At 36.1% G+C, this 72,089-nt stretch overlaps 1 protein-coding gene across 6 annotated transcripts; it reads left to right on the top strand.

The window, feature by feature from the left end:
• Nucleotides 1-17,399: 17,399 nt before the first annotated feature.
• LOC142533575 (5'-3' exoribonuclease 3-like) lies at nt 17,400-36,608 on the top strand. 6 transcript variants are annotated; one of them, XM_075640400.1, is made up of 23 exons: nt 17,400-17,763; nt 17,861-17,963; nt 18,220-18,296; nt 18,390-18,569; nt 18,648-18,767; nt 18,863-18,925; nt 19,276-19,392; nt 19,805-19,969; nt 20,158-20,235; nt 26,373-26,450; nt 26,774-26,854; nt 26,948-27,016; nt 27,111-27,206; nt 27,312-27,404; nt 32,884-32,957; nt 33,039-33,115; nt 33,199-33,239; nt 33,732-33,806; nt 33,953-34,110; nt 34,837-34,941; nt 35,039-35,114; nt 35,490-35,572; nt 35,855-36,608. In XM_075640400.1, the coding sequence occupies exons 1-23, from the start codon at nt 17,560-17,562 to the stop codon at nt 36,267-36,269; spliced, it is 2,628 nt and encodes an 875-aa protein (XP_075496515.1). In that variant the 5' UTR covers nt 17,400-17,559; the 3' UTR covers nt 36,270-36,608. The 6 variants fall into 6 exon arrangements, with proteins under 6 accessions (XP_075496515.1, XP_075496513.1, XP_075496516.1 ...); XM_075640398.1 differs by having other exon boundaries at nt 27,312-27,382; nt 32,829-32,957; XM_075640401.1 differs by having other exon boundaries at nt 27,312-27,382; nt 32,874-32,957.
• The last annotated feature ends 35,481 nt before the right edge of the window (nt 36,609-72,089 follow it).

Below are 72,089 nucleotides of genomic sequence, written 5' to 3' on the forward strand. Positions count from 1 at the left end.
TTCCAATCATCAAATTTTTCTCTGGAGAACATAGGAATTTTGTTGAATGAAGTCATGCTAGCAAGTTTATAGATCAAAAGTATTCAAGAACAAGATTCAACCGCTCTGATACCACTTGATAGGATCGATTAACGTATCAAGAGTTTTTAGAAGGGGGGTTGAATAAACACTCACAATTAAAACTGATCTTTTCGAATTTTGAGTTTAGTTTGGTGACAAACTGATTCTCGGAATCTTGCTGGTCAATGACAATCAGTTTAACTAAAGTAGTTGCGGAAAGTAACTGACTGAAAAATAGAATACAAAACTGAAATAAAATACACAAGGATTGTTTCTGGATGTTCGGAGATTTCAATTACTCCTACGTCACCCCTTCTATCTCAAGGATAGGATTTTCACTAAAAGACTTTGATCGAATACAAGATTTGTACTGACCCACTTCAGTTTGGACTTATCACTGCCAAAAGCTGAAACTCTTAGTATTACAAAATGTTCTCAGTGCGTAACTGATCTTAGCACTATCGAATTTAACGATTATTACAAAGTGCTAGTGAGCTCAAATTGTAGCCTTGACTACTACGAATAAACCAAGTAAGAGTGAGCCAAGATTTTGGCAGAGTAACAGCAAGCTTTGAATAGAGTGATCTTCTTTTTTTTATTCAGCTGTTCTTCTGTCATATTTATAAGCTTCCCTTCCATCGGTAACTTGAGATATATTTGAATCTTTGTATCCGTTGATTGCCACTTCATTATTTCTTGGGCATTGTTTGCTTCATTTATTGTAATGCAGCGTCTTAACTGCTTTAGCCGAAATGCGTTGTTCTAAGCTGTATTGATTGAAGTGCGGCATTTCATATTCAGTTGCAATCTTCTATGTCTCTTTGTCGGTTGAATGTTCTTTCCCGAGACATGTTCAGTTGAAGGATGCTTAGCTTAAAAGCATACGGCTGAATGTATCAACTGATCGGTTTCCAACTGATCAGTTTTCTTTATTAATTCAGCTGATTTCAGTTGTTAAGTCCAGTTGCTGAATATAATTGCGCGTATCAGTTGGTTCATATTTTGTCAAACGCCGGAATTTAGTTTCCAACAAGATGCATATTATGCAGGATGTAAGCTAGATCGTAAAAGCACCAGTGGATCTTGTCAGTTTCTAGGAGACAGATCGATCTCATGGTTCAGCAAGAAGCAAACATACATAGCTACTTCCACAACTGAAGCAGAATATCTTGCTGCTGGAAGCTGCTGTACCCAACTCCTCTGGATTCAGCAACAATTGAAAAATTATGGAGTCGATGCAAAAGAATCTTCAATATTTTGTGACAATACAAGCACAATTGCGATCACATACAATCCAGTTCTTCAGTCAAGGACCAAGCACCTTGATGTGAGGCATCATTTTATCAGAGATCATGCTCTGAAGAAAGAAATCAGATTGGAATATGTGCCAACTGAACAACAAGCTGCTGACATCTTCACCAAACCTTTACCAGAGACTAAGTTTTCTCACTTTCGCAATATTCTTGGTTTAATTTACTTGTCTTAATTTTATCAATTTTATTGTTGATATGTCAAATGTTGTTAATTCAGTTAGTGATTTATCAGTTACTATATTCAGTTAGTTAACTGTTTGTCAACTGATGCCAGTTAATCACCTATCAGTTACCTTATTCAGTTAGCCCTCTGTTTGTCAATTGATGCCAGATAGTTTTGTAGATAAGAAAAGGAAAGAACAATGAATCGTAACAGGATTTTATTGCGAATAAAATCTAAACCAAACTACACGATTCATTTCTCTCTCAACAGCATCTTTCCAAATAGAAATCCAATTAAACATATCATGGCAATTAAGTCTTCTGAAGGATTCTGAAGATGAGATCTTTTCAAGCTAATACCACTCCTTCCATAGCATCACATGCAATAGAACTTGATCAGTGGCAAGCTCTGAAATGTGGTCGACTTCAAAACGCCTTTTGTATTTCCTTGCAATTGATCTCTGCTTAGCAGTAGCAGGAAATTCACCACTGTGAATTGTTTGGAGATCATGAACCGTGGTCAAACGGACATAACTTTTGAAAATACGTACTTCTCAAGAGCCTTCTTGAGTCTTTCAAAACGATGAGGTGTCCATGAAGGATGAGGGACGTTGGAACTGCTTGAGAAATCCATCAGTGTTTAGATGTTATTATCGAATAACAATGGTCTTATATATAGACAGCCCTTAAAGAGACATGAGGAAGACGAAGAGTCATCAGTTACCAAATAGATTTAACTGATCCAGACTAAGTTTCTCTTATCCTTCTTTTAATTTTTATGCATTTGTTGAGGGAGAATATCGAATATAAATGGTTAACTGAGAAGACAATAGTCAATTGGTCCTTAACTGAAATGATTCAGCTCATAACTGGTCATTCAGTTGCTGACCTAACTGATCTTCTCCAATAAATTAACTGATTAATTGAATAATATTTTATATTAAGTAATGTGACTTATTGATTACGCATTTAATTGCTGTCTTTCAATGAATAGAATTTTGAAACGTAGACCCACGTGATCCATTTATGTTCTACACACGTTTTCATCACACGTACACACGAATTTATTCAAATTATCTTGGATTGACACGTGTTCAAATTTTGAACCGTAACATACATATGTTCTATACCCCGCTCCTATTCAGTTCTTCTTTACGCTTATTCCGATTTACAGAGCAAATCCAAACTCAAAGCATTCTTTCTCACAGAAAATAATTTCATCAAATGGCAAATCAAGTCCCAGCTCACTTTCTGAATTCTATGGCAATCAATTTTGCCTCGGTTATGTATGTTCCTGATGAAGCTGTGAAGAACATCTTTAACAAACTGGAAGCAGATGAACTTAGACCATTTTTCGGATTATCTTCCCAGGAAATATACCCTAAAGAGATTCAAGATCTTTACGCAAATGGATACGTCACTACTATTGCCAACATCGCAACTACTGTCAATGGTCAGCTGCTGATCATTGATGAGGACTCCTTCAGCAATCTATTTCAGCTGCCTACTGATGGGCTAGCTAACATTTCTGAAATCAAAACTGCTGATGCTGAGGAGATGCAAACTGCACTCTCTGCTGATGGACGGAAAATCAAAGTTTCCGATCCAAAGAAAGAACTAAAGCCATAAGTTCAGTTGCTGGCTGATATTGTAGCCAAGGGGCTATTAGCGAAGGCAAGATTCCTTTACCGCTCTCACGCTGGAGAAATTTCAAGCTATGACTGCTATCATGGCTGACAGGAGACTGAACTGGAAGAATATCATATTCAAAATTTTAAAGAACATGTTTCAGTCGTCCAAGCAATCAAAGGGATATGCAGTGCATCTCAGCTATTTGCTAAAAGTAAAAGGGTTGGTGGGTGATGATTCTGAAAGATCATCCAAGCTCAAAATCTTCAATGCCAATAATGTACAGCCGCCAAAGCCCAAATTGGACATGTCTCCTGAGCAATTCTTGAAGCTGAAGAAGGAAATCGGGATGTAGGAGGCCCCCAAATCTACTCGAAAAACCAAGAAGACAATCAAGAGAAAACTGATTGTCAGCGGTCTGATTCTGAGAAGACTCCTTCACCCAAAATCACCAAGAGACCCAGGACTCTGAAGACCAAACCTGCTGCTGCAGTTGGAACCATCCCAACTGAAAGGCTGATTCAGTCAGGAGCTCAATTGCCTATTCAGACTACACCTTTGAGAGCTGTACCATCTGAACCATCAACTGAGATTCAGTTACCTCATTCTGATGACCAGTCGAAGAAGAAGATCACTGAATCTGGTCATAAGAAGAAATCAACTGGAGTCAAGGCTCCATTAATCATTATTTCTGGCTTCACCACTCTACCTTTTCCAGACCCAAAGGGGTGGTGATTGCAGAAATAATTGATGCAACCACATCAGGACTGAGTCTCCCTCATGTCCTGACTGATCCTAAAGGCAAGGGGAAGTTGCAAGAAAAGGCCCGACCAACCAACACAGTACAAACACACATTGATCTTATCTGGAAAGAGATCAATGAATTTTCCACGGACAAGCTCAAAGTTTACAAGGAATGGGTTAGATTCAGAACTGAAGTTTTTGCAAAGCAACTTCAAAAGAAATCAGTTCTGAAGAAATTTGTTAATCTGAAAAAAGTTTTTCTGAAGGTGGTCAAAGCTGCTTCGGTTGTACAGGCTTTGCAGCGTGAGAAGTATTTCTTCGATCAAATACGAGCCAAGCAGTTATCAAAAATGGTTGCTCAGTTACACTTGAATTATGATCCTACGAGTCCAACTACCTACAATGACTGAGATGTCTTTAACAAACTGGAAATGGATCTTATCGGGCTACAGACGGAGATTAAACACTGGGAACTGGACCAATAACTGATTATTCTGGCAAGTTCCCAAGATCCTTCATCAGAAGAGCAAGCTGAACAATCAGTTCAAGAGCCAACCAAGGACCCAGTTGCTGAACCTTCTCAGCAAGCAACTACTCCTTCTACAACTGATGCACAACCATCATTGTCTTCACCTCCATCCTCAACTGCTGATCTTAAACTTTATTCTGATGTTGAGCTATCACTGGCAAATCTTGATGAGGTTATCAAATCAGTTACCACTGATATTCAGCTAGATACAACTAGAGCAGAGAGGACATCTACCAATATGTCATGGCGTGTCCCTATCCAAGTTTATGTCTCCCAAGACTGATGCAGAGATAGCGGCAATGACAAGCATTCCGTATGCATCTGAAATTGGTAGTATCATGTATGAGATGATATCTTCACGTCCTGACGTGGCTTTTGCACTAAGTGTAGTGAGTAGATATCAATTGAACCCTAGGTCTTCCACACTGGAAAAATATGAAAGACATCCTCAAGTATTTGAGAAAGACCAATAATTTGTTCTTGGTCTATGGGAATGGAGAACTGAAATTGGAATGCTATATGACTCTAGCTTCCAAAGCGATATCGATGATTCAAAGTCAACCTTTGGGTTCGTATTCATGCTCAATGGTGCTGATGTCTCTTGGAAGAGTTCCAAGCAAGACAGTACTGCAAATTCCACCACTGAGGCCGAATACATTGCTGCATCAGCTGCAGCAAAGGAGGCTTTTTGGTTAAGAAATTTTGTCCAAGAGTTGAGCATCATTCCTAATGAAGTTTCTCCAGTCTCGGTGTTTTTTGACAACAAGGGAGCTATTGCTCAGGCAAAGGAGCCAAGGTCTAATTCAAAATCCAAACATGTATTGAGAAAGTATCACATCATCCGAGAGATTGTGGAAAGAGGAGGAGTGTCGATTGACAAAGTCTGCTCTGCGGATAATGTTGGTGATCCACTGACTAAGCCTTTACCTGGACCATTATTAGAGAAGCATCGCGAATCGATGGGTTTGAAGCATATAGGTAGTTGGCTCTAGTTCAAGTGAAATATTGTTAGAGTAGGAGTCCATTGAGCCAAGTGTTGGCCGAGGGTTCACATTGAAACTCTATGTATAAACAATCTTTATTTTAATAATATTTGAAATTATTGTTTAAGCACATCTTTATCTGTATATACATGCTTGTTGCATAGATAAAGTCCTTGAATATACAAATAGTAGAATGAATATGAGATGATCATATGATGAGTATCATGAAAGTCATATTTGGAATACTGTATATTCTAAACAGTTCCTAGTCATTCAGCCGCTGCTAAGAAGGATAAAGGTCGCTCGAGTTTGAGACTAGTGTCTGCAATGTGAGTACCATGTTTCATTGGTATGGGACATTGTGATATCTGAGCATACAGATAAGTGCTCCTTGTAGAGTACACTGAACAACCCTCCATAAAGGACTTTCCAAATGGTTCTCACTTATCTAATGGAAACGTCCTAGTTTATGGTTGTATATTATTAGTCCTTATGACTCGGGACAATGTTGTGACTCTATATGCTAGCATTGTGCTTTGACTTGTTTACCGAATAATATGGGGTCATCAGGTGGCAAGGTTGGGTATTTTGTCGAAACATATAGGAATCGATGCATTGTAGTCATGGTATTCACCGCTTACCTTCGGGTATGGATATCCTATGTGATCTCATGTGTATGTAGTTTGAAATATCCGATTGGAGTGTTGGTGGTAATTAAGAAATGAGTTTCTTATATTACACCATCGATGCAACTACGACATGACACAGTATCGATTCTTTGACAACTCTCGATATACCAAACTTTGTCGAATCGGTCGGGATATATGAGTTGAAGGGACCGTACTGTACGCTAACCATAATAGAATAGTTCTTGCAGGCACTATCATTTGATACCTAGGGAATCATGTAAGCGATGCTGCTAGGCGTTTAACATGATTGGTTGTGTACTATCAGACTTGAGTTCTGACCTTCTTATTATCAAGGAGTTTATAATTAAGAATGAAGCAACAGAGGTATGCTCATATAAGGACATGTTTAGTCCTGAATCACATTGAGATGTGAACTCACTTCTAGTTGTATCAATGAACCATTGAGAGCCACACATGTAACGTACCGTATTTTTAAACTATTTTAAAATTTGCGGAAAAATAAAATTTTTCTTAAATAAGAAATAAACCTTCAAATTCCGATTCAAAATAAACCGTTCATCCAAAAATAATTTCAATAAAAAGATCACGAATAAAGTTTGCTAAAACTACTTGTTTAATCAACGTAACCACATCTCAAGAAAATCAGAGTATTAAAAATGTCATGCATTGAATCTTATAACATGGGCGGTCCTCGAGTTTAGCCTCCTGCGCAGACCGAGCCGGCTCATTGGTCCCCACCCCTCGTCTCCTCATACTCGTCCTCACATGCATCGATCAAGTCTAGTGAGTCTAAAAAATCAACATGTGTAAACTGGAGATAACAAGTAATACGTAATAAAACCACATGCAACTTAAAAATAGAACGTACATACATAAACTCGAACGTACTAACATAAACATAGACGTGCCATCATCATAAAACTTTTCATAAACATACTTGCATCATACATACTTGAACATGCATAACATCATCATTTTGCGTAGAGATATGTTTCAAAGCAAGTGAATCGTACATAAATGCGTCTGATAAGACTAAACCACAGTACTGGGCTGGCAGGGAAAATCCACTACCACATACATGAGATCCCCGGTCATGGTTTATCGGGTGGATTGGTCCCTAGTCATTCTTTAGCACTTTTCAATCCTGATCTAAACCCGGTCATGCTTTACCGGGGTGGAGAGGTCACCGGCCACGTTCACCGGCTTCCAAACCCGTTCATAATTGGTCACAAGACATTTAGCATACCTCAAAAACATAAAATATATTTTCCTTTGCACGTCGAACATACTTACATGGCGTTGAGAGATTCGTTGGATCTCGCTTGGGGCCATTGCTGCACATATTAATATGAGCTCAAGCACTTATCTTTCATAACTTAGACGTATTAATCATGCTCACACCCAAAAATGACAAATTTCTTAATGACGTTCTAAATCCCTCGGGACTCGACCTAGTTTAATCATCGTACTAAACCATGACATCGAACCCCAAAACAATCCCTATGTTTTCCCAAACATGGAAGGACACGGGGTGTACACATCCGGGTCTGGGTCCGTGTAGACTCTGAAAAATGGTACCCAACGGAAATCACTACATTTGTGGCTTAATCCTCCTAACTCGATCGTGCGGACCGTGAACCAACACCTCGAGACCCATCCTAGGATGCTATGGCAATGTTTCAAACTCCCAAGATGACTCAAACCACGATACCAATCATACAACGGAACTCAAACCGTGAACACAAGATTTTGACACCAAAATGCTTCTTACGACTTCTAGTACAATCAAGTGCCTATCGACACGAAACGAAGCACCAAAAATCATCTCAACACCATACTCACAATACTTAAACACTCAGCGATCACCCAACGGTTCCCAACGAAGCCTGCAACAAATAAACTTCAAGAACACGTCAAGAACACATTTTCATAAAATTACAGTTTGAGCAGTCACACGAAAACAATCATAACTCACTTGTTTCTTGTCAAAAAATTACGAATTTACTGTTAAATCGAAGGTATCAAAAAGTACTATGTTTTAAAATTTGAAAGTTTTCCAAAAAAGTCGACCGAATTTTCGCTGAAATCGAAATGACAGCAGAATTCGGGTTTCCAGATCTAAAATCGTTTCAAAATTGATCCAACCAATTTTGCTCAGACTTTGTACAACATACATTAATTTTCACACATAATAAACATAAAAACATATACTATGACGAGATCGATGCATAAACGAAAGAATATACATGCCTTTTGGTATTTAAAATTACCGAACCGAAGATACCGAAGCGGGAAGGATGCGAGGGTTGATCTGGGACGAACGTGGCACGATTTTCTTGCAACAAAATCAACGTAAAGTTGCTGGAAAAATTGGAGAGGGAGGGGGGCTGCTCTTGGTTCTTAGAACCCTAGGTTTTTCTCTAAAAAAAAAATTGAGATGAAAGTGAAAGAAAAATGTGTGTGTGTGTGTGTGTGTCGTGTAGGTGAGTGTGTGTTAAAGTGTGTGTGTGCGTGTGTTTAATATAATTAGGGGGAAATATTGCTTGATTAGGAATTAAAAATACTAATTAAAATACTAATTCAATTAACAAGTTAATTAAAATAATAATCTTTAACTGAAACCTCCTAATTTAAAATAAAATGCACATGTAACATATCTTAAAAATTTTAAAGTCATAAAATCACAAAATAATTAAATTAGACTTTAAAAATGATAAAACTAAATAAATTATTTAAAATGTCACAATCCTACTTAAAAAAAAATACCACATTTTAAAATTACCAAAATCGTCGCCGGACTCTTTTCCTCAATCTCGCGTCGAATAATCGTTCGAAACATGAAACTCATGAAAACAATTAACGTGCATAACCTAAACATAAATAATTTAAAATAATACATTTAAATAAATTATGCATCACTAAAGTCATTTTAAATTTAAATAAATAATTTAACAATTAAATAAATGCTCGGGGTTTACGAGTACTGATTTTTGGCTCTACCACACAAGTACTAGCTTTCTAGATCCCATTGAGAAAGAAATTAGTTCAATGTGTAGAACGACTTACAAAGAAGTTTACAAGCAGAAAGAAAATTAGAAGTATGACTTCTATAAGGAGAATGTAATTTTTAATTTGTGGAAGTGTTCCTAAATTAAAAGTTGGCTAAATAAATAATGTATTTGAAAATTGTGATATTCATAAACATTGTTATGGACTTAATTAAATTAATTCTAGTGTTGAATTAATTAAACACTAGTAGACTTAGTCGAGTCCAAATAATTAAATTAATTCAAGTGTTGAATTAATTAAATAGCATTGGGTCTTGTAGAGCCTAAATGTAAATAATTATTCAACTAGTGGGCTTGAATAAATTCAAGTAAGATTTAGTTGATCTCAAATGTGTTTGAGATATTAATATAATAGTACATAAGTTTTGTACATGTTACAAGCCCCAATAACATGCTAGGGAGGTGAAAGGTTGGAAGTCAACTTTTTAAATTAAAATCTACCATGCATTTGGAATATACAACACCTTTTGTAAGAACTAAGAAAATGCTCTCCTCTCCTCCCTCTTGGCTGAAATTTTTAGCCCAAAATTTCCAAAAAATTTCTTCTTCATTTTGATGAATTGATAACATATTTCTCAATGAAAATGCCTTACATTTTCTAGTGCAAGTGTAAGGTGGTTCTAGCTTGAAACGACCTCAATATTTTTCTTCATTAACTCGAAAATACTAATTAAAATAACTTAACATTTTCATAAATCATAATAATTTAACATTTAAACCTCAAGTGTATCAAAATATACCTAAATCATCGATTAACCAAAAATCCTACGTCGACCTTTAAAAAGATCAACTAACATAAAATTAAAGCATAAAAATATCTCTAATAAAATCATTAACATAAATCTTTTAAATCTTATATATAACAATCTAGTACGAAAACATAAAGGTCCCTCGGGAGTGTATTGTTGCACTCGATCCGCTCAATCGTCAGCGCCTTCCATAAAATCATCAAATCCTGCATCATACAAACCTAGTAGTCTAATGACTCAAGCACGTTCTAAACATGAGTAGCAAATAATACATATACAATCACATGCATTTAAAAATCATACTTTTATTTAAAATAACTTTTGAACAATAATAAACCATTTAAAATCATTTAAACATAAATAAATCATTTAAAAATCTTTTAAGCATAAATCATATATCATAAATCATTTTAATCGTAAAGCTTTCAATCATTTATCATTTTAGGTGAAGTTTGATCCTTGAAAGTGACTAGCATTTATCATTTGGTCGACTGATCAGTCTTCAGCTCCACATGATCCATGGTGGTGGGCACTATGCTCCACCATGAAAATACGATCGTCGAGGCTCTCTCGGGGGCCTTCTCCCATAGACGGGCTTCTTCTGAGGCCTTTTCCCATAAATGGGCTCCTTCTGGGCCTCCCCCCGTAAATGGATTCCCTCTAGGGCATTTTTCCCTCACGATATCCCCACAAAATCATATATCATTTGTCACAGTCAATTCACATCTCTCAAAACATTTTTCATTTTTTTTAAAGTATAAAATATCATAACTTTCCAAAAATAGCATTCTAAACGGTATAAATTGCACAGCTTTACCATAAATCATAAAATATCATAATTTCATTAAAATCATCATTTTAAATCATTAATTATCATTTAACATGCGTTATGATCCTTCGGGACGCTGCCAAGCATTTACGTATTTTTCAAGTGTAAAATTACCGTTTTGCCCCTATATGTAAAAATTCTCGTTTTTATCTTTTTCTTGCTTTTAATGACATGGGTTTATTCCAAATAATTATTTAAGCTTAAATGTAATTTTTCATAATTTTATTCGGCTTAATTCGAGGATTTTTCAATTAATTCTTTTAATTAACTATTCGAGAGGCGATTAAATTCCGGTTAAATTCAAAACTCATTATTTTGATCCCACATTTTAAACATAACATTTTTATTACCTAATCTACCCTTTTGAGCCAAGACCCACACCCGTGGACCCATGGCTCTAATTTTTGTTCATTAATACTCGAAATTGACCCTTATGTGAACAACCCGAGCCAACCCATCTAGGAACCCTACTGACCAAGCCCTGCCCTTAGAACCAGACCCTAGCTTGCTCAAACACTCCTGCTCCTCAACCCGATTTCATGCATGTGTTTATGTGTGTATCTTAGTTGCACTAGGACTCCTAGTTAGCCTAGGACTCTCCCAGCCGAGCCACCACCGAGCCCACCTGACCCTAACTATCCCTGGACCACGCCAAGACCCAACCAAGCCCAGCCCAGACCCCTGACCAGCGTCGCGAGCCTCCTGCAATTGCCATCAGCAGCTGCGCACCTCAATGCTTCCTCACGTTTCCCACAAGCCAACAGCGCACCTACCCGCACCAACCCCTGACCCGACCCCTGCCCATCTCCTTTGGACCCTGATGGACCTACCCTGAGCCACCTAGCCCCAGCAGCAAGCCCCCTTGGCTGCTGCTACACTCCACCGCCGCGCGAGGAGTCATTGCTCTAAGGGACTCCTCCTCGGCTGCAATCAAGGAGTCCTAGCCATGCTAGGACCCTTCCTGATACTGACCCACATCTAGCCCAGGCCCTTACCCAAGCCCTGGCCAATCAGTGAGCCCCATGCAAACCATCGAACCAAGGAATCAAGCCAACAAGAAAGTTGCACCTTAGAACACCTCTCGGTCCTCTCCTAGCCTTCCCTTGGTTTTCCAGCTTGTTTTACCTTTAATTTTATCATGTTTTAATCACAATTCATACATATAACATCCTACGTTGGCAACGTGTCCATTGGATTCATAACATTTTTCATATAAACGTAAAATCGACGTGTTTTTGAAAATATACGATCTACCGTAAAAATAATCTCACAATCATATTTTTCATGCATAAACAGTTAAATCATGCATATTATGATTTGTATGACAGTTTTAAAAAGTTTATAGAACGTGCCTTTGCGTTTATAACGCTCGAATAAACGATCGTTGGCGAGGGTGCGAAGTTGGACGACTGGACGACGAAGACTCCTATCTTTTCTTCCTCTCTTATTTTCGAAATTATGGGTGTGTGTTGTGTGTGTTTTTCAGCTGGTATAATGATGTTTAGAAGCCTAGGATTCAATTTATAGATTTAGTTTTGCATGCTAATGGGCTTTGGTTTTGGGCGCACAAGTTTAAGGACAATTGAGCCTACTTTAAATAATTAAATTGGTCCCAATAGCACTTATTTAATTAAATAATAAAAGTTTATAAAAAATTAGCTTCCCAAAAATAATATTTTTGATCTTTTAAAACTCCTTGTTTGCCTAAAATCGGCTTCCCGGGAAAAATCGAGCTCGACTCGTAAAATAATTCGAATTCTAACATTTTTAGAAAAATTAAATCATTTTTAATCATATTAGGAAGCCTTGCAATTATTTAATAAAAAATAAGTATTCTTGTCTTGGTCGTCCCCGGTCTCCTTTCCCCTGCTATTATCGAATAATTATTTAATAAAAATATTTTCTCTCAAATGGTCTATGGTCTCCGTTCCTCGATCACATCTCGAATAACCTTCAAAACAAAGTTTTATGTATTCTAGTATAAACTACATTTAAACATGTAAACACGCCTGCCATAATAAATTTATGCAATTAAAATAATTTAATTAAAATACATAAGAAATTTGATAACTTGCATGCATGTGGTGTACATGGACCTTCAAATTTTCGGGACATTACAATGGAAAACTATGATAATATGGTGGTGGGTATAGAAACAGTTGAAAATTTTGCGGGTATTGTGTGGAAAATGAAAATCTCGATAATTTTATAACAAATCAATATACGATGTTGGACATTTAATGTTCGCAATCTTGATTTTAATATTAACAAAACTTGTTATTTTGTTTCTAATGAATTTACCCAAGTGTGAATAAAGCTACCAAGCCTAAACTGAAGCTATCAAGACGCAAACTGAAATAGCCAACTAATTGTCCAAACTGAACCAGTTCAACTGATACATCAAAGACCAGTTCAATTGATTGTCCAGCTGATAGGTAGTTCAGCAGAATACCTTCAGAAGTCCGGCTAGCTGATGAAGAGCTCAACTGATGAAGAGCCCAGTTGACCAATTTAACTTAATCAATGAAATCAGTTCAGTTGACGAGTCAACTGATTTCACCACACCAGTTCAAGACCAGTTCAACTGACCAGTTCAGAACATCAATTAGGAGCCGACCAGTTTGCAGAACACGACAAGCTTATCTAAGTGAAATCCAACTATGCACATTAAGAAAAATAATTGTCCAGCCAAAGGACAATAATGAATGTTGCAACACAGCTTAAAGTCAAGATGTTCCAGAATGACAGTCAGAAAGGACAAGTCACAAATATCGAGGAACAGATTCAACTACAACGAACATATTTGATGAGTCTCGATGTACGGTCACGAAGCCTCTATAAATACAAGATCAAGATCATCAACAAAATAGCGTGTGTGTAATCATAAGAAGAGTATAAGGGCACGCTTAACATATATCAGATTACAAGAAGCAATCAACCCAGATTTTAGGGAACACTTCAACGTGTTATTAGCTTAGATTAAAAGCACAATTTTCTTAGTGTGTGAGAACACTTTCGTGTTGTATTCATAGATCCGTTCTCACACAATCACTCACATATACAGAGAGTAGAGCTTATGTAGAGCTCAAAATCAGTACACGTAAAACCCATGCATTTATTTAATTGTTAAATCATTTATTTAAGTTTAAAATGATTTTAGTGAAGCATGTTTTAGCGAAACTTCATTATTTTAAATTGTTTATGTTTACGTGATGCACGTTAAAAATATTTTCTTGAGTTTCATGTTTCAGGCGATCATCCGATACGGGATCGAGGAAAAGAGACCGGTGACGAGTTTGACAATTTTAAAACAGTGGTATTTTACTTTAAGTTAAGGATGTTGTATTTTAAATAATTTATTAAGTTTTAGCATTTTAAAAGCCTAAAGTATTTATTTAAGTGATTTTAGAATTTTAAAACTTTTAAAGTTAGTGAGTGTGCATCTTATTTTAAATTAGGGGATTTGGTGTAGGCAGGGAGGATTAACTTTTAATCAACACCTTTATTTTTAATTAAGCAAATTTTTTTATTCCCTAAATTACTAAAACACATGCACATACACCACTAACACACACATATACACGCTAAACACACAACACACACATACACATTTCAATTACACAATTTTAATAGTAAAACTTAGGGTTCTAAAAGGGAAAGCAGCCGCCCCATTCCCTTCAGCATTCCAGCAAATTTTCGTGAGTTCGATTTTCCACGTTCGTCCCGGATCGTCTCTCGCATCCTTCCCGCTTCGGTGTCGTCGTTCGGTAACGTTAAAGATTTAAAGGCATGGATATACTATTCTTCCTGCGTCGATCTCGTCATATTATGCGTTGTGTTATTTATTATGCGTAAAAATCCATGTGTGATGTGTAGAAGTTTGAGCAATTACATTTGGATCACTTTTGAAACCATTTTTGGGATCTCAAATCACGTTTTTGCTGTTCTTTTAAATACTGCGATTTTTCGGTCACTTTTTTGGAAAAACTTTCAACATATGAAACGTATAACTTTTCTATACCTTCGATTTGAGATAAAATTTGAAATATTTGGATCAAAATTGAGTGATTTATGATCGTTATTTATGTGTTCTTGAAGTGTTTGAGTTGTAGGTTTCATTGGACATCGCTAGGCCATCACTATTGCGTTTAGACATGATGTGGGATGTGTTTAGGGACTAGTTGAGGTTTCGTTTCGAGTCGGGGATGGCTTGGGAGACGATAGAAGTCGTACGAAGATAATGGTGTCGAATTTTGGAAATGTGTCGTTTTGTTGTTGATTGTCGACGTTTGTGGGATTGTTGGCACGGGTTGGAGTCAATACCGTAGCGTCCTAAGATGGGTCTCAAAGTATCAGTTCTTAGTCCATCCAATTGAGTTGGTAGAATTAAGCACAATATAAAAATTTCCGCGAGTTTGTTTTCACCCGAGGCTAGCCGGACCCCTACATGGACCCTGGCACGGGGTATGTGCCCTTGTTTCTTCCGGAGTGCCATTTTCTAGTGCCTACACGAACCCCTATACGGACCCTAGCACGGGGTTCATGTCCTTCCTTCTTTTCGGTGTGTCTTTCCAGAGTCCACACGGACCCAGAGCCGGACTTGGGCACGGGGTCCGTGTACCTCATGTTTGGGAATATTTTAGGCTTCCCTTTGAGATTTGTTTTGGGATTCTATGCTATGGTTTAGTATGATTAAACGAGGTCAAGTCCCGAGTAATATAGAATGTCATAAGCTATTTATTTGATTCGGTGGTGAGTACGAATACCTACGTCTAAATTATTCAATTTAAGTGTTGAATTCATGTTAGTATGGCAGCAGTGGCCCCAAGCGAGATCCAACGAATCCCTCAATGCCAAGTAAGTATGTTCGACGTGCAAAGAAAATACTTTTAAGTTTTTGAGGTATGCTAAATATCTTGTGACCAAATTATGTATGGGATTGGAAAGCGGTAAAGTATGATCAGGGACCAATCCACCCCGTTAAATTATGAACGGGTTTAGATCAGGATTGAAAAGCGGTAAAGTATGATCAGGGACCAATCCACCCGTTAAATTATGAATGGGGATCTCATGTATGTGACAGTAGATCTTCCTTGTCAACTCAATACTGTGGTTTAGTCTGATCAGGCGTATTTATGTATGGGTCACTTGCTTTGAAACATACCTCTACGCAAAATGATGAAGTTTATGTATGTTCAAGTATGTACGATGTAAGCATGTATAAGAAAAGTTTTATGTTGATGGCACGTCTATGTATGTATGTACGTATGCTCAATCTTATCTATGCAAGTTCAAGTTTCAGTATGTACGTTCTATTTTAAAGCTGCATGTGATCTTATTACGTAGTACTCGTTACTTCCAGTGTATGCATGTTGAGTCTTTAGACTCACTAGACTTGATCGATGCAGGTGAGGATGAGTTTGAAGAGACGAGAGGTGGGGACTAGTGAGATTGCTTGGACTGTGCGGGAGGCTAAACCCGAGGACCGCCATATTTTAAGTTCTTATGAAATGTTCAAAATACTCTGATTTCACATTTTGTTTACAATCTTTAAACAAGTATTTATTTCTTCAGCAAATTTTATTGGCGATCTCTTTTAACGCAAATATGTTTGGATGAACTATTGATTTATGAACGAAAATTTAAAGTTATTTTATATTTAAGAAAATTTTTATTTTTCCGCAAAATTTCAAATAGTTCAAAATACGGTTCGTTACAGGTTATTGATACGTTGAGTGAGTTTTGTACAACTTCGTTAAACTTCTGTATTTAGTCTTTAACACATAGACGTTAAACAAGTGTTGGCTAGAATGTGATGCCTTCAGTCTAGACTAGGAGTTCAGTTAGGCAATAATGTAAGTCCTAAGTTGTGTGGATTTTGTACAAAGCGTTGCTTGAATCAAAGTCTTCTAGTAGATCTTATCCGAGGTGGTAGAAGTGGTGACGTAAGAGCAGTTGAAATCTTCGAACATCCATTAACATATCTTGTGTACTTAACTGTTTAACTATTGTTTTCAAATTGATTTGATCGGTTCGAGCTGTTATCAGTTCAGTTCTCACCATAATTGAACTGATATATGCAAGAAGTGATCCCCTTATTTCAGTTATTCATTTCACACAAGGAAAAATACTATTAAATTAATCAGCTTTCTTAACGAAGAACTATTTCTAGTATTTTTCGCTTAGTTTAAAACCAAACATCGATCTAATTCATCGGTGTTTATATTCTTATAACACGAGCTATTGAAACTCATGGAGAATATTGTGTTTGAAGCACCCTCGCTGGTGTTAGAACCGATCCTTCATACGACCAATAATTTTTTTTGTTCGATAATGCTTTTACAATATGAATGAACGTTGAAATAATTAGCAAACACGGTTATAATACATTGAATGCTTGAAGCTCTAGATAACAACAAAATCGATTGATGCAAACAAATTGAGCCGACCACAAATTTTTTCATCAAAATAAAATAAAAATTTGATTCATAAAGTTATCTTAAACTCAAATATGTTCAAATTTTTTTAATAGAATTCGAATCCAAATTATTTTGTTAGTTAGTTTGCGAATCGTTCACAAATTTGAATAATTTATTAATTAATTAACACAAATATAAAATAAATATATTTCAATTTTTTGTGCATTTATTTTTTTGGCAATCGAACTCCATATACGAAATTTCGAAATTTTGTTAAAGCTCAACTTGAACAATGTAGGGGCGGCGCTTTAGTTCCAACTTCCAACATCACGGCTTCTCTTCTTAGCTCTCATTAAACCCTAATAAAAAATCTTCGTAGAATCCGGCTCGAATTTCACGGCCGAGTTGCTGGCTCTCCTCAACAATGGGAATCCCGGCGTTTTACCGGTGGTTATGTAATACGTTCCCGGATGCAGTAGTGGACGTGACGGAAGATCCTCCCACCTTCATTAACGGCGTTAAAGTCCCTGTTGATACCACGAGGCCGAACCCCAATGGCATGGAGTTCGACAATCTCTATCTCGACATGAACAACATTATTCACCCCTGCTTTCATCCCGAAAATTTGGTATTTTCGTGCACACGAATAGCATTCATGCTGAAGTTGATGTAAATGGTTTGAGTTTTTTGCAATCTCATTAGTTATGGACGTTTAATTAGTGTAGGCTTCTCCGGAGAGTTATGATCAAGTGTTTAAGTCGGTGTTTAAGTACGTTGATCGAATATTTTCATTGATCAGGCCTCGCAAGCTTCTGTACATGGCAATTGGTTAGTTTGCTGCTTGCTCGCAGTGAATTTGTTTCTATTCGAATACTGTATCTATTGTTTTTAGAATTGTGATGAAGTTGCTTTGTCGTGAATTTATGTGCTATTAATTTGGTGGTACTTGGTAGAAATTTTTTTCGGTTCTTCTTGAACCTTTAAAGGACTAACTTTTCTAGCTCGCCAGCTACATGTGATTAGTAAATTTATCTTGAGTAGAAATTGACTTGGTGGGTACTGTTGGGCAATGATTTGTGTGTAGATGGTGTGGCACCGAGGGCCAAGATGAATCAGCAGCGTGCTAGACGATTCAGAACCGCTAAAGATGCGGCTGATGAGGTGAGTCTTACGATTTCTTTAGTATCAGGGATTTTAATTTAATTCTCTTTGGTTTAGTGAGAGAAATAGAAATTGGATTATGGTTGTTATTAGGCCTCAATAACGGATAAACTGAGAGGTAGCTGCACAAAGGAAGGTACATCTCGGGGAACTGAAGGTTTAGATTCAAATGTAATTACCCCTGGGACTGAATTTATGGAATTACTGTCATCTGCTCTTCGGTATTATATAAATTTGAGGATGAACCATGATCCAGGTTGGCAAGGGATCGAGGTAAAAATGGGACCTTTGCTTTTTAATTGCAAGAAGCCAGCCATTACCCTCTTGAGACTGCTTGTTCAATGATTATAGGTGATCCTTTCTGATGCCAGTGTCCCTGTTGAGGGAGAGCATAAAATTATGTCTTACATTCGGCTGCAAAGAAATATTCCAGGATTCGATCCAAACACACGACATTGTTTATATGGACTGGTAAGTACTTTTTTGTTTCACTGAGTCTCATGTTCTCATTGTTTGGTATGTAGGAAACACATATCATTTATTGACTCGCGGTGCCATCATATCAGGATGCAGATTTGATCATGCTTGGTTTGGCTGCCCATGAGGTTCACTTCTCTATTCTAAGAGAGGTATGTTAGGCCTTATGCGCTACCTTTCAAATATAGAGATTGTACTGTTATTTTACTTGCATTCCTTCATAGAAAAGGAATTTGATCTAGTTTTGACTATTTCATCACATTTAACTGTCCACATCAAAGAGAATGTGCCTCCTAAACAGGCACACAAACTTGTGGAGTGCAATTTTGTTACTCGTCGTCACTTTTGAGTTTTAATGGCTTTGTAGGATGGTTGAATGGAGTTGAAATTTTATATTTTCCAACTTATCCAATCCCTCAGTTCGGTTTTGACTGTCAAGCATTGCCTTCATGTCGCTATTGCATTGTATTAGTAGCTTACCATGACTTTTTAAATCGTCTAGGTTTCTAGAAAACACAAAGATCCCAAGAGGAAAAATAAAGCAGAAGTTCATAACCTGAAGCAACGTGCTGGTCCGTATCGACAACTGGAATCCCATTTAGCGAGACAAAAATTCCAGGTTTCTTTCTTTTAATTTTACATTTATGTAAATCTCCTAACATGCAGTGGTTAGTTTCCATTGATTTTGTGTCATGGCTTGTTTTTGTTGTTCCTTGCAATTTTTCACATTTTATTGTCAAAGGAAACTAGTGTATATGTGTGATGCCATTTTCAAAGTGTTTTGGGTATTCTAAAGTATTATGGAAGGAATAAAATGTTTACAGGTCATGTTTTTTAGTGAATCCCGAATCCCAAGATTTTGGGTTGTTGATGAATCTGCAGTATGTTGCTTAAGCAAGATACCTGTGTACTTATCCATGCTTTAGCAAGATGTTGCTTGCTTATACATATTTGAATAATTTAATTAGTACAACAACATTCAAAACATTGGGTTAATTTTCTTTGGCGTGTGTTTTCTTTTTCTGTTTCAGTTATTCAATTTGTGGATACTGAGGGAAGGATTGGCAGAACACCTGAAAATACCAAATCCAAGAGTTAAAGTAGATACCGAGCGATTAGTAGATGATTTCGTTCTCATGTGTGTATTTGTCGGAAATGACTTTATACCTCATGTGCCATCATTAGATATATCAGAGGTCAGCATATTACAGATCCTTTTACCTGTATGAACTTCTTGATTTTATACTATAGTGCATTTAGTATCAGTTGCATTGCAACTGCTTCCTCATTCCTAACCTTGGGGAAATTAAACTCTGGTGACGCAAGCCTCCACAAATTGTACCCTTGATCTCATCTTGTTGTTTCTCTATGAATTTTTTTACAGGGAGCTATCAGCTTGCTTATGCGTGTCTACAGAAAAGAGTTTATTCGGATGGGTGGTTACCTTACTGATTCTTTTGAGGTATGTGATAATGTAATTACTTATTTTGTTAGCTCTTGCAAATATTTAATTGTGGTACCTGGAATACGCTTCCCTACTTCTTGCCTCCTCGTTGTGAGCCTTCCATAGGGCTAATATTTTGTTAGCTGGTTCTATGGAATGACATTACAGATTGAAATACAGGATAACAAAATAGATGAGATAAGAAAATCAATGATGAAATAAGTTATGAAATATGAAGTATGAGAGTAAATTTCCCCAGAGAATATTACTGTACAGGACCCCTAGCACAAGCTAGTACAAGACTCAATATGATTTCTGAATAACCAACTCCCCGACCCTCTCTCTTTTAATTCCCTTCCTCCTCCCCACCATGAACATCTTTTATGGGCCTTCTGGAGTATGCAAACTTAATATTAGGCCCTTATTTACATAATTCCTAACGATACCTCCCTCCCAACAACAGCCTTGTCCTCGAGGCTGAAACTTGGAAATTGAGAAACAAACTGTTCAGCGCCTTCCCAGGTTGCATCCTCTACAGCTCGGCTTGCCCATTTAATCAAAAATTGAAGTCTCTGTTCACCACCCATCTTCTCGTACCTCTGTCCCAACACCTTCTCAGGGTCAAATTCCATGACATGATTGGTGTCTGCTCCCAGCAGAATCTGTTATGCTTTTAATGCATTTACCACTGTTTTTTTAGGCATGATGCATGAAACACTGGATGTATGCGAGAACCTAGAGGTAACTGCAGCTTGTTTGCGACATTCCCCACCTTTTCTATTATTTTGAATGGGCCTTAAAACTTTGGCGCTAGTTTCTGATTAACCGTTCTACAAACAGACTGCTGCTTATGTGGCCTTAATTTCACGATGACAGGATGAGCTCGTCTTTAGTTTTGTTCCTTGCATTTTGAACAACTCCGACCAGAAATTGCTTAAGAAAATTGAATCTTGATCACTCACAATTGAGTTAGGGACCATGCAACTTCACTACTTACTTTATAAAACACTCAGCCACTGTTTAAGCTGCATATGGGTGTTTAAGCAAAATAAAGGGAGCGTACTTCGACAGACGATCCACCACAACCAATATCACTTCATACCCTTTAGATTTAGGTAATCCCGTGATAAAGTCAATGGATATATCCTCCCAAATTGCAGTAGGTATTGGGAGGGGCTATAAGAGTCCTGCGGGTTTGGTGGCTTGATATTTTTGGCGCTGGCATTCAACATGTTCAGCCACAAACTTGTATACATTGTCCTTCATTCCTTTCCAAAAAAAATTATTGGCTATTCTCCTCAATGTCCTGAAATCCCCAGAGTTGAGCCCCCAGTGGTGTTACATGACATTCTGCCATGATTTTGTCAACCCAACTGGACCCCTTCGGCACCACCATTCTGCCTTTATAAGACAAAAAAATCTTCAACCACTTCATATCCTGAAACTTCCCCCTTCCCATTGTTTATTTTCACAAGAATTACTTTTAGCTGAGGATCATTATGCACCGCCTTCTTAACATCCGCTAACTCTATCCACAATGGCGCACTGATATACTGCTCAACTCCACTTCCTCGACCCTTCTTGACAAGGCATCAGCTGCCCCATTGTTTATCCCTGGTCTGTACTTTACGTCAAATTCATATCCGGTATCCCATGAGTTTTGCTAGCCAATACTGTTGGTCATGAGTTGTTACATGCTGTCGTAGCAATCTCCTAAGCGATTTATGATCGGTCATGACCAGAAACTTTCTCCCCAATCGATATGGCCTCCAATGTTAAATTGCCGACACCAAAGCCATTAGCTTTTTTTCATATGTGGACTTAGCCAATGCTCTTTCAGCTCTAGCTTTGCTGAAAAAAGCAGTGGGTCTTCCTTCTGGTGATAAAACCACCCCTATTACTCTCCTTGAAGCTTCACACTCTTATCACAAATTCCTGTGTAAAATCCAGTAATCGCAACTCGGGTTCAGAACTGATCTTCTTCTTAAGCTCATCAAACGCACCTTCCTCCTCCTTTGTCCACCTGAAATTATTCTTCCTCATAACTCAGTCAAAAGTTTTGCTATCTTGCCATATCTCGAATTAACTTCCTGTAGTACCTCGTGAAGCCCAATAAACCCCCGACTCCCTTGACATTTGTTAGGTATGCCACTCTTTCACACACACACACCTTTTTTTTTGATCCACTGCCACTCCCTTCTCATATATTAGATGGGCCCAAGTACTCAATTTCCTTGAGCCCAAAAACACTTCTTTTGATTCAACAACTTGTTCTCGATCGACACCTTCAACACCATTTGAATATGATTTAAATGCTTCAGCCACCCTTTTCTAAAGATAAGTATATCATGAAAAAACACAGATACAAATTTTCTCAAAAACGGTCTCAAAACATAGTCATCGTGACCCGAAAAGTCAGTGGGTCATGTTTTCAATCCAAATGGCATCACAAGGGACTCATGTTTCCCCACATGGGTGCGAAAAACAGTTTTAGCTACATCTTTGGCTTGCACTCTAATTTGGTGATAATCGGACCTAAGATCCAACTTTGAAAAATACACAAGCTTCAGGCAACTCATCCAACAACTCCTCAATGACTGGAATGTGATAGTTATCCGGTATAGTGATCACTCAAAGCCTTATAATCCACACAAAACTGCCAACTCCTATTTTTTTTAAAATAAAATTACAGGGCTCAAATATGGACCGTAACTGGGTTGTATCACCCCAGCAGCAAGCATTCGGCTACTAGTTTCTCAATTTCATCTTTTTGGCAATGAGCGTTAACGATAAAGACGTATCTGAACCGGCCCGCATCCTTCCCTAATTCGTATGGCATGATCCTAACTCCTTTTACTAGGTATAAACTCCGTGGATTCTCAAATACCCCACCAAAGTTAGATAAAACTTTTTGGAGTGCTGCTGACTGTCGCTGCATTCTTAGCATGTCATCTTCTTTGTCTTCAGATTTATTCATGGCAAAGAGTGCACCACAAAATTCAATATCAGTGGTCTTTGTTATGAAACGAAGAGAAGTTATTGTCTTTTTCAAAGTAGGATGCCTGAAGATGAGGATGAAATTTTTGCACAACGATCAAGAAGTGATTTACCCAATCCACTTTCATCTCCCCTAATGTTCGCAACCAGTCTACCCCGAGAATCACATCCACACCCCCTAGTTCGAACAAATCTCTCACAATATTCGCTTTACACACACCCATACCTATACTTAATTCTGGACATGCATTGATTCATCCACCTCCACTCCCAATTTTTCAACCAACGTCCTTGACACAAAATTATGGCTAGCACCACTGTCTAAACAGTTTTAGCTACATCTTCGGCCCACACTTTAATTTGGTTACAACCGGATCTAAGATCCAACTTTGAAAAATACACAGCTCCATGCAACTGATCCAACAACTCCTCAATGACTGGAATGTGATAATTATCCGGTATAGTGATCACTCAAAGCCTTGTAATCCACACAAAGCTGCCAACTCCCATTTTCTAAAATTACAGGGCTCGAATATGGACTGAAACTGGGTTGTATCACCCCAGCAGCAAACATTTCGGCTACTAGTTTCTCAATTTCATCTTTTTGGAAATGAGCGTAATGATAGGGACGTATCTGAACTGGCCCGCTTCCTTCCTTAATGTGTATGGCATGGTCTCGACTCCTTTTACTAGGTATAAACTTTGTGGATTCTCAAATACCCCACCAAAGTTAGATAAAACTTTTTGGAGTGCTTCTGACTGTAGCTGCATTCTTAGCATGTCATCTCCTTTGTCTTCAGATTTGTTCAACTCAAAGAGTGCACCAGAAAACTCAATATCAGTGGTCTTTGTTAAGTCGAAGAGAAGTTATTGTTCTTTGCAAAGTAGGATCTTTTTGCAAAATCACTTCTTGATCGTTATGCGAACATTTCCACATTCACCTCCCCTAATGTTCGCAACCAGTTAATCCCAAGAATCACATCCACACCCCCTAGTTCGAACAAATGTCTCACAATATTCGATTTACAACCCCCAGATCTATACTTAATCCTGGACAGGCTTCCTTGCAAGAAACTTCACATTCATCACCTAAAAAGACCCCAAATCTTATTGATTCATCCACCTTAACTCTCAATTTTTCAACCAACGTCTTCGACACAAAGTAATCGCTAGCACCACTATCTACCATTACCACGACTTCTTCATCCCTATGTTACCCTTCAATTTCATTGTTTGCGGCTGCAAAAATCCCCCGATAGAGAACATGGGTAATTCCAGCGTTACACATTCTTTGCGTTTCCTCCATTTTTCGCCCTCGCCAGTAACAATCAACTGGTCGTGCAACGCCGCTTACCCCTCTTCTTCGACCTCCCCCAAAACGTCACTCTCAAAGATTTATTAGTGCATTTATGCAGTGGGCTATATGATTCCCCACATTTAAAGCATAATCGCCCATCCCTCGGTTTCTGCACTCCTCTTTTCTCCGCATTGAAATTTCCTCCGGCCACTATGGATTGTCGTGATATGGTCTGTGAATTTTGGTGTTGGGTTCGGCAAACCCCTGCCTCCCTGATCAACTCTTTTCGCCCAGCCAAGTTGGTAATTGCCATACATCTCTTCGTCAATAGCCCCTGCCAATCCCATAGCCCTCATGATTGTGCGAGGTTCATGGATACTGATGCGGTTATGAATTCCTTCCTGCACGCCGCTCAATAAAAATCCTTGACACAAGTCCTCAGACATATCTCCCGCTTGTGACAACACTTCAAATTGCTCGATATATGCCTCTAATGAATGTTTTCCTGTTTTAATGAAGACAATAATTCAAAAGGGTTGACAACCCTTCACCCACTCTATCTTTTGATCAACTCCTCAGCAAATCGATCCCAACTCATGTTAGTGATTCTTGTTTGATACCAACGGAACCATTGTAATCCAAATACATGTGGGCGATATTGATACGGCTATTGGGTGGCGTCCCATGTATTTTGAAGTACTGCTCAAATTTTCCCAGCCACTCTCGAGGATTCACTCCGTCAAATCCTGGTATCTCAACTCGTCATAATACTTGTTTCCACTCTTCATCCACATACACCTTTGTCTCCTCGTAAGAAACTGGTGCCCCTTCTCCTAAACTCTCATGACCCATGGCGTCCTCATTCATAACCGATTGTTTCTCCATATCCCTTTGTACCTCATGGTCATCGCCCTTCTTCATACCCATCCACTCTTCCAATCGTGCCTGTGAGTCGTCAAGCCCGCCAACTTGGCCAAGTTGGTTCCCTGAGATTCCGCGATTTTGGCCATCGCAGCCGTGAAAGAAGTGTTGTTTTCCTCTTTTCCTGCATCGCAATCATGCTGTAAGGCATATTCAGGACCATTTTCTCCATTGCTTCAGCCTTAGCTTCCGATTGAGTTGTAGCCATGTTGTCTCTTTTTATCTGGTGGGTCGAATCAATTTGTTAGTTGGTTCTATGAAATGGAATTACAGATCGAAATACAGGATAGCAAAATAGATGAGATAAGAAAATCAACGATGAAATGAGTAATGAAATATGAAGTATGAGAGTAACTTTCCCCAGAGAATATCTCTGTAGAGGACCCCTAGCACAAGCTAATACAAGACTGATTTCTGAATAACCAACTCCCAACCCTCTCTCTCTTTAATTCCCTTCCCCCTCCCCCACGTGAACATCTCTTTTGGGCCTTCTAGAGTATACAAACTTAAAATTGGGCCCTTCTTTACATAATTCCCTAACATATTTAATGTTGAAGATTTACATATGCTGTTGATTATTCATCAGTTACGCTTTTATGACAATAGATTTAACAATTTTTCACGTTATCTCCACTTAAAGTGACCATATTAGTTATAGGTTGTATAAATGTCTTAACTTGAAACCTATTCTTTAAGAGAGGATTTTCCATATGACTTAATACTTGATGTATGAATATTTATTCTCACAGAATGCTGGATTGGATATACAGAACCATATTTTGGACTTCATTCACACGCCCATTTGAAAGACATAAGAACTCACTCCGGAGAAAACTATTTGCATCATAATTTGAATATGACAATCACAATCTAACAAGAGTTATAAATCCCCCTTTGTAATTTGATGTTTACTGACTGAGTGTCTATGTTTAATATGAAGGTAAATTTGGAAAGATTGGAACACTTTTTACAAGTTATCGCTTCACGTGAGGTTTCAACTTTTAGGATGCGGAGGAAGGTATTATTCCCATATTAGTGCATGAGCTCACTTGAAATTGTTTGGAATCAGGCTTCTTTCAATGGGCTCTAAGGTCAAGATACTTTACTTTAGTTGTTTTGTACTTGTTCTTGTTTGATGTTTAAGGGGCTATGGCTATTGAGGTGGATGGGTTACACAAATTTGGATTTCTGATTTCTGATTGTTGCCATCCTACGACTTGTATTTTTCCCACTAGTTTGTGAGGACATTCCTGGTTGAGGTGTTCATAAAATTGAAATGTATGACATGACCCTCTTTTATTTTTTCCACGGTATTTTATTTGAAACATTTTATTATTTCAGAAGCAAAGAACATCAGAAATGGGCGATGGGACTGGACTCGTCCCTGATAACGTGAGTGTGGAGGGACACAATCCGGAAAATGTGTGTAGTTTTTCATGCATTCAAATTGTATCTTACAACTATTGATGGAAAATGATAATGTTGATGCTAAGACTGTATTGCCGACTTATGAAGCATTCCAGTGAGAAAGAGAGTGTCATTTCCTCCAATCATGTGGCGTCTGAAGCTAGGATCCTGGACAAGGTCACATAACCGTCTTCTGTTGTTTATCCTAATTTGCATTAGACATGGTCAACCTTTTGTTTACCACTCACAGTATGACAAATTGTCTCTTCAGGTTAAATTAGGAGAAGTTGGTTGGAAGGAGAGATACTACAATGAAAAATTTGAGGTTCAAACAGCTGAAGACCGTGAGAGTGTTACTAAACATGCTGTAAGCAAATATAAATATTATAAGTTAGTTGATTGATGGATCTTCTAGTCCTTCAATGCTGATATATTATTTTACATTCTTTTGAATGTCGTTTATTTGACACAGGTCTTGAAATATGTTGAAGGGATCAGTTGGGTTATGCATTATTATTATGAAGGTGTATGCTCCTGGCAATGGTTTGTTCTCTTCTGCTACTTGGTTATCTTAACTGTTGTGAAGGCCGTTCTTGATATTTTCTTATAAACTTGTAGTCTGTTGAAAAACAGGTGCAGAAAACAAATGAAACAACCATTAAACTTGATACAAAATATTTCTTGTGATGTAAAGTAAATTAAGAAAATTTTAGATAGCTTCAGTATGCATCATATTGATCTAACTGCAAGGATGTGCTTGGTGTACAAATGATAAGATTCTAAAACCACGCCTAAGATCCATCATGGTGTGCTTTAGACGTCTACAAAATTCTAATCTTGCCTTAGATCCACTGTGATGTGCTTTAGGCATCCTGTTGTTCGCTTGGAACTTGGATAGTTTTGTATTAGTGTAAGAGTAGAAGCACAGCAAACAAAGGTCAGATTAGACCGAGAATCATACGGTGTTCTATGAAGGGAGATGTATGCCACTCTCTTGGAAATAAGATTTTAGATAGTCAGTTAGTCTTCGAAGGATGTGAGGATGTAAGACTTAAGAATAAGACCGATACCTCTGAGTTATTTGAACTCGTGGCTAACCATATAAGGAATGGGGTGAGGGACATACTTGGAGAGGCTAAAGGGAAAGGACGGCACGACAAGGAGAAATGGTGGTGGAACAATGAGGTGCAACAAGCCATTAGGGAAAACAAAATAAGGTTCAAGAACTGGCAAGAAGCTAGAGTCCAAGGATTGTATGAGCTGCATAGACAAGTAAAGAAACTCGGTAGTAGAGCAATAGGAGATGCTAAGAAAAGAGCTTATAATGATTTGTATGATAGGTCATGTGCTAAAGAAGGAGATAAATATATTTTTAAGATAGCAAAAGCCAATGATCGAAACACCAAAAACTTGCGACATATCAGGTATATCAAGCATGGAGATGATAGAGTTTTAATGCAAGATAAAGCTATCCTAGATAGGTGGATGGACTACTTTAAGAACTTACTCAATGGGACAAGTACGAAGGAGTTAAGCGTGGGTAGATATGAGATGCATGAAGTAAGACATTTAGTGTCTCATCGTAGAGCTAGTGCTAAGGAAGTAACAGACAGTGAAGAGGATGAAACCGAGGAAGATAGTTAGACCGGTTGAGATACGAATTGAGGTATGGAAATGTCTAGGAGAAGTTGTGATTCAATGGCTGACTAGGCTCTTTAATAGGATTCTAGATACTACGAAAATGCAAGAATCTTGGAGACATAGTATTGTAGTACCAATTTATAAGCATAAAGGAGATATAAATGACTGTTCAAAATATAGAGGGATTAAGCTTATGAGCCATATGATGAAGCTATAGGAGCGAGTGATAGAACGATACTTGGGAGTATCACTGTTATGTCGAAGAACAAATTTGGTTTTATGCCATGTAGGTCTACAATGGAAGCTATTTTATTGATTAGAGAAATATAAAGAACAGAAGAGCCTGCATATGGTATTTTATTGACTTAGAGAAAGCTTATGATAGAGTGCCTAGAGAATTAATTTGGTAGTTACTTAAAAGGAAGCATGTACTTCGATGCCACATCGAGATCATTAAAAAAAATATGTATGAAGGTATTGTAACAAGTATTATGTCTGTTGGAAGGATGCCATGCGAATTTCCTGTGGTAAGAGGATTTCATCAAGGATCGGTTTTAAGCCCTTATCTATTTGTTTTGGTTATGGAATGAGCTAACGGAACATATTAGGATGAGGTACCATGGTGTATGTTGTTTGCATATGATATTATTCCGATATACGAAACTAAAGGTGTAATTAAAAAATTAAATAGATGGCTTGAAGCTCTTGAGATTAAATGTTTTAGAATTAGTCATGGAATATTTAGCTTGTAACTTTGGTCATGAATTTAGACGAATTGTTAGCCCAATTGAGATTGAAGGTCGAGAAATCACATAGTATGAAAAGATTTTCGTTATTTAGGGTCTCTATTATCCAAAAGAATGTGGACATTAGAGTGGATATAAATCATATGATTAAAGCATGGTGGATGAAATGGAGGATGACATCACGAGTATTATGCGATAGAAGAATGTCTGCGATATTGAAAGAAAATTGTTATAATATTATTGTTCGACCAGCTATACTTTATGGATCGGAGGGTTGGGTTACTACAAGACTACATATGCATAAGATGACGGTAGCAAAGATGCGTATGTTAAGATGGATGTGTATCAAAACACGCAAGTATAGATTTGGGAATGAAAGGATTATAAACTATTTTGGTGTAGCCCCATAAAGGATAAGATTAGGGAGAGACGTCTAACATAGTTTGATCATTCGAAGAGGAGATCAACCACGGTCCCAATCTGACATATCTTAGATTGACAGGTTAATGGAAATAATAGGATGACAGTCCATTGAAAATTTGAATAAAGGTGGATAATGATATCTTAGATCTTGACTTAAGAAATTCACATGTGAGAAAATCTCTTAGTTTAGAGAACTAATATCCATGTAGCCGACCTCACAATTAACGGGAATGTTATGTGATAATGATGATGATGTATTAGTGTACGGTGATGGTATCAAACACGCCACTTTTTTACTCGATTAATGATAATTTCTAAGTCAAATACAACTTAGTGTTGTTGAAACACCTAGAGTTTGGAAAATAGACGGTGTCGAAAGCATTATAGATAAGTGTTCTTCAATACACTTATTAATGGTCATAGTCATCATTGTGTAAACAAATACTTCCACCTTACCACTCACTAATGACTGACATTGGTTGCTTCCGGCTCCCCATGAGAAAATTGAGCCACCCAAAGAAAAACAAAAGCCAGTGTAGAACTTTTGCTGGTGAATCTGTGGCCGAAACATCTGAGTGTTTTTCCTTGAAGAGCAGAATAAGTAGAAATCTGATTTCTGCGAAACAAAACTCCCATTTGAGGTTGCTTAGAATGTGGATAACTTTCAGCAAGAATGCGAAATTATCAGATCTTGAAGTTTGTCCCATTTATAAATTCAGATCGAACTGAGAAAATGACGAGTGCTGTTTGTCGTTGCTATTCTTTTCATAACACGCTTTCTGTTCGGAACATGATAGATTCTTTAAGAAAATTGAAAAAATTATTGGGCTGCTTCCAGAAAAAAAATCTCTTAAATTGTGATTGATATTATGTCTAGTATCGTTTATTTCCTTTTCCTGTATAGCGTTATGCTGAAATATTTTGCGGAGAGTGCAAGTTACACATAAATGTATTTTATTACAGATGTATTTATTTAAAAAAATGATGGATTTTCTTGCATAAGTTATTTTCCAAAAAAATGAAAAATGAGCTAAGAGTAAAGAGTTATGAAGTTATTTTATTTTCTTGTATTCTGCAGTGTCTTAACTTCTCCAAAATAGGAATATGATGCTGCTCTTACGGGTTTAGGTGATTTATGATATGAAGCTATAAATGATTGTTATTTACTTCAATCGAGTTAACATACGAAGAAAACAAGAAAGTTGTCCAAGGTTACTTGTGTAATTTGGTTTCTCACTCAATTTGCCATATTTTTCATCCACCCTTATATAAGTTTCAGGTGCTTTGGTATAATATGTGTTGGTTTAACTTGGTGACACCTATTTGCTATTAAAATTAATTAATAATATAAATTAATTAAAATAACATTTTATTTTACGATCTTTTATTTATTATTTTTATCATCAAAATTAACCTAAATATGTATTTTGTTTTTTTTAATACATTTTTATTGAAAAACTGTTATTTCATATAAAGTTTTCTTAAATTTCCTTATTTTATTTACTCATTATATTATTTTATAAGTCTATTTTATGTGTTTGTATTGTTCCATATAAATTTATATAAATTTCATTTGTAGGATAATAAAATTCATTTCATTAAATTATTATTGTTTGATGTATTTTTATTTATTTCATTTCAACTTATTTAGACATTAAATAGATTACTGGAAAGAGAAAATTATTTATGTGTCAATCTTTTGACTAAACTAAATAAATTTTATTCATTCATCATCATCATCATCATCATCACTGATAACATATAGGGAAATCAGAGTATATGGAGTAATTCATTATATCCAAACAAGTGAGCCCATTCTTGACGTATTCTAGCCTCTAACTCCTATGTAGCTTTTTCCCTTCCATGTATACTCCAATGCACCAAAACCAGTTGAATCATCTTGTTCCTAAGTTGCTTCTCTTTACGATCAAGAATTTGCACCGGATGCTCAACATAACTAAGAGAACTATCTAAATCCACATCCTTAGTATCCTTAAGTCCAACCCAAAATATGGCCTGCACCATAGCCTTGTGAGCTGTCCTCTGTCACCCATGCACTGAAGGATCCGAATTGGGTCAGAGCCATGCATGATGAATATGATTCTCTTTTGTAATCACACTTGGAACTTATTTTCTCCCGTCCCAAGGCAAAATCTTTTGGGCAATACTTGGTGGAAGCTGAAACAAATTATTTTAATCCTCGTAACAATAAGGAAGCAGGTGGTTTTGGTTTTGTATACAAAAACATTTTGGTACTTGTTATAATTGTGGTATCCTGTGATGACATAGGGATCAAACTATCTTGAGTCATGCTGTTAAAGTGCATATTTTTACCATAAACACTGGGGGTTCAACAATCACATTGGCTGTAGGAGATGAAAAAGGTTTTTCCCTTGTTATCGTGATTGTGATGATGCTAACAAGAAATGGGATAGGGGGAACGAAGTCACCATTTCTGCAGGCAGAGGAAACATTTGGAGAAGTGGGAGGGAGCATTGTGTTCTCTGACCCTGGAAAAAGGCAGCATATCTCTGTCCAAAGTTTTTGTCATGCTCTATCCATGAATTGCTTTTTATGTTCCGGTTGGTGGGGTGTGTGACACATCATGCATAGAAGTTGAAGTTCAAGTTGACAGCATGAGATTCTCAAACTGGAATCACGAAGCCAAGCAAAAGGGTAACCTTGAAAACCTCAAGGCTAATTTCAAGGAGGATGATAATGTTACGGACCCAATTATTAATGGTCCCCTATATCTAACAAGATTAAGGCCCAAATCAGGAAGGCCCATAGGCAGTTACCCTGCAAGTGGAAGGGGAGAATAAAAGAATAATAAATGAGAGGAGAGGGAAGGGGGATAGACATTCAGTTATTTTTGTTGAGTATTGTGAGTAGCTTAGGCTAGGGACTAGCATAGTGATAGGATACTTTCAATTGTATTTGCAGAAATTTTTTAGTGTATGAAATTGTGGTGGCAACAGGATAAGTAGGGGATCAAACAAAGTGGCATAGGGGGATCCATACCGTCGACTACACTTAGTGGGATGAGTGTTTACAGTTGTTGACTAATTTTAAAATGTTTATCTAACATGCACATCGAATTTGTAAATTTCGTTTTAGTGTAAATCCACTCATGTTAAACTTTTTTGCTATTTTGCACAATTAATTATTTTTTATCTCAGGTTTTATCCCTATCATTATGCTCCATTTGCTTCTGATTTTCGTAGTCTTGGCCAGCTCAAAATCCATTTTTCCCTGGGAAAACCCTTTAAACCTTTCAGCCAATTAATGGGTGTGCTCCCTGCTGCCAGGTTTAGATCAATTTTTAGTTTTCGAATAATCTCAATTCTCAGTTCAAGAATTAAGTTGTTACTAAACTTGCGTTTATGCAGCGGACAAGCACTTCCATTGTTCTACAGGAAATTAATGATTGATCCATCATCCCCTATTTTGGATTTTTATCCTACTGGTATGCTATATTTTAAATAACAAGCTTCTCCTTTTCTCTTTACAATATTTTTGTGATCGGAAAATTTTGAACTTTTTATGTAGATTTTGAGCTCGAATTGAACGTGGGGAAGCCAGCTTGGCAGGCATGATTCAGTCACTCTGTCAACATTTCATAGTATTATCTGCACGAGAGAAGTTTCCCTGCTGCACTGATTATGGGTTGAATGAATTAATTGCCTGTTGTGAGGCTGCAATTCAGTCTCTAATCAGAAGGATTTCTACATTGAATCTGCATTTTGCATTTTAGAACAAACAAGCTTAGATGTGGCCCTTCAATGTTTTGATAATTAAGCTGTTTGAAATACGGACATTTTTAGGCAGTCTATATGTATGATGGAATATCGTAGGAGAATAGTTTGAACGATCTGCTCTAACTCAGTTCACTGACTTACAAGTAAATAATAATAATGAAGCGAAACAAAATCCTAACTTGACTCTCTATGTCCAAACAAGTTTTGGTGAAGATAAAAAATGAAAAGCTGAAACAGTTTGACTTGTGTGAGATTTCATGCTTGCCTCTAGCATTACGATTTGTCAAGGGGCTGACTCATCTTATTTTCTTTCTTGACTGGCAGGCTATTTGTAAGCTACCTTTTATTGATGAATGCCGGCTTCTTAACGAAATTTCAAAAGTGCAACATACATTGACGGTAACACCCAGGCCTAATAATTGCTTTGATATTGAAATATCCTCGACATCCTACCTCTTGGTCTTGAAAAATGCTTTTAATATAGTTGTCTCTGATTTCTGTTTCATCACGGTTATGTAATTTCTGACCAATATCGTGGAATTCAGGATGAAGAGAAGTGGAGGAACACTTTGGGCCTTGATAGACTTTTTGTTCATGAGTCACATCCCTTAGCGGCAAAAATATCTGCCTTCTCGGAGCGGAACAAAAATAATCCGAAGTTGAATAAAGTAAAAGTGAAGAGGAAAATTAATCCTAAATCCAGGTAAGATGTCATTAAAATCTTGGGTTTGGGAACTAAGTTTGCTTAATCATTGTTATTCCTTGTATACAAATTGATCTGCATCTGCTCAGGAAGGATTTGAGGAAGTTGGACTTGGATGTCATTCCTGGTTCAATTTTACAAAAGTAGATCGGTAGTTGGACCATTCCCTAAACCTGCAAAAAAAAAAAATTTGAAGTAATAAGATTTAGCTGTTGTAGCTAGTTATATTTTGCGTGCTCAATCTGACTGGCTTATATTTTTATCACTACACACTCTGCTATGAAGCTGTTTTGAAATGAAAGGTAACCGGAGGCGGGTTTGGGGCAGAGGCTTAGCTGCTATATGTAGATCCATGCTAATGAGTTTTTTATGGAATCAGGACCATGCTAATGGAATGCACACGGAAAATTGGACAATACCATTTATTTGAGATCATGATAGTTGGAAAGTTAGTTGGATGAAATTGGATAAACCAGAGCTACAGCAAGTTTTATTGTTTGTAAATCTAGAAGGGTGACTTCCATTTGTGGTTTTCTGATCTGTTCTGTGCATACATGGGCTTCGGTGTGCTACCTTAATTTGTGGGCATTTTTCCGTGTCAAGCAACTGTGGAGAACTAGATTTTTTTTTGTGTAGGTGGTGATAAATGTTTTACTAATTGGCAATTTAAAAATAATTATTTTTCTAATTAATTGACTCTCAGTTGGTTCTGATAATGTCTCGCAGTAGTGGAATGAACGGTTATATCTACCTCTGCAATAAGCCCATTTGTCCCGCTGAAATCTCTTCCCCTTTCTGTGACATGGAGATGATCATGAAAAATAGAGTGATGTATGTCATTTATTTAAAAAGCTTAAGTTTGCTTTGTCATAGTTCAAAGCTGTGTGTTTTGTCTTCAGCTCATGATCTATCTAATCTAATTTTTTAGATCGGTCTTCTACAAGTTTCCAACTTTTCATCCTCACATCGCGAGACTACCAGAAGGAGTGACCATGCCTGAAATGGTATGCAACCTATATTCTGTGCTTTGTGTTTCATCTGATATATCACATTAGCCAGCAAGAAATTTCTTCCAAAATTTGTACTAGTGAAATAGATGACTTGAGTTTTTTAAATTTTAGATTGTTACTTTTACTGCTTGGTTATAATAGTCATCTCCTTTTTGTTCAATTTCTGATTAAAAGCAAAGGGATTTCGAAACACAGGTTAAACTCGAATGTGTTCTGATTTTGGGAGTAAATCAGAACTTTGTAATTCATCTCCAGTTCCACATATCTTATGAGCTAATCTTCTCTGCACTGCTTTGGCTTGTTTGACCTTAAAGTCGAACTTGTTCGGGCTTTTATTTAGCTGTATCTAATCTTACACTCTTTGAACAGTCTATTAGCAGGCATGAATTGCTACTTCCAAGTTTCATTAGGCGCAAGAGAAAGGCTATTGATCACCGCAGGTTTGCCAGAAGGTAAAAAACCTACCTGTTCTTCACACCCTCGGCTTGATAACGATTTCTATTTTTCATCGTAAAGTCAGTGTCAAGGCATTAAAACTCATTTACTCATCCTAAAAAGACAGGAGGTCAAAACCATTCAGCTTGCAGAGTCCATTGGTTTGGGTTCCCATTTCAAAAATATAGATAATATCTATTTACAGCTTAATGTGTTGATACGCTCTCATGATTTTTAATTTTTTTTTTAAATTTGGCCAAGAATTTTGCCGAACTAATGTCACGTTATATGTTATCCAGGCCCTCGCCACCCCCTCCTCCTTTGGAAGGACGATCTACAGTAGCAATATCGGCCCAACCCTTAGATGCTGAATCTGCTTTAGCCAGCTCTCATCCCTTCGTTGCTGGCCCCTCCCCCTCCAACGTCCTATCCAGGCCCTTACCACCCACTCCTCCCTTACGAGCCACAGTACGACCTATGATGGCAATATCTTATCAATACTTAGTTGCCGAATCTGCCTCCGCCAGCTCTCAGACCTCAGTAGCTGTATCCTCCCGAGCCGATGCACATTCTTTAGTTGCTGGATCATCCTCGGCCAGCACCCATGGAGACAGTCGAAAACCCAAAAGAAGTAGATCTCAAAAGAGGAGGGCCCAACGTAAAAGGAGAAAATTGAATGCCATTGCATCACAGCAAATTATATGTCCCGTGTGATTTTGTGCTTGAATATTCTGAAGTTTCCCTTGCCCATATCTGCTATCTTCACCTGGAATTCCATTTCTATACCAAAAATGACCACATGCGGTAGAGCAAACACAATTCATTGAATCCAAATGGAAAGTGTTTGGCTTCAGATGTACAATATAATTGAAAGTCCCCATATTACAGGCCTGGGAACTCATGTTTGTTATTGATAAACCTTTTTTCCCCTTTACAGTTGAGCTGATATTGGCATCAGTTTTAACAAAACGAGCTGTGATTTTTGTTTCGGGAGCAAGGTTTTGACATGGATTTTATTTATTCCATTGATTATAACTCTTGTTTTTAACCTTCCTTATGATTTTTATCAAAGAAAAAACTCTGCAAGCATTTTACCTGTCCGATCCTGAGACGAGTATAAATTGTATAATCAAATCAGCACAATAATGGTTGAGCATGATTTTACCGAAGGTGTTTCTGTACTGTACTGGTGAACTTTTCCTTTGATGATTCTTTCATCATGAAATTGCATGAGAATCTAGGTAAATAAAAGACAAGTTACAGTAATTATTCTACGGCGCGAGCATAATACGCTAGATTTTTCATGGAGCATATCCCGCATTCTCTTTCCTTTTTTGGGTAAAATCTATATTATCAATTATCGTATTAGCATTGTGTATATCACAATTGCTAGTATTTGATATGCTCTTGATTAATTTTATAGTTTGTAATTCAAAATATTATTTTGAACTCCATTCATTTTAAGCAAATACATGCTAGATGTTAGATAGTAATTTGTGTATAGTTTGTTCCTTTTTTCTATGGTGTAAGGGTTTTTTTTTAGATTATGTTAATGAACATTTTGTACAAAATAAAAAAAACTGATCAGTAACATTTTATTTTGAAAGAGAAATATGGTAATTGTCTTTCATATATAAATTATTTTGATTGATTTTAGAAATAATGTTTTAACTAGGAATAAAAAGTAAGAAGATGCGAATGAATATTACTTGATCTGATAAAGTGGAAAAAGAACACAAAATATAAATAGATAAAAATAACAATTAGTTTGATGAGTAAATTGTTAGATGGGCAAATTTGTATTCACTCCTCATTTTCATTCTCAACTTTTTTCTTACTCCCCCCACCCCTTCATTTCTTTGTTTTAACTCCTCAATTTTCTAAAATTTTCAAAAACATCTTTTTTTTTCTTTTTGGCCCATCATGCTTCCGTATAATAAATTAAATTATTTACCTCTTTGACCAAAGTGCCGTCGGGTTATATCCATCGGTTTTTACAGACTGCTCCTCACAGTCTAACCACGCAGTCGCAACAGATGGTTCCTGACGCAGATTCCTTCAACAACATCTAGCACAACCCTATTTCGTTTCCTACCTCAGGGTGTATAGTAAAATAATTCAATTTGAAACTAATACATGAGAGGGACAAAAAGCGGTTCTTTTATTCAAACATACCAAATTATTATTACATAGTAACCTCCTGTAGAGGATGAGAAACTTGTTTAGCTACTTATTGTAGCCGAACTTAAAGCACACATAAACTTGAAAGAGAAAATATTACAAATTATTTTGAAGAAAAACGAAGTGGTTGAGTGATGCCTTCATCTTCTTTCAGCCTCCTTATTTATAGAAGTCTCGGGCGGATTTGTATTGCGGACTTCAAACTCTTGCCATAACTTTTCTTTAATGCCTCCAGCTATGGTTGGCATTATCTTCTGAGTGTGTTCGAGGGAGTGGTTGAGTGGTCTATCTAATTTTCTTATATTGTCTTTTTCTAGATTATCAATCTAGAAACAACTTGTTCTTAAGCTTTTATCTCCTGGCATAAATAGTATATATGCGTCTGGATTATGTCAGCTGATATCTCATTTCCTGCTTCCTTTAGTCTTTTGTAGAAGGCTTTGAAATTTATCAGCTGTTTTCTTATTTTCTTGATGTGTCTTTTAGAAACCTTCAAATATGTATAGTACATTTTCTTCAGGTTCCGACTTTGTTCTTGTGTATTTTACTAGTTCACATTTACTCTTTATTTATATGTGTAATTGGGTCCAAGTTCTCTTGTTCATTTAGTTGGTTAGTAACATGCCCACTATCTCCTGTCGGGGAATCTTTCGACTTTTGTAATCCCCAAGGAAAAGTGATGGTATTTAGATGTCCACTTATTTTTGTCGAGGAATCTTAAACTTTTGATTTCCCCAGGAAAAGCGTGATTGTGGTCCTTCACCATGTGGTCATGTCTCAGCAAGATGCTTCTTCTCTGACCTAGGTTTGAAGCCCTTGTCAAATTCTGGCTCCTTTTGATTTGGGCATTCTAGGCATATCAGTTCTAACCATATTCCCACACGAGCCATGTTGCAGAATTTCTTACGAGTTTCTTTACTCTCCGGCAGCTTACTATTTTACAAAAGATTTCTCTTCTTTTCGAATAAATCTTCTGCAAAACTTGTTGTTTTTCCTGTCATGTTATTTAACATGAATGATCCGTTTACTAAATTATGATAAAATTTAAACGGAAACTTGACTTTATCCATCTCGGTTAGACATACCCATAAACCCCATGTTCTTCTGGTAGAAATGTCGTCTTCAGTTATTGAAGCAACAAGGGGTGTTTCTTCTGTCGGAGGATATTTAATGAATTTTTGAACATTCATATCTGGCCTCCTTAACTTGATGAAATGAAAGACTTCGTGTGAGCCTTTCCCAGCTGGTTCTGGGGATGTACTGAAGAAGTATAACTCCAGAATATCTCCTCTAGACAAATAATCATTATTCGCCCATGTTTCATGATAAGCTTCCTGAATCCATTTAGGTAGTCTTGAAATTTCTGGGAAGCTGGGTGATGTGGTATAAACTGAGGCAAGAGCCCCAAATTCATACCAAGCTTTAACCTCTTTTGGATATGAATTTCGTTTCATCCATACCCTATGATATTTCCCTGAAACATCAACCCTGATTATAGTTGGGTTAATGCCTACTCTTGTTTTAAATTTATCCCATCTTTGTTGGTAAACCTGAAATGGAGAAATATTAGTTTCATTAGTATCAACCTTTGATTTACCATTGTCAGTATTAGGTCTAAGGTTGATCTTTCCCTCTTCAATCCACGAGGTGAAGGGTTGACTTGAAGACTCGAGATATGGATCTGGAGTCACAATTTTTGTTTCAGTCGACTCATCTGGAGATGATCCCGACTTAACACTTGTGATATGGGTATTGGAATCCCTGCTCTTGGTATAGAGTCATGTACTCGAAAACTCTCCATTTGGAAAACCAGTGACTTCTCAATGCCTTGGAGGATATGCCTTTGTATTATAGACCATAACTGAGTATAAGCCTGTAAACATCCTATAATTCGATCAGAGACAACTCTCTTATCGGCTTGTTGTAGCCTTCCCGTAACTTCTGCATTTAAGGCCAGCTTGTTGAACTCGGTTTGAAGCATTTCAAGGTGTTCGCTCAAATGCCTCTGCATTTTCATGATGACATCGATATCACCGCTGTCTATATCTTGTTAAAAAATCTACAAGAATATTTTCATGAGATTTTATAATAGCAATATCAAAAATATAATTTTGACATAGAGCTTGCCATCTTAATAATCTTGCCTTCTCAGGTTTAGATTCTATTCTATTCCTTAAGAAAACTTTCACCTGTGTGTTATCAACTTTTAGAGCAAATTTCTTTGCAAGTAAAAATAATGGTCATTTTTCAAAAGCCTTTTTTACTTCATAAAATTCCTTTTCAGTTGATATGTCATCTTATGGCTTCTGCATCCGAGAAAAGTCCACTGCAATATCTGCACGACCGTTCTCCTTCTGGTGTGAGCTTGGTTAAAACTGCCGCTCACCAATGATCACTGACATCTGTATACAATACCATATCATTTTCATCATGAGGAATAGCCATTTCGAAAGATTTTTACAAATCTCATTTAGTTGATTAAGTCCCTGTGTGTGTTCTTTCGTTCATATAAATTTTGCTTCTTTTTTTAGTAATGGACTGAATATTTTTCTGTGCTTTTGCTAGGTTTTTAATAAACATATCAGCAAAATTAACAACTCCTAGAAAACTTTGAAGTTGTTTCTTTTATTTTAACTCGTTTGGAAAATTTTGCACTTTTCCTACTATATGGTCCTGCAAAATTATTCCTAACTCATCGATTTCTACTCCGAGGAATTCAATCTTTCTTGTGACAATGACTGCTTTCTTTTCTGATAGAACCAGTCCTTCTTTTTTGCAAACATTAGAAAAGATTTCTAAGTGCTTTATATGTTCCTCAATATTTTTAGATACGATTAAAACATCATCAATATAAACAAACATAAATTTGAAATAATCTTTAAAGAGATTATCCATTTTCCTATGAAATATCTGCGGTGAATTAGCCAATCTCATTGGTAATACTTTCCATATATAGTGTCTTTGTGGTGTGGAGAAAGCTGTAAGTTTCTTGTTTTCTTCCTGCATTCTAATCTGATAAAATCCAGACTTACAATAGAATTTAGAGAATATATTTGCATTGCGTATGAAACTAATTAGATGTTCTCTACTCGGTATAAAGTACCCATCAAACTCCAGAATCTTATTAATTTCTTGATAATTAATAACTAATCTTGATTTGTTCCTTTTAATTTCACCAGGATTTCTTACAAGAAATCCTGGACTGCTGTTGCGACTTTGATTGTTGCACTCCCAAGAGCAGGTTGTCAACAAGTAGTATAATTCGATGAGTCCGAATATCATATCCACAGGGAAGCTAAGGTAATTACAAGTCTACTACAATGTCTTTTTGTTTTTGTTTTTATTTTTGTTTTTTTTTTCTTTAATGGTTTGAATCTTTAATTGGTAATTTTTAATTGTTCAAATTTTAATTTAAGTAGTTGAGATTAAAGGATCCACTCTTGGTATTTTAATAAAGTTAACATTAATGAACATTATTGAAATCCACTTAATAAAATGGTTCCAATATATATTAAATAATCATATTTTTATTATGTAATATATTTTTATCTTATAAGTATATAATATATATCAAAACTTGTAAATGTTGTCAAGTATTTATTGTGCTATATATATATTTGTAAACACTAAATCAAGGTTCCCACTTTAAATGGTGGTAAAACCAAAAAACATTTAAATAGTACCAAGAAATGAATATTATGATATTAATAAATAATAAATCAAGCCATCCACTTTAAATGGTTGGTAAAACCAAACAAACATTTAAATGATACCAAGAAATTAATATTATGATATAATTATATAATAAATCAAGGCATCCACTTTAAATAGGTTGGTAATACCAAACTAACATTTAAATGGTTCCAAGAATTTAGTGTAACATATAGCAACAATAAATCAAAACTCCCACTTATAAGTAGGGTATAATAATAATACTTAAAGAAATAAATATAACATAAACAATAAATAATGATTAAATAATATAAAACATAGATTCTTATCTTTTAATAACCTTATTAGCATGCCAAGAGTTTCACCTTTTCATCTCAACTTTGGGAAGTTAGCTACTCATTATTCAAAGTGTAAAACTTTGAATATGAATTTAACATGCTAATTATATTTAAATGAAGAAATAAAGGAAAAACAAATAGAGAAATATTATGAACTCAAAGGTTTGTTCATAAAATGAGGGATATCTCAATACATTACAATGCACCCCTATTTATAGCCAAATTTGGGGAGACAACCACAAATAAAATATTATTTTTTACACATAAGTCTTCATTGGTGTTCCAAAAAATTAATATTTTAATACACATCACTTTTGAAAATCTTCCCATCTGAATTTTCTTCTCCACATAAAATAAAACATGTAGATATCTGAGTTGTTTGAATTGTGGTATATTTTTTTAACCAGTTTGACTAAGGAATTTTAAGAGATTTGGTCAAAATACTAGAGCATGGTAAAACTGCCACTTCTTTGGTAACTTTAATTGTTGCTTAATTTGATCCCACTTGTGACAAGAATTTTTTTATCTCATGCTTACCACCAATATTGTAGATATTGTAATATCCCAACCTTTTATCTTTCTATTGTCAATGATGTTATTCTATGGTTTGGTGTTATGGATATATGGTTAAGTTATTATTGATCATGGTTATTTTTATGGTTTATGAGTATAGTTGATGGAAGGGTTGGTATTGCATGTTATAGCATCAATATGGTTATTGCATTGTATTCATGGTTATTTATTGTATGGTTTTGGTATAGTTAAGTAGATGGTTGTGTATTTGAGGAGTTGTTGTCATGAAGGTATAATGTTGGGAGTTGGATTGATGGTTTGGATGGTTTGAGCCAAATAGGTAATTGGGGTGCAGAAACGGTATGAAAATTTTGGTATCTGTTACGGTTTTTAGCATAATGAATGGGATTTTGATCCAAATGGCATGAGGCCAATTGCATTAGAAAGCTAAGATCCAAGGCTACAACTTTCTTATTTTGAGTTTTGTTCAAAGAGTTGAGGAAGATGAGTCAAAAGTGGCCCGAAGTGTGTCGTGTGTTTCAGTTGTTCCTGCATTGACAAATTTTGGTAGAATGGTCATAACTCTTTACTCAGACCTCCAAATGACCTGAAATTTGGGGAGCTTCAAGAAAAGACATAGGGCTACAACTTTCATGTTTATCCACTTTGGCTAATTCGGAAGAAAAAGTAAAGTTTTGGCCCTTGGACCGAGGGTACATGGACCCCACACGGACCCCTACACGGGGTCCGGGTCTGGCAAGGAAAAATGGATGATTTTCCGTGTGTACACGGACCTATACACGGAGGGGGGCACGGGGTCCGTGTCTTTGGCGTAGAAAACATATTTTTAAGAGTTTCTAAGCCAATAAGTTAGTCATTTCTCTCTTCCCTCTTGCAACCATCGACTTAGGAACTAGGGTTCTTCATTTCTTCACTTAATTCCTTTCTTTCCAAGGTTTGAATCTTCAAGTTGGAGGTGTGATCTTCATATCCTCCAGAGCAAGTAACCAAGGTAAGGGAATTTATCTTTTGGGTATTTGGTTGAAGTGAAGGGAATGGTGGTTTAGGCCTGAATGGTAATTTATAAGTTGAAGATGTGTAGTTAATAGTATATTCTTGATCTTGTGTTGTAGGATCAACCACCAAGAAGCTATCACAACAAGTTCTATTGGTTGTAAGTGGGATTTTTCCTTGAATGCATCTCATGGCCTATATGTATGATGAATGATGTTGTTATTGTTCCTAGCTCCTTTAATCCATTGATTATATACTTGTTATGTAATGGTTCATTGATTGAAAGAAAAGGAAAGGAATTGTGATGTCAATTGCTAAGAAAGGAGCTAGTTCTAATTACATGCACACCACATGTTTGATACAATGATTCAATGGTTCTTTTTATGGCTTGATAGTTATATGGTAGTGGTGGTGCTTCTAGCACTTCTAAACCCACATAACGGAAGTTGATCAACATTTAACATGTACAGTGACTGATTTTGATTGAAATGTACATGTATACCATCGACGGATGACTTATCAATGTCATCCAAGGAAAATGAAAGAAATGGTTGATAGAATGCCATCTTATAATTGTTATCTATATATTCCATTGAACGATGGCATTTCCTATGGTTCTATTGTAATGATTCCTTTCTTTACACTATTGTATATGTAATTGTTATTGAAAGTTCCACTTACTGAGTTTTGTAAACTCATTCCAGTTATGTCATGTGATGCAGGTAAAAAGGAATAGCGATAGAAGTGTCGAGGCATGGAAGGTGCATGTGCCAAAGTTTGGAGAATTATATTTTGTTAAAATGGTTTTGAGTATTGCACCTTGGTTCATGTTTTGAACAAGAAAATTATGTCACATCTTTTGTCAAACACTTGGTATTTATGGAGATGGGATTTATGTGTATTTTGAAAAGATTGATTGTGGTAATGTTTACTCTGTTTGCTTGGGGTTTTTGGTAAATCTATAATTAGGTGCAAACTTTGCCAAAATTTTATTAATTATTACTTTTCTCCAAATCTTTTAATAAGGCTTCCGCATTATTGCATTTATAGTTTATTGTCATGGGGTAAGGGTGTTGCATTTAGTGGTATCAGAGCCAGGTTTTTCGGACCAATGATTTGGCACATGTCTTCCTATGCTTGTGACACTTCGGTATGTATCTTTCTGCATCTCATTGATGTATTGGTATGATGATAAGCTTTACATGTAATATGGTTTGAAAATGATTTTAAATTGAGATGCAATATAGGAAAATGCCACCCAAGAGAAAAGCTCCTGAAGTACCTCCTAGAAGGAGAGCCGGAGAAGACCGAGACAGTACTTCCTCTAATGTAGTTGATGAGTTTGGTAGGCTACTTCATGAGCAAGCTAAAGTGCATGGGGAACAAATTCAGCAACTTCTCCGATTGCAAATGCCGGTTCAAGGTAGAGGCCAAGGCCGTGATCAACGAGTTCAAGAACGAGTTGTTGAGGGAGATTATGATAAATTCAAGAAGATGAATCCACCCGAATTTGTAGGGAATCCGGAACCTTTAATTGCAATGGAGTGGGTGAAGGCGGTCGAGGTGGTCTTTGATTACCATAACTTTGATGATAAAGATCGAGTGAGTTGTGCTGTGTTTCTCTTAACCAAGACAGCAAGAATTTGGTGGGAAGCAACCAAGGTAACGATTAATGTTCAAACATTGAAATGGAATGAGTTTAAAGATTTGTTCTATGACAAGTACTTTCCTAGCGATGTTAAAGCCCGCAAGGTGAAAGAATTCTTGGAGCTAAAGCAAGGGACAATGAGCATGAATGATTACATCTTCAAGTTTGAAGAAGGTTGTCTTTTTGTTCCTTTCATTGCTAGCAACGACAAAGATAGATCCGAGCATTTTATGCGGGGTTTGAGGGCGGAGATTCGAAGAGATGTTCGAATGTCGAAGGCTAATTCTTACAAGGAGATTGTTGAGAAAGCATTGATGGCCGAATATGATGAGAAAGAGATTGATAAAGAAAGACAATTCAGGAGGCAACAATTTGTCCAAAAGGGTCAAGTTTCAGTTCAAGGAGGAAAGGAGGACACAAGGGGAAAGGTAAGGAAGAATATCACGGTAAAGATCCTGCGATGCCATCTGAATCAGATAAGCCTTTATGCCCTAAATGCCATAAACCACATAAAGGAGAGTGCCTAGTTGGAAGCAACAAATGTTATAGATGTGGAGGAGTTGGGCACATTGCTATCAATTGCACTCAATCATCGGGCAAGGGTCGAGTTCAGGGGCGTATTTTCTCTTTGACCAAGGAAGGAGTTAATCCTGATTCGTCAATCATTCAGGTACCATTCTTATTTCAGGAAAGGTAGCTACTACTCTTATTGATATTGGTGCCACACATTCTTTTATATCTGAGCAATTTATGCATTCTCTGGGTCTTGTTCCTATTGATGAAATTTTCCACTTTTCTATTGTGCTTCCTTCGGGAGATTATATTCATTCTTCAAGTGTGATTCGAGCGTGCCCTGTTCAAGTAGATGATGAATTGTTGAATGCCGATTTGATTGTCATTCCCATGATTGAGTTTGATGTTATTTTGGGAATGGATTGGTTATCTACTTATCGAGCTGTGATAGATTGTGTAGCCAAGACAGTACGTTTTCCTTCAAAGCATGGTGATAGCAGGGTCTTCACGGGGTCAGGTACTTCGCTTGGCCTTTCTTTTATTTCTTGCTTGCAAATGCAACGGATGTTGGTTAAGGGTTGTCATGGGTTTCTAGCATCGGTGGTGGATATAACTAGAGAAGGGAGTGGGAATGTGAGTGACATTGATATTGTGAGGGATTATCTTGATGTCTTTGCGGATGATGTGCCGGGATTGCCATCGGATAGAGAGGTGGAATTTGTTATTGATATTGTACCAGATACCACACCGATTTCTAAAGCCCCTTATCGAATGGCCCCAACTGAAATGAAAGAGTTGAAGAGTCAATTGCAAGAGTTATTAGATAAGGGCTTTATCAGACCAAGTTCATCTCCATGGGGGGCACCGGTATTATTCGTGAAGAAGAAAGATGGGTCCTTGAGACTATGTATTGACTATAGAGAGATCAACAAAGTAACAATCAAGAATAAATATCCTCTGCCCAGAATTGATGATCTTTTTGATCAGTTGCAAGGTGCTACTGTATTTTCCAAGATTGATTTGCGGTCAAGGGTACCATCAATTGAAAGTAAAGGAGTGTGACATACCTAAGACGGCTTTTCGAACCAGGTATGGTCACTACGAGTTTTTGGTTATGTCGTTTGGATTAACTAATGCTCCTTCTGTATTTATGGATCTTATGAATCGAGTTTTCAAGCCATATTTGGACAGTTTTGTTATTGTCTTCATTGATGATATTTTAATCTATTCAAAGACTCGAGATCTACATAGGGAGCATTTGAGGATCGTGTTACAGCAGTTGAGGGACAACCAGTTATATGCTAAATTCAAGAAGTGTGAATTTTGGCTGGAGCAAGTTGCATTTTTAGGTCATATCGTTTCCAAGGAAGGAATTGCTGTGGATCCGGCTAAGATTGAAGCAGTTAAGAAGTGGCCTATTCCTTTGACAGTTTCTGAGGTACGTTGTTTCCTTGGGTTGGCAGGGTACTATCGTCGTTTTATTGCTGATTTCTCTAAAATAGCCTTGCCACTTACTACTCTGACGAGAAAGACAGTAAAGTTTGAATGGACTAATGAATGTCATCAAGCATTTCAAGTGTTGAAGGACAAATTGACTTCAGCTCCAGTGTTAGCACTTCCTCAGGGAGTTGAAGACTTTGTGGTGTATACAGATGCTTCGAAGAAAGGTCTCGGTGCTGTGTTGATGCAGCGAGGCAAAGTCATTGCTTATGCTTCTCGTCAATTGAAGAATTATGAAAAGAACTATCCGACTCATGATCTTGAGTTGGCAGCTGTTGTTTTTGCTTTAAAGATCTGGCGACATTATTTATATGGCGTGAAATGTGAGATTTTCTCAGATCATAAAAGTCTTAAGTATCTCTTTACTCATAAAGAACTTAACATGCGTCAGAGAAGGTGGTTAGAACTTGTGAAGGATTATGATTGCACTATTAGTTACCACCCAGGAAAAGCGAATGTGGTTGCTGATGCATTGAGCCGAAAGTTAGGTCTTCAATTGGATTCTATGATTCAAAAGCCTCTGTTGTTAGATTTGCAGAGAAGTGAGATCGCATTGGTTGAGGAAGGTACGATCGCTCGACTTTCATCCTTAGTTATTCGACCAACTTTGATTGACAGAATTAAGCATGAGCAACAGTTGGATACTCTTTTGTTGGACTTGAGAGCAAAGGCAGAGAAGAAGGGGAATTCTGAGTTTGGATTGATCAGTGATGGTCTAATTACATTTCAAGGCCGTATTTGTGTTCCTGTTGGTGATGCTATTCGTCGTGATGTTTTGACGGAAGTTCATACTGCACCTTATTCAGTTCATCCAGGGGGCACCAAGATGTATCAAGATCTTCGTCGATTGTATTGGTGGCCAGGTATGAAGAACGATATAGCAGTATTTATTTCTGAATGCTTGACTTTTCAGCAGGTAAAGATTGAGCACCAACGACTGGCAGGCTTATTGCAATCCTTACCTATACCGCAATGGAAGTGGGAACACATCACTATGGATTTTGTTGTTGGGTTGCCAAGAACTCAAAAGGGATATAATTCTATTTGGGTGATCGTGGATCGATTGACCAAGTCATCACATTTTCTCCCTGTCAAGACGACATATTCTATGACTCAATATGCAGAGACGTATGTCCAAGAGATTGTAAGACTTCATGGGATACCCGTGTCGATTGTTTCAGATCGTGATGCAAGGTTTACATCTGAGTTTTGGAAAAGTCTCCATAGAGCTTTGGGTACAAATTTGGCCTTTAGCACAGCCTATCATCCTCAGAGCGATGGGCAATCAGAGAGAGTTATACAGATTTTGGAGGATATGTTGAGGACCTGTACTATTGACTTTCCTGGTAGTTGGGATTCGAAGTTACCTCTTGTCGAGTTCACATATAATAACAGCTACAGTCCTCGATTGGCATGGCACCATATGAAGCATTATATGGTAGGAAGTGTAGATCACCTTTATATTGGGACGAAGTAGGAGAAAGGAAGATGTTGGGACCCGAGTTGGTTCAACAAATGGTTGATGTGGTCGCACTGATCAGACAGAGAATGAAGACGGCTCAATCTCGACAGACAAGTTATGCAAATGATCGAAGAAGGCCTTTGGAATTCAATGTAGGTGACCATGTGTTCGTTAAGATAGCTCCCCTCAAGGGAGTTATGAGATTTGGAAAGAAAGGTAAGTTGAGTCCTCGCTAGATTGGACCTTTCGAGGTTCTGGATAGGATTGGTGAAAGAGTGTATCGATTGGCTTTGCCACCGGATTTGGATCGAGTTCACAATGTCTTCCATGTTTCAATGTTACGGAAGTATTTGTCAAATCCATCCCATGTTCTTCGACACGAAGCATTGGATCTTTTGCCTAATCTGAGCTATGAAGAAGTGCCGGTTCAAATTATTGACCGCAAAGTTAAGGTGCTAAGGAACAAAAAAATTGGCTTTGTTAAAGTTCTTTGGAGGAATCATGTGATTGAAGAGGCTACATGGGAACCAGAGGAAGAGATGAGACACCGTTATCCAGATTTATTTTGAAGTAAGCAAATTTTGGGGACGAAATTTTTATAAGGGGAGGAGATTGTAATATCCTAACCTCTTATCTTTCTATTGTCAGTGATGTTATTCTATGGTTTGGTGTTATGGATATATGGTTAAGTTATTATTGATCATGGTTATTTTTATGGTTTATGAGTATAGTTGATGGAAGGGTTGGTATTGCATGTTATAGCATCAATATGGTTATTGCATTGTATTCATGGTTATTTATTGTATGGTTTTGGTATAGTTAAGTAGATGGTTGTGTATTTGAGGAGTTGTTGTCATGAAGGTATAATGTTGGGAGTTGGATTGATGGTTTGGATGGTTTGAGCCAAATAGGTAATTGGGGTGCAGAAATGGTATGAAAATTTTGGTATCTGTTACGGTTTTTAGCATAATGAATGGGATTTTGATCCAAATGGCATGAGGCCAATTGCATTAGAAAGCTAAGATCCAAGGCTACAACTTTCTTAGTTTGAGTTTTGTTCAAAGAGTTGAGGAAGATGAGTCAAAAGTGGCCCGAAGTGTGTCGTGTGTTTCGTTGTTCCTGCATTGACAAATTTTGGTAGAATGATCATAACTCTTTACTCAGACCTCCAAATAACCTGAAATTTGGGGAGATTCAAGAAAAGACATAGGGCTACAACTTTCATGTTTACCACTTTGGCTAATTCGGAAGAAAAAGTAAAGTTTTGGCCCTTGGACCGAAGGTACACGGACCCCACACGGACCCCTACACGGGGTCCGGGTCTGGCCAGGAAAAATGGATGATTTTCCGTGTGTACACGGACCTATATACGGAGGGGGGCACGGGGTCCGTGTCTTTGGCGTAGAAAACATATTTTTAAGATTTTCTAAGCCAATAAGTTAGTCATTTCTCTCTTCCCTCTTGCAACCATCGACTTAGGAACTAGGGTTCTTCATTTCTTCACTTAATTCCTTTCTTTCCAAGGTTTGAATCTTCAAGTTGGAGGTGTGATCTTCATATCCTCAAGAGCAAGTAACCAAGGTAAGGGAATTTATCTTTTGGGTATTTGGTTAAGTGAAGAGAATGGTGGTTTAGGCCTGAATGGTAATTTATAGGTTGAAGATGTGTAGTTAATGGTATATTCTTGATCTTGTGTTGTAGGATCAACCACCAAGAAGCTATCACAACAAGTTCTATTGGTTGTAAGTGGGATTTTTCTTTGAATGCATCTTATGGCCTATATGTATGATGAATGATGTTGTTATTGTTCCTAGCTCCTTTAATCCATTGATTATATACTTGTTATGTAATGGTTCATTGATTGAAAGAAAAGGAAAGCAATTTTGATGTCAATTGCTAAGAAATGAGCTAGTTCTAATTACATGCACACCACATGTTTGATACAATGATTCAATGGTTCTTTTTATGGCTTGATAGTTATATGGTAGTGGTGGTGCTTTTAGCACTTCTAAACCCACATAACGGAAGTTGATCAACATTTAACATGTACATTGACTGATTTTGACTGAAATGTACATGTATACCATCGACGGATGTCTTATCAATGCCATACAAGGAAAATGAAAGAAATGGTTGATAGAATGTCATCTTATAATTGTTATCTATATATTCCATTGAACGATGACATCTCCTATGGTTCTACAGGTCCAAGAATCATCTTAATCCCATTTGCAACGTCAAGTTTATTCTTATTTTATCGAACCTGTAAAAAATAGTAAAAACTTATAATTACACAACAACTTATATTTTATACAATTTTAAAAAACATATAATATTTAAACATTTAATAAAACAAAAACTATATATTTATATTATAAAATATTTAATTAATATATAATTTTTTATCTTTATCACACTCCCCAACCAGCTTATTGCTAGTCCCTAGCAATTTAAGCGTTAATAGCAACACAAAACATATTGATTAATTTAAATAGAAATGTAATCAGAACTATCCAAGTGTTTAAATTAAATTTGAAAACTGTCAAAGTAATATCAAGATCATTATAATTATAATTTATGAAATAATATGAACTGATCAATTCAAAGCTTATTTTCAGGTAATTAAATGTACATGGCCTTCAGAAATTCCTACTAAGAGTCTCAACTCCATATCCTCACAGATTAATAAGTGTTTTAATTTATGGGAATGATTTCTCTCATGGAGTTGGAATACAGATAAATGCTCAGGAAAATGGTTTACAGAATGCAGACAGGCAAACGAGCCAAACTAATCAAAAGATAGAAAATCCATAGATTCAAAATCCAGTTGTTCTTATTATATATTTTTTTTCTGATTTTTTTTTACATCATGGAATCGGACTAAGTTTATACTTCTTGACCACATATTTATTTAATTTGTACAATGTATTTCTCTATTTTTTTTTTCCTTTTTTATTTGTATTTTTATGAGAGATAAATGGGTCGCAGCATATAACTTAGATATTACATAAATCTTCAACATCTTTCTTTTTTTTTCTTTTTTTTTCCTTTTTTTCAGGAAATATCAATTTTTTTTTTCAAAATAAGAACACAAGATCTAAACAATAGATAGCCTATCTGATGATCAATAAAGGCTCGCAAGCTGTTTTCTCAATCCTCTCCACTCATTCACAAAATATGTCTGAGTTAAAAAAAAATTAGGCACTCTTATGAGGTATATCTTGGGCCATATACTTTAATAACTGATTTTATCACGATGGTTAATCATTCAAAAAGATTTCATAAATCATATTTTTATAGTGATCAAAATATTAAAATTGAGTTTTTTTTTTTCAAATAAAAATTTAAACATCCTTAGATAGATTATTACAATTTCTAATCTAAACCTTTCAAACATGTAAAGTATGATATTTTTGTAAAAATTACTAAGATACAAACAATAAACATGTTTTTATTTTAAAATAATTTTACATGTTTTTATTTTAAAATAATTTATTTTTTAATTTTTTTTTTAATTTTTAAGTTTGTTCTCCCCCCAATCAGAATATGACATTGTCCCTAATGTCAAAATAACTATTAATAAAGAGTACATAATGAAAGAGATATCACCTGGAATTTTATTGAAGATAACAAACTGAAACAAACGCAAACCAATCCACGATTTTTGAATCAATGATCCAACTTTCTTTTCTTACTGCTTGATTGCGACCAATTGCTATTTGTTTTCATCGGATCAGGCTTATGAACAAAAGCTTCCAAATCATCAATTAATTGGTCGGCAGTCGAAGCACAGATGAGCATCCGTCGTGAATTTTCTGAAATGAAATCCTGTTCCACAGCTTTATCAAGAAATGTCAACAAACTGTCATAATAATTATTGATATTCAACAAGCCCACAGGTTTATTATGGATATTAAGTTGTGCCTAAGAAACAGTGTGAAAAATTTCTTCTAATGTACCAAAACCACCTGGTAGTGCGATAAAAGCATCAGAATTTTCAATCATTTTGGTGATTCTTTCATACATAGAAGAAACTTTTAATTCCTCCCCAATCGTAAACCCTGTAATATTTCCTTCAGCTAAAGCTGTAGGAATAATACCTAAAACCTGACTACCTCCAAGATGAGCAGATGTTGAAACAGATCCCATTAACCTAATATTACCTCCCCCATATACCAAGTGAATTTTTCTCTCAGCCAATATCTTTCCAAGATTATTCGCTGCTTCTACAAATACTTCATTTTTTCCAGAACTCGACCCACAAAATACACAAATATTTTTCAATGTTTGTGCAGATGATCCAACCATGTTTTTACTTTCTTTTTGATCTGCGAAAATAGAGAAAAAGATGAGAGATTTTATAGGGGTAATATATTATCATGACAAAACTATGCGTCATAGCTATAAGCAGAATAATCAGAATAAACAGTAGTGTGATTGTGGCTCACAATTTTCCTCTGGTTTTACGTCCAGAAAAGGCTTCAACGCCTTCTATGAATCGAGGATATGCTTCCCATCCAATTTTCTTATAAATTGGCAAACAAGGTTTTTTTTAGTCGGATTCCCAAGACTATGACGCTCATCTTGAAATTGTTTCCATAAATGGAGAAGTTCAATTTGCACATGTCCACTAGAATGCGTCTCAAGAGTCAATAAGATGTTATCTAAAGACTCCTTACTCAGCCCATTCTTAATGAAACCAATTTTATCTTCTCTGTTATCGGAAACACATCCTAAAGATCTGCATCGTTTGTCACAAGTCCATCTTGCACACTTATGACAAACCCCTAACCTTTTGGCCCTTCGTTTTTTCGCATAATTGCTTTTTCCTAATCCAGACAAATACCGAATGAGCAATAATTGTGGAATTTCTCCTCCTAATCGGACCTTAGCTTCTATTACAAGACGAATATCTTATGGAATTCCTTTTTGCATTAACAATCTCAATCTTTCACACCTACCTGCATAAATTTTTCTTAGAACATTTTCAGAAACAGAAGGAAAATATTTACAAATTTTTGAGAGATTTTCATCCATTTTGAAAAGAAAAGAAATGATTTTTTTTTTATTTTTGTATCAGCAATTGTGAGAAACTGATTTAACCGACTATGAGAGTCACGGAGTACCGTTATCCGCCATTTAACCGGGAAAATAAAAAGATTAAGGAAACCTGAAATAAAAACAAACAAAATTAAATGCAACATAAAAATTTAAGGATCAGAAAGGGAAATAAACTCTTCCTGAAAGATTTCATTTTCCAAAAATGGTTTAAGCCTTTGTCCATTCACTTTAAAAACATCACCATTTTTAGGATTTTCAATATCCACAGCTCTATAAGGATACACATGCTTTACAACATATGGGCATGTCCATCTTGATCGTAATTTTCCTGGGAATATGTGAAGTCGAGAATTATAAAGCAAAACTTTTTTACCAATCTCAAAAGATTTTCTAAGAATTGTTTTATCATGAAATGATTTGATTTTTGCTTTATAAATCCTTGAATTCTCATACGCATCATTTCTGAGTTCATTAAGTTGCAATTTGTGCAATTTGTTGCAATCATCCATGCTTGAATTAAAAGTTTTGATCGCCCAATAAGCTTTATGTTCCAATTCCACATGCAAATGGCAATGTTTTCCGTAAACCAACCTATACGGAAACATATTCCAATTATGTTTTAAAAGCTGTTCGATATGCCCAAAGTGCATAATTAAGTCGCAGAGACCAATCTTTTCTATTTGAGTTAACAGTTTTTTCCAAAATTTTCTTTATCTCCCTATTAGCTAATTCAACTTGTCCATTTGTTTGAGGATGATAAAGAGTAGTTATTTTGTGAGTAATACCATATTTTTTCATTAATGAAGCAAATGGTTTATTAACAAAGTGAGTTCCCCCATCACTTATCATGGCTCGAGGAATTCCAAATCTACTAAAAATATTTTCTTTCAAAAATTTGATGACGATTTTATGATCATTTGTTCGACATGGAATTGCCTCTATCAATTTGGAAACATAATCAACTGCAACTAAAATATACAAGTATCCAAACGACGGTGAAAAAGGTCCCATAAAATCAATTCCCCAACAGTCAAAGATTTCAATTTCAATGATAGGATTCAAATGCATCATGTTTCTTTTTGAAATCGCACCCAATTTTTGACAATTTTCACAGATCTTGCAGATTTTGTGGGTGTCTTTAAACAAAGTGGGCCAATAAAATCCACACTGCAAGATTTTTGCAGCCGTTTTCTTTGAAGAAAAATGTCCTCCGCATGCTTCTGAATGACAAAATTTAATGACACTACTTACCTCATTGTCGGGTATGCAACGTCGAAAAATTTGATCTGGACAATACTTGAACAGATACGGATCATCCCAATAAAAGTTTTTTACCTCATTCAAAAATTTTCTTTTATCTTGGGAACTCCATTGCGGTGCCATTTTTCCTGTCACAAGAAAATTTATTATGTTAGCAAACCAAGGTGTAGTAGTAACTGAAAATAGATGTTCATCAGGAAAATTATCGTTAATTGGTGTCATTTCACAAGATGATCCTGTTATTAGTCTCGATAAATGATCGGCTACGACATTCTGTGTTCCTTTTTTTTTTTATCTTTGATCACAATGTCAAATTCTTGGAGCAACAAAATCCATCGTATCAGTCGTGGCTTTGCATCCTGTTTGGTCAACAAATATCTAATAGCAGAATGATCAGTAAACACAATAGTCATTGATCCAATCAAATAAGAACGAAATTTATCTAATGCAAATATTACAGTAAGTAGTTCTTTTTCAGTTGTGGAGTAATTCATTTGACCATTGTTTAAATTTCTACTTGCATAATATATCACGTAAGGCTTAGCGTTTTTTCTTTGACCCAGTACTGCACCTACTGGATAATCACTCGCATCGCACATGATTTCAAATGGTAAAGACCAATCAGGAGGTTGCATGATAGGAGCTGATGTTAAATGTCGAATGATTTTATCAAAAGCATTTTGACAGTCTTGAGTCCACTCAAATGCAGTGTCTTTTGTTAAGAGGTTACAAATGAGTTTAGAGATTGAACTAAAGTCCTTTATAAACCTCCTATAAAATTCAGCATGTCCCAAAAATGAGCGAATTTCTTTAATGGTTTTTGGAGGGGGTAAATTGGCAATGACATCAACTTTGGCTTTATCAACTTCAATTCCATGAGATGACATGACATGTCCCAAAACAATCTCAGAAGTAATCATGTAATGAAATTTTTCCCAATTTAAAATAACACCTTTTTTCCTCGCATCTTTTTAGAACTTTTTCCCAATTTTCAAGACATTTATCAAATGTATTCCCAAAAACAGTTAAATCATCTATGAAAATCTCCAAACAATTTTCAACCATGTCGCTAAAAATGCTTAGCATATATCTTTGAAATGTTGTTGGGCATTGCATAATCCAAATGACATCCTTCTAAATGCAAATGTTCCAAAAGGACATGTGAATGTAGTTTTATCTTGGTCTTCGAGTGCAATGAGAATTTGATAATAACCTGAATATCCATCAAGAAAACAGTAGTATGGATGACCTGCTACTCTTTCTAAAATTTGATCCAAAAATTGTAATGGAAAATGATCTTTTCTAGTGGCGTCATTTAATTTTCTATAATCAATACTCATCCGCCAACTAGATGGGACTCGACTTGTTAACAATTCACCTTTTTCATTTTTTATCACTGTGATGCCTGATTTTTTTGGAACTACTTGTGTTGGGCTTACCCATTTACTATCAGAAATAGGGTAGATAATCCCAACATCAAGTAGTTTGAGAACTTCAGTTTTCACAACATCTTTCATGTGTGGATTTAATCTCCTTTGGGGTTGTTGAGATGTTTTTGCATTTTCTTCTAAGTGAATTTTGTGAGTGCAAATTAGTGGATTAATGCCCTTGAGATCTTTTAGAGTCCAACCAATTGCATTTTTATGTCTTTTAAGCATATCAACTAATTTACGTTCTTGATCACTTGCTAGTTTGGAAGAAATTACCACCGGATATGTTTCATCTTCTCCAAGAAATGCATACTTCAATTCTTCTGGCAAGGGTTTTAACTCCAATATGGGTGGTTCGTCTTTGTTCTCATATTTTGCCTCAAATTCTTTCTCTGATCCTGGTAACGAGTGATACCTGATAAAATCATAAAGATCAATTTCAATATTTTCTTTAACAGTTTCAATTGAACAAATATCTAATTGATCACGATTACTCCCTTCTTGAATGTTTTCTTCCAGAAGAGTTCAATAAGATTTTCATCTTCACTTTCATCTTCTTTGTCATGTGGTTGCTTACAAAGATTAAAAACATTGAGCTCCAAGGTCATGTTACCAAATGACAACTTCATTATTCTATTCCTGCAATTTATAAGAGCATTAGAAGTTGCTAAAAATGGACGACCCAGAATTACAGGAATTGCATTACAAGCTTCGATAGGTTGTGTATCTAAAACTATGAAATCGACAGGATATACAAAGTTATCAACTTGGACCAACACATCTTCTACCATACCTCTTGGCACTTTAACAGATCTATCGGCAAGTAAAAGTGTTACCGAAGTAGATTTTAACTCGCCTAGATTGAGTTCTTGATAAACTGAATATGGAAGTAAATTCACACTAGCTCCAAGATCAAGCAAAGCTTTTTTAATCTTTCGTTCTCCAATAATACATGAAATAGTAGGACAACCAGGGACTTTGTATTTCAAAGTATTATTATTTTGAATTATTACACTTACTTGTTCGGCTAAAAATGCTTTCTTTTTCACATTCAATTTTCTTTTCACAGTGCACAAATCTTACAAAAATTTGGCATATGATGGTACCTGTTTTATTGCATCTAATAAAGGAATATTAACTTTTACTTGTTTAAAAATATCATATATATCAGAATTCAAATTTGATTTTTTTTGTATTTTTCAATGCATGAGGGAATGGTGGTGACACTGTCTGTTGAACCTCCTCTTCGCAAGTTATGGGGTCTACATCCTTACCCTTTGGAGTTGATTTATCATCATCTTCACAAGGTTCGGGAATGGATTTTTCCACAACCTTACCACTTCGAAGGGTAATAACAGATTTTACCTGATCCATCGGTTGAGTTCCAGAAGTTCCAGTTTGTGAATGATGATCCTTGGGATTAGGCTGTGGTTGTGAAGGAAATTTACCTTTTTCATGAACATTAAGTGCAGATGCAAATTTAGCAAGAGTATCTTTCAAATCTGTCATGGTTCAATTAAAGAATTCACTAAATCTTCCAAATTTCTTTTAGGTGGAGGAACATAAGGTGCATAATTTTGAAAATTTTGTTGAGTTTTAAAATGTGGTTGCGGAAATTGTGCAGCATTATCATTCCTCCAACTAAAATTTGGATGATTTCGCCAACCTGGATTGTAATTTTGAGAAAATTGTTCAAAATTTGGTCTTTTGAAATTGTTCAAAACATTGACTTGTTCATGTAGACATTCTTTAAAAGAGGGCAAAGTGGGACAATCTTTTGTAGAATGATCACTTGTATCACAGATGTGACACGCAATTTCTTGAATAGCTTTTAATTGACCATTTTTTTTCAATTCAAGTGCCTCAACTTTTCTTGCCAAAGAGGTAAATCTAGCTTGGAGATCATGTTAATCTTTGAGGGTGTACATACCTCCACCAGATGTGGGAGATTGAATCTTGTTTGATGGTTCGATTGTACCTATAGTGTCCCAATTTTGAGCATTTTCAGCTAATGAATCGAGATACTCAATTGCCTCATTTGGATCTTTATCTTCAAATGTTTCATTACACATAAATTCAACCATTTGCCTATCTTTAGGTGTTAAGCCTTCATAAAATTGAGAAACAACTCTCCAAATTTCAAAACCATGATGTGGACAAAGATTAAGTAGTTCTTTGTATCTATCCCAACACTGATAAAAAGTTTCTCCTTGTTTTTGAATGAAAGTGATGATTTGCCTTTTGAAAGAATTTGTTCTATGAGATGGAAAAAACTTTTTCAAAAATTGTTGTTGCAATTCATCCCAAGTTCGAATGGATCCCGATCTAAGATTTTGTAGCCAAGTTTTAGCTTTATCTTTTAAAGAAAAAGGAAAAAGCTTAAGTCGAATGGTGTTCATGCTACAATTTAGATCATTATATGTGTTGCACACTTCTTCAAACTCTCGTAAATGCATGTATGGATTTTCAGAATCTAAGCCATGAAAATTGGGTAAAAGTTGGATAATATCAGGCTTAAAATTGAAATGAGATGCATCAGAGGAAGAACTAGACATGAAGGTGCACTAGTACGTGTAGAATTCATGTGATCTCTAAGTGTTCTTCGTCTATCATGATCATGTTGAGATTGAATTTCATCTTCATTTTCTTGGATGGGTTCTTCCGCCATGTTTTGTAAAAATAAAGGGTTATTTCGAATGAGTCGACCACTAAGTGTACGTGACCAAATGCTCATGCAAATGCAAATGCAAAAGAATAAAAATACACAAAAACAATAAAAATTCAAATAAAGAAAAATAAACTATAAACAAAATTAAATAGACTTGAAATTAAATTATACTTCCCCGGCAACGGCGCCAAAAACTTGTTGCGACTTTGATTGTTGCACTCCCAAGAGCAGGTTGTCAACAAGTAGTATAATTCGGTGAGTCCGAATATCGTATCCACATGGAAGCTAAGGTAATTACAAGTCCACTACAATGTCTTTTTGTTTTTGTTTTTGTTTTTTTTTTCTTTAATGGTTTGAATCTTTAATTGGTAATTTTTAATTGTTCAAATTTTAATTTAAGTAGTTGAGATTAAAGGATCCACTCTTGGTATTTTAATAAAGTTAACATTAATGAACATTATTGAAATCCACTTAATAAAATGGTTCCAATATATATTAAATAATCATATTTTTATTATGTTATATATTATTATCTTATAAGTATATAATATATACCAAAACTTGTAAATGTTGTCAAGTATTTATTGTGCTATATATATATTTGTAAACACTAAATCAAGGTTCCCACTTTAAATGGTTGATAAAACCAAACAAACATTTAAATGGTACCAAAAATTAATATTATGATATTAATAAATAATAAATCAAGGCATCCACTTTAAATGGTTGGTAAAAGCAAACAAACATTTAAATGGTACCAAGAAATTAATATTATGATATAATCATATAATAAATCAAGGCATCCACTTTAAATGGTTGGTAATACCAAACTAACATTTAAATGGTTCCAAGAATTTAGTGTAACATATAGCAACAATAAATCAAAACTCCCACTTATAAGTAGGGTATAATAATACTTAAAGAAATAAATATAACATAAACAATAAATAATGATTAAATAATATAAAACATAGATTCTTACCTTTTAATAACCTTATTATCATGCCAAGAGTTTCACCTTTTCATCTCAACTTTGGGAAGTTAGGCTACTCATTATTCAAAGTGTAAAACTTTGAATATGAATTTAACATGCTAATTATATTTAAATGAAGAAATAAATGAAAAACAAAGAGAGAAATATTATGAACTCAAAGGTTTATTCATAAAATGAGGGATATCTCAATACATTACAATGCATTCCTATTTATAGCCAAATTTGGGGAGACAACCACAAATAAAATATTATTTTTTACACATAAGTCTTCATTGGTGTTCCAAGAAATTAATATTTTAATACACGTCACTTTTGAAAATCTTCCCATCTGAATTTTCTTCTCCACATAAAATAAAACATGTAGATATCTGAGTTGTTTGAATTATGGTATATTTTTTTAACCGTTTGACCAAGTAATTTGAGAGATATGGTCAAAATACTAGAGCATGGTAAAACTTGCCACTTCTTTGGTAACTTTAATTGTTGCTTAATTTGATCCCACTTGTGAGAAGGTTTTTATCTCATGCTTGCCACCAATATTGTAGATATTAACATCAACTTTCTACAGGTCCAAGAATCATCTTAATCCCATTTGCAACGCCAAGTTTATTCTTGTTTTATCGAACCTGTAAAAAATAGTAAAAACTTATAATTACACAACAACTTATATTTTATACAATTTATTATAAAACATATATATTTAAACATTTAATAAAACAAAAACTATATATTTATATTATAAAACATTTAATTAATATACAATTTTTTATCTTTATCAACTGATGTATTGTGAAATTCGTGCTTTGATTAAACCAAGGTCCAAATGTTTCTTGATTATAATCTGCATATCCCTTTGATCAATTATATTCATTAGAATAGGCTTGCATCGGACAAATTCATACTCTTTTCCTTCCTTAATTTTAAGGCAGGCTTTAAGTTGATTTTTATCCCACTATGCCAATGGATCTTCATTGTAATTTTCTCTGATATTTCTCTTGACATCTTCTAATGATACCTTAGATTCAAATTCTACCTCATTCTTATGTAGAACTATCTTAAGGTATTCTATTTCTTCCGGTTGGAGCTCTTTATCTACTCTTAGTTGGAGCATTGTTTCTCCAAACTGTCTAGAATCCTTCATTTTTGGGTTCAGAAGTTTTTCTTTATCACTACGCTTGCTGCAAAATAGAATTGGCAATTTTATATAAAATGCCTATCTTAATCGATGGACTATGATTTTGTGATCACAGGGTGTTGTGAACACTAATCGTCTAGTCTCATTTCCTTGCATGTAGGACTTGAACATCTGTAGGAAATTATTTCCTAGTAAAACGTCAGCTCCTGTATCATGAAAATAAATCGGTGGTGTTTTGATCTTATACCAAGGGATTTGTCCAGCACCTCCGATCATGATTTCATTCATCTTAATCCCATTACATAAGATTAAGATTCTTCTGGAGAAATCTCTTCCAACAATCTTTGGTAATTCTTCTTCCAGGTTATTTGGAAAAACTTCTCTTTTTGCTGTACAGATTCCGGCTCTGAATCAATATAAGAATCAAAGTATTCTGCTTTATATTGTTCATATATCATCCTACCTGGAATGTATATCGAGAATGGACTTGTGATCATTGGATTTTCCACATTTTTTCCTCCTCCATAAACTTCATTCCATATTCTAGACGTTTCCAAGGTTTATGTTCCTCAAGAAACTCTAGTCCAAGAACCAATCGATCTGGTTCTTTTCCTGGAATTCCTTTGATATAAACTTCCAATTCTCCGATATTGATCATTCTTTGGTAAGTTCCTATCATATGTTGTTCTAAATAATATATGGTATTACAAGAAAATTAATTCATTTGTTTCGTAATATCAAATATTATTTCTACTTCTTTCCACCTTTCTGGGCATCTAAGCTTTCCTATTGTGGAAAAAGCTTTTTGGCACCTGTTGGGTTTCTCAGAGAGGTGCTTTTCCACACCTTTAGCTTGTAATTATATCCCTTTGAAAGGATAGTCTTCTTGATTCCAATCTAAGACTTTGATTCCTCTGTAGAATCGGTTTGTCTGGTATTTGGATATCTGTTTCCTGTATTAAGAAAAAATCAACTCTTTCTGGATAAATTGCCTGAGCAACTTTTCCAAATATCTCAGGTATTTCAATGAACTCATTTATAATAAACAATTCTAAATGATGTGTATTAGATAGAGCATATGAAATTTGATAGATAATAGAATATGGTCAATTACCTTTTTTCATCAGTCTTTTTTCCTTTAAATTCTGTTGTAATGTCAAGGCTCGACTGAAATCTCGATCTGCCAAATTGTAGGCAATTCTTAGATAGATTACTCCTACAATCTTTGAAGGTTCCTCATTCTTTTATCGCATATAACAATATCAATGGGTGAATCTATTTTTTCTTTGAAAGTAGCTTTTATCATAATCTGGATTGCTCCAATATGAATCCAGGATATGGTCCGCGCTACTTCTATCTTGAGTTTTTGTAATTCCTCTTTAATCTCTTCAAAAGGAATTAGTTGCATCTCCATTCTATTTCCAGTAAGTTTCATTGGAATTGCCATTTCCCTTCTGGAAACTTTATAAATTAGATGATGCTTTCTGTTTCTTAGACCAATAATTCCTAAGAACTTTTCTACATGTCCTGCAGAAATCCCTGATATATCTGAAGACTAGGATTTTCTCTCATGATCCTTTGGACCATGTTATTGGATATTGTTGTATGGCTAAAGAAACCAGACAAATCTTCACGTGTCTTGTGTCGAAACACTTCGTCTTCAGTCAGATTCCGATTCAGTTCCATCAGATTCTTCCTGACTTAAAACTTCTTCTTCTTCATATATACCTTCGTCTGAGACAATATCCTCAAACTGTTATTGTAGAACCCGTAACTTAGACTACGTATAGGCCATGCATAATTCTAGTATTTTAAATTAAATTGATTTTATTGCATGAGTACTTAAAGTGCCTTTCTGTAAAGTTAATTATTTTATTTCAGTAGTTTAAATTTTATTCTTTCAATTATTTCAGTGAGGCCGGACTGGAGTTGGAGTTTAGAGATAAAATTTAAGATTCAGAAAATATTTTCAGAATTTATTTTAGCTAGCAAATAAGTTCATTTAAGTTAAAAAGGAGGTTTGAGGATTTAATTTAATTACTTGAGGTGAGTAGAAAATAAATTTATTTAAGTTCCTTAATTAAGGGGTTAGTTCACTAAATTAATTAAAAGATAGGTGAGGCTTTTAAGGATTATAAATTTAGTAAATAAGCAACATTTTTCCCTCCATTTAAATGGTAAAATTCGGCCACCCTTAGTTGCTAGAATATTCCTTGCCAACACATCACCTTTGACCCTTTCTTTGTATTTAATTAGTAGGATAATTCTTTGATTTTTGGAGCACCATTTAACTAATAATCAACCTTATCCTAGCCTTGTTGTGCATGGTAGAATCGGCCACACCTCATCCTTAATCCCTCCAACCAATCTTTGATAGCAACAAAAATTCAAATTTCAAAATGAGGGAGACTTGGTCTTGATTTGTCCCTTATATTTTGCACACATCTCCCTCACTCCCCTAACCATTTCCCCATCTCCCTAATATCGAAAATCAGAGCCATTTCAGAGTAGAAAACCGTGGGTTGCATAGCTAGACACAAGAGGAAAAATTTAGTAGCAAGCTAGGTAGCAAAGCGCTCCACTCCTCCGCGCCGAATCGTTTCATTCTTTCGTTTTCTTTCGAAACGAAACCAAGGCATGCATATATATTTTATTGCTCTTCAATCAAGTCATATTATCATTTCAAAACATCACATGTACATAGATTTGAAAGGGAAAACCGAAATACATGAAAAAACATTTTGAAACCATGATGCAGATTTTCGGATTTCTCCCTTGTGCTCTCACGTTTGCTGCTGTTTCAGTTGCTACAGGTTATGGTTCGACTCCAGGCTCCCAAGGCGACTCCTAGACATGTACTAGAAGGGTTTAGGACCATTTTGATCCATTATTTCATCCCCCACGCTTGCTGGAAGTCGAAATGACAGCAACCTCCCCATAGGTGCAGAAATGTGTTTCGAAAATTCAGTTGCTGTCAAAAAGGGAAATGAAACTGATCATGGCTGCCCCAAGGCCTATAGCCATGGTTAGATCACTTCTCTAGCATGTCTAAGACGGGACTAAGTCACCCTTTTGGTGGCTTGGTCCATGGTGAATCGGTTTTTAAATTAAAACTCAAGAACAGCACAGCATCCTTTCGGCCCTCCCCTTTTTCCAGCATGTGTGTTTCGAATTGGTGGAATGGTGTGGATCTTGGTTGGCCTATAGCCCTTAGCCACGGTTCATACCATGCCTCTAGATGTCTAGATTGTGTCATGGTCAATCAAATGACCACTGGAACGATCCATGATAGCAAAACAAGAACAAGAGCCCGACGTGCAGAATGTGTTCTCTGGTAGGAACTTTTCGATTGTTGTTGGTGTGATGCGAATTGTGGCTGGTCTAGGGCCCATAGCCATGGTTCAAATCATTCCTTGGGATGTTGGTAAGAGTCTCTGGTCGGTGGTTCAAGCCCCAATGGCCTGTAGTCTTGAAAACGACGCAAGAAACCTAAGCATAGTTGCTGTATTTTGTGGACAGCAACTTGCTGTGACGGTTCAGTGGCTTGTTCGAGTTCTCGGTTGGCTTTTAGCACATGGCCTTGGACTGGACAGTGCCTCATTGAGTTGGAAAGGTCATGTTTTTGATCGTTTGTCATTCGGATCATTTTTGAGGTCGTACGAGAATTTACGGTGCGATGTGCCAAATTGACTCTTGAAAGAGCGTTTCATGTTTTGGCCTCCATTCACCTAGATTTCGGCCCTCACCATTTTAGGAGCATTATTTTATCATTTTAGGCGTATTTTAATCATGATTACATGATGATTCAGTGTTGGTTCGGGTTGGTTCGGAGTCGTGATTAAATACGAAGTCGGTAGGCGTAATTGTCACATTTTTTGAAGGTTATTGCATAGTTTGGTCCCATAAAACTATTGCATATTTTTCATGGCATATTTATGTTGCAGCGAGCCTGGGAGGGATCCAATCCATTCAGTAAAATTGTTACAGGATATTTAATTCAGTTATTTAATTATATTACGTGCAAAAATACAAATTTTGAGATTTATGCGATATGGCTTGTGGTCACTTTACTATCATGATTAAATCCGGTCGCCAGTTACCGGTCCGGTCGTCAGTTACCGGTTATGAGAGCATTACTAAGTCCTGTCGCCAGTTATCGGTCAGTTCAGTTGTTTCACCCAGTACTGTGGCAGTGGTCTGATCAGACGTACATTACTAAGTCCTGTCGCCAGTTACAGGCCCGGTCGCCAGTTACCGGTCAGTTCAGTTCAGGTACCACATGCGTAGACCATAATCTCACCAGAAAATTATTACAGGCTATTTCAGTACAGGGCTCCAAGGAGCAAACATTTTTCACTATGATTTTCCGTTCAGTTATGCACGTATTATAATTAATCATGACACGACATTTTTACGTTATGCCTCATGACATGATATTTTCACTTGCATGCAAGCTTATTATTTATTTATTTACTCGCTATTTACGATATATGCATGTTGAGTCTTTATACTCACTAGACTTGATTGTTGTAGATGCTGATGCTGTCGGGACCGAGGGCGGGGACCAATGAGCAGGCTCGAGTCGGCAGTAGTAGGACCCGAGGACCTCAGTTCAGCATTTATTATTATTTGATGGCTCAAACATTTTAATTATCGTTGGAAAAACCTTTTTCTGTTATTTCGAAAATGTTAATTTCTTCCGCTGCCACTTTGAACATCAAACTTTATTTATCAGCTCAGTTACGAATGAGGCAATTTTAATTATTTAAAAGAAAAATTTAAATTTTCCGCAAATTTTCAAGTAAGGATTTTTAGGCCTCGACAGTTATACTTGAATAAGATCCTTATAATAAATTGCTTCTTCAATACCCGGGGTTGGATCGAAGCATTTTATTTCTTTTTTTTCATTTTCTGGACAGTTGGTCGAAATATGACCTCTTGCTTCACATGTCCAACAATTACAATCTTTAAAACTTTTATTAGCTCGATTGTGAGCTCTTCTGAAAGTTTTCTTTGTATGTGTTCTCCATGTGCTTTGAGATGTACCTGATGCTTGAGATGATATCATATTTCTTGATGGTCCACTTCTTTGTCCAGATTTGTAAGATCTGGCTTTCTGTCTGGACCATATTGTTCTTGGTTTCCATGAACTTATTCCGATTCTAGCGTAAGGATGAGATCTAAAATTCTTCCTTTTCTGTCTTTGTAGTTTACTTCCAGTAATTGTTGGAAGATCATTTTCTTTACAACACAAATGAGTTCTTTTATTGATATCCCTTAAGCGTTCGTAATTCTTTTGTAATGTTGCCATATGACACCATTCTGCCAATTTCCTTTGAGAAAGGAGGCTCTTCGTGCCAACGTATCTAGATTGCCTGTGACATATTCCCTTATAAGCATTTCTCTCTAGGGACTTGGCATTTTAGCGAAGAAAAGCTGCATAGCTATATTTTCTTCGACCCCTGAATTCCATCTATATTCATCTACTAAACATATGTCATGTAATTGAAGGCTATACAGAGCTTAAGTATATTTCTTCCTCTTCTCTGTATCTTGGATGTTAAAATAGTCTACCCCTATAAATTGTGCTTTAAATAGGGTAGCCATTTTTTCGGCTATCTCACTAAGAGATTCTCCAGCTAGGACTGACTCTTTAGTTTCTAATGAAGTCATGTCCCTAGCAATTTTAACTGATCCCATAAGACTCATTTCTAGAAGTTTAATGAATCCTTCTCTGTTAAGATCAAGTGTTCCTGCAGCGATTCTCATAGCAGATGTCCAGTCATATATGAGATATTCTCTGTTTTGAAATCTAGTACATCAAGGTTAAGCATAACCCCATAAAGATGTATAGGTTCTAAAACAGTTTTCCCATAAGGTGTTTGGTGCAAGGGAATTTGATTTCTCCTTGTCCTCATTCCCGCTGGGTGTGATTCTCCACCAGTATGGAAATCGGGTTGAAATTATCTCATAAATATGAGATATATTTAATTAGATTGATTATTTTTTCTTCTTCAGTAAAAGATTTTGGCACTACTTTAGCCTTCCCTCGTTGATGTAACAAGGCTTCAGTACCAAAGGATGGTGGTAACCTTCCTTCGGAAGTTCTCTTACTAGAACTTGGTTGTTGTTCTAGGATTTGAATTCTTGTTCGAATATCCTTTAATATTCCAAGAATTTTTTCCTAGTTTTCAAGGATTTTCTCCACATTTTTTGGTATATAATACAGCATATTGCCATAATTTTTGTAAGGCCCGAGATTTTATTACTGTAATCTGAGATTAATCTGAAATGATTTATTTATTAATTGAGATGATTATAGACGAAATGGAACAGACCGGGAGAGCCGAAAGAAGATTTGACATGAGGTGCAAGGAAGAGTCCCCGCGCACATGCGCGGCTTGAATGCGTGCACATGCGCGGAACGTCCAGAACCTTGGGCGCATATGCGCGGCTTGAATGCGCACATGCGCGGAACGTCCAGAGAGTTCGGCGCACATGCGCGGCGGAAGGCGCGCATATGCGTGAGTAAAGGATGTGCGAGACAGAACATCTCGCGCATATGCGCGAGATATGTCACGCATATGCGCGAGAAGATAAATGCGGAAGGTGCCGGGCCGAACCTCCTGCGCATATGCGCGGCTTTGTGCGCGCATATGCGCGCGGCATGCAGAATGTAAAAATGCCACTTGGTCTCTTGAATGCAACATGTGTGTGTATATATATATATATATATATATAAGACAAGCCTTATTCAGAAAGAAGCAAAAAGGAAGAAAGAAAAACGAGGGAAGAAGCTCCAATTCATTTCGGGTGAGAATTTGAGTGTTACGAAAAAATCCGGCCGTTCGATTTTTAATCCGACTTCAGTACTGAGTTCCTATCAACGCAGGCTACAACTAGACGTAAGTTTTGTTACGTTTAGACACGATTTGAAATCATGATATTGTAAGAATTGAATATGAATCAGATATGATGCTTCTGCTACCGTAGACATTGTATAATTGAAGTCAGATTAAAAATAGACTGTTTATACAATTGTTATGATTTTTGAAAGATATTGATTGGGATTTGATATCAGAGTTGTGTTGTTACTGATCTTAAGTGTACAGATATTGAGATTATGAATTGTACTGATACTGATTATGAATTCTGATATTATATCTGTGATGTTGAGATTGACGGAGATATCGAAACTGTATTGTTATGCCGTCGAAACATCAGTTGATTTAGAGTGATCAGATTCAGTAATGATTTCGATGATATCGTTTATATGAATAAGATTGTACCTTGTTCAGATATGGATCAGATTATATACTGATTTCGGTATTGATCAGAACAGGTTTTGAATCGAATTATATACTGATATTGTATTTATGCGATTGTCATTGCCAGACTGGGTATGGACAGATTGGAATACAAGACTTCGTCTTCGTCAGACCGGGAAGACAAAGATATAATTCATGTTTTGTTTGGGGAAGACACAACTCAAATGAGATTCAATTTGAGTTTCCCAACAAAATCACATACTAGAATTGTTGTTTATCTTTTTATATGATTATGCTTTGTTTATAGATTTATATTCAAGCATTTGAGATAGGAAAGTCATTTGGTAGATTCGCCAAATTACTAAATGTTCGGTGGTATCGACGCTTCGGATCAGAGTCACTCCGATTGTAGATATTCGATATAGACAGGGCCGAAGTCTAGGAATAAGACGTACAGTCACCCCGATTGGGAGGGTAGGTGACAGACAGTGACGTCTTATTCACACCGGTATCCCTAGAGTTAGAGTTGAGTTGAGTCAAGATATGAATTGAATTGAGTTGCATGCTTATGTTATTTTGGTTTCAGATATTATGGAACCCATTGTTACTGCATGCTTATTTTGATTTGGTTTCATAGACTATGAAACCTATTGTTATTGATTTTATGCATGATAGTATGTTTATGATTTATATCGTGTATATGCATGTCTACCATGTTTTATACTGGGATTTATTCTCACCGAAGTATCCGGCTGTTGTCTTGTTTTGTATGTGTGCATGACAACAGGTGGGGCATGATCGGGGTCAAGAAGATGATGAGAGAAGACGAGTTTAGAGTGGTGATTCCGGACTTATCGTAGACTTGGTTTAATACTTGAAATTTAGTAGTTGAACCTTAGACTAGTTTGAATGATTGTTGTACATTATTGTACTTATATACTGAGATGTATATTAGTTACATTCCATTACGCTTCGCACTTGTGTTTTAAAAGAAAAATTTTTAGACCATGTTTAGTTTAATCGATAATTAAATCCCAAAGATGATTAAGAAGATGATTAGCGTCCGGGGTCCCCACAACAGGTGGTATCAGAGCGATAGATCCTTTAGACTGAGATAGAAGAGAATGAGCGGGGTAGATAGATTGAGTTTTCTTTCCTTGCATGTGACTGCTAGCATGAGATTTATTTTAATGTTGATTTACATTATGTATGCTAGCATGATACTATGATTTACTGCTTTGAAATACATGTTTACCTGATTATCTGATTTGAGTTGGTATTCTGTATTATTGAGTATGAATCAGATCTGATTCATGATCAGCAATAAGATGATCCGAGAAAGAATGGAACAGGTTTGTAGTATTTGGGTTACTAATGGTTTTGGTAATCAGATATACCTCCTAGAAGAATTCCAGAATGGGGCAGTACTTCGGTTGAACATATAGATATATCAGAAACTCAGATGGAAATACAGTTGAAGAAATTCCAGTCTTTTCAACCGTCGATTTTGAGGGGTACTGAGATGTCTGAAGAGTGTCAGAATTGATTAGATGACATAGAACTGTTGTTTGATTTGCTTAAGTATTCAGATGAACAGAGAATTAAATTGGTGCCCAACCAGTTACGAGAGGCTGCCAGAAGTTGGTGGATTACAATCAAAGGAATATTAGAACAACGTGGTACTGTGATCACGTGGGAAGTCTTTAAAGCCGAATTCTATCAAAGATTTTTTTCAGTTTCATACCGAGAAGACAAAAGAGCAGAGTTTGAGAATTTGAAACAAGGCCAACTGAATATTGAAGAATATGTTGCAAAATTCTCTACTCTACTGCGTTTTGTTTCTCAGATAACTGGAAATGATGAAGCTGTAGCTGAGCAGTTCATCAAAGGATTGAATTCAGAGATAGTTGCATTGATAAATATGCAGCAACCTTACCATTTTGCTGATAGTGTGAGTAGGGCAAAGAGAGCTGAGGTGAGTCTGATTCGACAACGAGAAAGGTTAGATGTGATTCAACTCCCGACACAGCAACTCCTTCTTAGATTTGATAAAGGCAGTACGAGTGGAAAGCAAGATTTGCTGAAAGCTCGAAAGAAACAGTTTAAGAAGTTAGGGAGCGGACTGAGTGGTTCGTCTAGCTCCAGTGGTTCCAGCCCGAGTTATACTGGAGTATATTGCAGAACTTGCGGAGGGAGACATCCCACAGAGCAATGCCAGGGAGTGACTGGTAGTTGCCATACTTGTAGACAGCCGGGACACTTTGCTAGAGTTTGTCCTCAGAAAAGTTTCCGAAGATTTTAGGGAGCAGAAGACCGAGGAACAGACATAGGACACACCTGATGATATAGTGGCAGGTACTGTTCTTTTATGATTATATTGCATAGGTATTGATATATACTAATGCATTCCCTACGATTATCTTTGACTGAGTTGCATTGAGATATGCTGTATCTGTTGAGTCTATTTGTACTGTAGTATTGATTCCCTTACTTTTTGGGAAAGAAAGATTGATATCAGAGATTTCTGTGACATATTATATACTACAGTAAGATGAGAATGAGTTCGAGTTAGATTATGATGTACTTGTGTTTCTGATTTGACCGCATTATTGATATTAATATGCTGAACAAGTACAGAACTATTGTAGATTCCTTTCAGGAGAGTGTAAGATTCAGACCAGATATGGCTGCTGAGTAGAAATTCCACGGTAAGGATTCTAGATCTAGAATTCCGTTAATATCTGTATTGTTTATGACTCGATTGATACAGAAAGGAGCAGATGGTATCCTTATGTATTCAGTAGACATGCTGAAATCGAGCCTAGTATTGGCAGATTTGCCAAGTGATGTACGAGTTGGTTGACGTCTTCCTAGATAAGATATTGGAGTTGCTTTATATTAGAAAGATAGATTTCATAATTGAATTGATACCAGGTACTGTTTGTATTTTAGAATTCAGTACAGAATGATATTGAATGTACAGAATGTCACTGAATGAAGTGAAAGAATTGAAAGATCAATAGAAGAGTACCGGCCAAGAGTTACATTTGATTTAGTGTTTCTGTGTGGCATGTTTCAGTATGTTCAGAGATATTCTGATGATTTCATGCTCGTTGTATCTATGATATTTTGATATATTTGCAGCATTTGATGGATTGAATCGAATATCTGAAAATTGTATTGAATACTCTGATAACTGTGATTATTGTATACAGAAATTATTCAGATAAGAATCTTGCTTGAAACAGATTGTAGTCAGAATATGTGATATCTGAAGTCAATATACCGATTCATTTTGACACAATTGAGATTGTGATCAGTGACTGAAAACGATACCGATATCAGAAAGATCAGAAATTTCAGAAATGTTAGAAATTTATTTGTCTGAGTTGGCAGATTATCTTATCCGATTATGTTTTGAACTGCTTGGGAATTGTTAGCTTCTAGATAAATATTTGATACAGATTATTCAAACCAAACCAGAGCTGAATTCGAGAATTTCGGCAGTTCAGAGATTTAACCAGAATGTTCAGAACTTAAATTCGATAATCAGAGCAGAGCATCGATCAGAGTGACAGATATGTGATTTTTACTGTATGAGAATGATTATCGTATGATGTCAAATGTGTCAGATTTGCACGACAGAATTTGATATCGATAGTCAGAACCGAATATCAGGTAGGTATTTTTTTAAAATTTATATTATTAACTGATTTGTTTGTACCAAATAATTCGAATCTGAAATGACAGATAGTGTCAGAAACACACAATAGTGGATTCAGTTTTCATTTTGGTGAATGAGAATGTATGATATTCGAACAGATAGTTTTGACATAGACAGATTAAATCAGTTGTGACAGAATTTGTACTGAAATGT

The sequence above is a fragment of the Primulina tabacum genome, chromosome 18, assembly GCF_025594145.1.
Source record: "Primulina tabacum isolate GXHZ01 chromosome 18, ASM2559414v2, whole genome shotgun sequence".
Classification (NCBI taxonomy): domain Eukaryota; kingdom Viridiplantae; phylum Streptophyta; class Magnoliopsida; order Lamiales; family Gesneriaceae; genus Primulina; species Primulina tabacum.

Bases quoted from the DNA above. Each gene is read 5' to 3' on its own strand.
- LOC142533575 (XM_075640398.1), top strand. From the start codon at position 17,560: ATGGGAATCCCGGCGTTTTACCGGTGGTTATGTAATACGTTCCCGGAT. The intron at 18,570-18,647 runs GTAAAAATGGGA...CAATGATTATAG, and splicing joins CAGGTTGGCAAGGGATCGAG to GTGATCCTTTCTGATGCCAG. The intron at 33,807-33,952 runs GTAACACCCAGG...CGTGGAATTCAG, and splicing joins AAGTGCAACATACATTGACG to GATGAAGAGAAGTGGAGGAA.